Below are 72,089 nucleotides of genomic sequence, written 5' to 3' on the forward strand. Positions count from 1 at the left end.
TGTGTTATTGAAGAAATATTCCACTGAAAATATATCTTATGACAATCAAAGAAAACCTGAAATGTTGCTCTGAAACCAACGGATTGCTCTGATTCCAACGGAGTCCCAGACAAAAATAATAGTATGTAACAGTAACAGAACATTTAGTCCGTGTCTATGTGTTCGTATGTGTTCCCTCTTTGATGAACTTCTCCCCAGGGTATTTTCCTGCCTTTCTCTTGATGCATGTTTACTTGTGATCTAAAAGAAATCAACAGAGTTTTATGTCAAATTTGATTCCATTTGATGTGTTTCGGGAAAAACATGTTAGAAAGCATTCATTTGCTGTTATAAGCTTTCAACACTTCCCTCACTCCCAAAGACTTCATGATTTACTGAGAAAAATAATTTTCTCTCTCTGCTCCATCGTTCCCAAAGAGTAATGAACCACTCACTCCCTCAACAGCTGATAAGCTGCCTTGTGCTTTCACAGAAGCAACATCTTGGTGTGTAAAGGCCTACTGAGATATGATTATTGCTGGCTGAAATATAAAACTTATCCAGCATTCCCCCACCCGAGAAAGCCCACATTTGCTTGTGACAGTTGAGCAGGCATGCTGTAAGCACACAGATGAACATCAGGCAAAATACCTGGTTGCAGTATCTTCTTATGGGTAGCAATAAGCATTCATGCAAGCTTGCACATCCAACTAAGGAAACCTTAAGACAAGTCTATGGACAGTCTGACAGGAAAATACATTTTCTTAATTCAAAGCTACATTAAACTTCACTTTATGAGGTTGTTGTTGCAACAGTTGCCTATTGACACAGAGCAATATTAGCATCTATACTAGCATATATTTGGAGTTGTGTTGCTTGTCCAATATTCACTTTGTTTTTAGCTCTGTTTTGATCTGCACCAACTCCTGATGGATATATCAGTGTCTTTAGCTGCTAAATGCTCCACATGTTCACCAGCTAGTCTCTATTTTTACTTTGCAGAGCCTTTTCACTGAAAACAACTGCTTGGTGTGGCTGAAAATGACGGTGGTGAAGGTTTCTGGAGGATGGTGTCTGCAGCCGTGTGCCTGCGGAGTTCCTCAAGCCGCTGTGGAGATATCAGTTGAACTGCCATTACCTCAAACTCCTGCTTGGGGAAAGACATCGCGCGAGGGTTGAGGCTGCATCCAGCTCCAAACCACATTCTTGTGCAGCAGCTGGCTCAGTGGTGTTGACAGTATCACTGATTGCTATGGTTTTTGTTGGATCTGCTTTAAGACCTTCGTCTTAATGTGTCTGACATAGCTCACCTCCATGAGCCGGAACTTGCACTTTTTGGGGTTGAGCCTGAGCTTTACTTGCCTGATTCAATCCAACACTTTTTTCAGGTATTTGTCGTGCTCCTCAACCCCCTTGCTGCCAACAATGGGCATCCAGCAAAGAATTGTTCCATAGCATTTTGGAAAACTTCAGAGTCAGCGTTAATGCCAGAGGGCATCCTCAGGAACTTAAATCTGCCGAAAGGAGTCATGAATGTGGTGTGCAGAGATGAGACGTTGTCTTATTTGATTTGTCAGAATGAGCTTTTTGCATCAAGAACAGAGAAGACAGTAGCGCCTGACATCTGTGCTGCTACCTCCTCCACTGTGTGCATGGGATGGTGGGGGCGCATTAATGCCTTATTTAGGTAATTTGGATCTATGCAGATACAGACGTCATCAGTCTCTTTTTTATGTGTGGCAACCATGTTGGAGACGCAAACTTAACTGAACTCACTGTTGATTTTTTTTTTCTCTGAAAAAAATACACATGACTTAATGCATTTTCCATCAAAGCCGTCAGTCTGCACCTCTGTCAGCTGTCACCACATCAAACACTCAAACTCTATATGCACATCAAATTGATCACCAAAGCATTAATCAAAGAGCCTGAAAAACAGTCACTATATATATATATATACAGTATATATATAGTATAAATAATTCTGCACTCTGAGCTAACTGGGGGGATCTCCGTCTTGAGATAATGAACATTTTCCAGTTCCACATTTTAGTTTTGTGAGTTTGAAGGCAGAAAAACAACTTCACATATTGATCTACCTACAGTGTATGTCAGGGTTAATGTACAGCGAGCCCGTTATTGTTGTGAAAGAATACCCAACAGGGCACTGCTGCACTTCGCGTCGAGGTCTCTCATCAGGGATTCTTTCAGAACAATGACCCGCTAGCTGTACATAGCAACAGTCTGCTATAACGAAATAACAGACCGTAGAACGCCGTGATTGACCAATCAGAATCGGGTATTCAACACAGCTGTGTAATAAACTCAGTTATTTTTGTTTGTTTTTGCACGTGCATCTCACTGATGACGTCTACTGTAAATGGTTGGAGAAAAAAAGGCCAGGAGACAGTTGAAGAGACTGTCAGTCCAAAATGCACCGACTGATACATATATTGCATGTTTATGAATTCCTGGATAAGTCAATAAGAAAGGATCTCAGCAGGTGTTAACTTTATAAGCTAGCGTAAGTGTAATAAAAAGCAAACTGTCTGTCCTTAATGTGCACAAGCAGGATAAACTTTAATCCTGCTTAATGTGCATAAAATATGTCTTTATATGGCTCCTAGTACATGCAAACACATGCACAATCCTGATGTGTCATTTAGTATTGGTTGTTCGTTTACTTATGTTTGTGGTATTGTATATGTGTGTGTGTGTGTGTGTGTGTGTATGTGTGTACACCTCTCGCACACACATCACAAGGTTGACAAAATGTGACTGAAATTGATCCTGAACCCTTGAAGTGCAGGGAATGATTCCAGCCAGAAAATCCCATCCTCATCAACTTTTTAAATTGGATTTTCCCCTCTGCCTCGCTTTATTGTTTTTTAGCAACATTTCAATTAGACATACATGGACAGAAATAGACGGTGCTCAGAGCTCAAAGGAATTACATTCCTTCGCGTATGCTCGGACACAAAGGCTTCAAAGAGCTACGGTTGCCAGCTTCCACGCAAACTAATGGGTTTTTGTTTTAAGCTGACAAAGGAGCTGGCATACATAAACTGGCACACAGAGGCACTCAGATATGCTTTCACATTGAACACACACAGAGGATGCAAGTATGCACATACTAAAGGAAACAGCAGGGTTTAACAAATAAGGCACTTTTATCAGATAGACATACTATCTGATAAAAGTGTTATGTAACACAGCAAATGGTTCTACATGGATCATGGTGCTGTAATGAACAATCTAAAACCGGTACCATGAGTGCCTCTGATATGGTAAAGGCTTAAAGAACCATTCTGTGGAATGATATAAAACCTTTTAATGGAAGTGTTTTATCACTGATATTAAGACACAGTAACAGATGTGAGTCAAGGCATACGACTCAAACCCAGGCTGACTGTAGCTGTAGGTCGGGAAAAGACTCATTGTATAGAAAGCAATACCGCTTTATAAAGTTTTGACAGTTATGTTACAGTTACTCTAATTTATATGAGAAGTCTGCAGGTTGTCTAATGTATTTTACTGCACTTTGTAAACTGTTTTTGTTTTATGACACAAACTGAAGACTTATTTTTCACAATAAAATAATGTGTATTCATCTAATTTTTCAGAATATCAATGTGTCTTTGCTCATAGAATAAGGTTGCTCTCATGTTGCACATATACAGCTCCTTTCTATAATCAAAGCTTCGCCCCAATTGACCCTTCGCTAAGCCCTCCCCCTGAGGTACCATAGAGCCACACTGTCACTAACTGCACTCCCTGCATAAATATCTAGCTAATTTTTTGAAAAATGAAAAAAGAGATTTGAGGGAGAAACAGATGGAAGGGGCTACAATAGACTATGTGTTTGGAGGATATATTATGTCAAACTGATTCAGCAGGGAAAACAGGTTAAAATGATAAAGAGAGAAGCTAAAGCCTACAGATCACAATGTAAAAGTGAACCACCAACACCTGTTCCTGTAAAGCCCTGTTACACTATTACACAACCTTTAACCACGACGGGTAATTAGTATCACTATTACATACCGTTTAACCATGACTAACTCTAAATCCACTAAACCAGCCTGAAAATGAAGTGTCCATTGAGCACAGCTGAATAGTTGTCGGACTCTGGTCAGAGCTGGCCGATGCTACGCTGTGATTGGCCAGTCTGAGTTTGAGGAGCGGGACTTTGTGAACTGTCAGTTACAGTCAAATAGTACTCAATCAAATGCCATATAGTCGCCAGCTAGTTGGTGTTTACAGCTTGTTGTGTTGCTCCCAAGTGGCCAAAAACAATCAGTGGATGCAGGTTCAGAGCTGCTGTTTCACCACCGGGAACAGAAGAACTCCAGAACAGCCTGACAGACTGGACCATACAGTTAATGAGTTGTGACACTAAAAAGCTACGTAAGTCACTGTTATCATACTTCAAAATGACTTGTTTCACTTTACTCGTGGTCATTTGATTCAGTGTTTCATATAAATGTTTTTGTAAAATCCACAGGACAAGTGCATGTGGGCTGAGAGAAATACATTCTCAATCTGGATTTATTCATCATGGAAATGATCTTCACCTGTGATTTAATGCGAGCTCAGCATTCTCTTTAAAAATCAGGCAGAGAGAGTTGCTGTTAATGGTAGCAGTTCTAGCTGTTCACAAGTCCATCAGCAAGAGAAAAGCAACAGCATTATAATTCAGAAAGTATCCATCACAGAGATGTAAATACTGTACCTTGGCATGTATTCTAATTCACTCAATGAAATTTTTGTCAGGAAAAGTGCCCGTCGCCTCTCACAGGAAGGTGCTTGTTGATCAGTTAGTAAAAACCTTGATGTGCAGGTACAGCTATGACCCATTTTCTTTCTTCCCCTGCAGACTTGTGTTGACTACATTTAAAGGAACTACTCTATCTCTGCTCTCAGTCAGAGAGGAAAGAAATCACAGATAGTTCCTAGCTGAGCCACCAGGCATAACTGTGAGAGAACACATCTGAATGTTCTGCTCCCAGGTTCAAGAAGAACTTGCAGAAGTGTGTCTGATTGAGTGCTTTTAGACAAAGTTACCATCTTGATGACATATGCTGTAACATGGGCTCAGGGCCTGCTGGTGAATAATGTGGTGGGCTTTAATCAAATTACTCCTGAGCTTGCTCACCTTCCTGCAGACTAGCATCTCTCTTCTCAGTTTCTCCGATGGCAACTTCATGTTCTCAATTACGCAACTGACAAACAAATAAACCCAAAACTCATTTTTTCTTTCAAACTCTTTCAGAGCAATCATCTTATGACAATCTATCAGTTTTATGGCCTTTTTTTTCTCCATTTTCTTTTTGAAATGTGTGGTCATATTCTTTCTATTCTACATGCAACAGTTTTCGTTGAGGATAGTCGTCTTAAAGCGCGGAGAACAACTGTCTCCTCTGCCACCTTGGAGTTGACTTGGCACTCTTAATTCACTTGACTAAATATACCTGTATCAAATTTTGCAGAGCAAAAAAGAAAAAAAAGAGGATCTTTTTGTCAAACAAGGCCAGTAATGAGGTTTCAAGCTCAACCGATTAGGACTTGTTTCATAGGTCTCCTGTTGTTTCATCTTCTCTTATAATAAAGTGAAAATAAAGCAAAATGATTCATTATCATCTGCAGATATTAATCTGAAGGCTGCTGAAAATTTATGAAATCAATTAATGGTTTACTTTATCCACTGTGATAACTGTGTTTATACATGTCTGTGTATTATTTTCTACAGTAAATTACCAAAAAAACAAAAATCCCTGTCGGACACTTTATGACTAACATTCTGTTAATATAAATGATCATGTACTAATTTCAGTTAATTTAATGAAGTAAAAGTAAAGTTGAACTTCTTACCTTTTAAACCGAATATCGTTTTAATTATTTACTTTAGCTTTGTCTTTACCAGAGTCAGCAAAAGCACGCTAATGCTGGTGAAATAGCTGTGAGCTAACCTTAGCCCGGTCCAGTCCGGGTCATCTCCTCGCTGTAAACTCTGCTGACTTTTCGGGGGTATTTGTTGCTCCAGTGCCGCTCGCTGAAGAGGGTGTAGGATACAGACGCTATGATATCGACTCTATCTTCTATTGTCTCTAGATGTGGATGAGTGAGTTCTGTCAGTGTGTGTCATGGTAGTGTGTATAGATGTTTGTTACCTCTCAGTCCAGTTCATGATGATCATTGGTATTTGTCCAGAGCCACGATATTTCTGACCACCAGTATTTTGGCTTCCTCAGGAGCTGTTTAGTTTGATGAATATTTTACTGTTTGTAGTCCAGGTGTTTTGTATCTTTCTCTGTTTCCTGAGGTAGCGTGCCTTTCTGGCTATGTCAGCGTTGTGTTTAGTTAAGTGCTCGTTTATAAAGACGTTTGCTCCTTTTAGTTTCCTCCCTTGTTTCAGCACTGCGGTCTTATGTTTTCTGTTCACAATATCACATATCATGAGGTCAGAGGTCAAGCGACCCCTGTAAAAATAGCTATGACAGTTTTTCCCCGCCAAAATTTACCGTAACATTGGAGCCTTATTCAGAATTCTTCCTGAAAAGCTACAATATGACATGGTTGGTACCAGTCGATTCCCCAGATTTTCTAGTTACATACTATGTCAATATCTTCATTCTACCTTTAAGACTGAGCACACTACAACCTCTGAAAGACAGAATAGCGGCTGCTGATTGTTAACGAGTTAATAGTTTACATAATAAAAGATTTATACTTGACGTCTGTGTATCGATACTATATTTCCACGCAAAATATCACAGTACTATGTTGTATCGTTTTTTTGCCCCCATCATTAGTTTTCATCAGTGTATAATCACCTGAAACTAAGAATTGTTGTGTTTTCGTTTCTTAGAATGAGCCCTTCAGATCTACATGGGGAGCGGGTCCTCCTCACGCAGTCCACCATGTTAGACCTCCATGTTTCTATAGTAGCCCAGAACAAACAAACCAAACTCTGGGTTCTAGAGAGAGACTTTTGCGTTTTAACGTTACCTGAAGGCCACCGTAGTTCTCCAGCACGCTTGGAAAGGGAAGCGGAGAGTTACTCAGTTGGTTGCAATTTGCAACCTCACCTGTAAGGGCCACTAAATCCTACACACTGGTCCTATAACGTTAAGTAGAACTCCCACTTTACTAGAGACCCAATGATTTGTTCGTACGATATGACTGGAATCACTCAGCATTACCCAGCTGGCATGTGACCGACCTTACAATATTTCTTGTGTGTTTGAAGACATCTTGCCACTTTTTACCACAATAGTAGAGGGAGTACCTGTAAATGACAGTAGATATGTTCTCTACTCTCCATTTCAGGTCATTTTTTAAGTCAACTTTGACAACTGCCAACATTAGAATGTCCCCTGTTGTTGGAGAATATCTGATTGGTGTGTTAAACCTGCAATAACAGATTTTCTGGCCACTTGAAGGCTGCAGAAATAAGTTGTGAACACAACATTGACATATCACCACCGTCTACATTGATATGGTGAACTTGTTCAGTTGCTTACTTCCACATCCAGCAGTTAGAGAGCAACACTAAGTTCAATATTCACTCTCTTTTACATCTGTTTTTGGTCTCCACCAACTGCTGAAGGAAATATCTACTCTTTAGCTGCTAAATGCTCCACTGTGTTCACCAGCTAGTCTCTGACTGTGTCTGTCTGCTGTTTGCTGCTGAGCAGGTTGTGAAAAGTGGATTTTGAGAGCTTTTTTGCTGAAGACAGCTGCCTGCTGTGGCCGAAAACAATGTTATGAGATATATGAGAGCGGTGAATCAGAACAGTAAAGTTGCAGCAGTCAGATAAACAAGGAGCTGAAACTCACTATAAAGCTCAGTAAAGCTGAGGGGAGCTGCAGAATCAGGTGATAATTCTCAGTAGGATCATCACTAATAGGCTAGTGGGAAGACACCCAAAATTTTGAGATACCCCTACCGGAGGTAGAACAAAGCACAGCAATGTTTTTCATATTTTCTTAGGTCTCCCGTATATGAAATGGATTATTGTATACAAATATTTTACTGCAAAGGTGGTTAAATTGTGGTTAAATTGTGACATAACCCATAAATAAAAAAAGCGCAAGATGAAACCAGGCCGAATGGGAGATGGTACAGCTCATTTAATTTCATAATGCTAGCTCTGTTTGATCCCAAGTTTGATGTGATATTGCCAGGGGGTTCCTCTACATGTGTAAAGAAACAGAATGTGAATATATTAATGCATTGAGGAAATACAGTACTACAAACACATAAGTACAATAAGCGGAAATATCAAATTTGATGGTCTATGATGAATGTATTCATTTACTTTTAGGTAGCTTTGGCTGGGATTGTCCCAGAAACACCAATCAGGGTTTGCTGGAATGGTATGGCTGTGTTGAATCCAGAAATATATGATGTGTGACTGTAGCAGGTATGGTCAGTAATCTATATTAATAAATGTATGATGTGTTCCAAGCATGAAGTGGGGGTAAATGGCATGTCTGCAGTCAATCTAGAATCTTCAGTCTTCAGTGTAAATTATTACAGACCACTTATTTGGCAGCTCTTGGTGGAATCTCTTGTTGGGTCTCTAAACTATAGAGTACGGTCTAGACCTGCTCTATATAAAAAGCACCTCGAGATAACTTCTGTTATGATTTGACGCTATATAAAAATAAATTGAATTGAATTGAATTGAATTATTGTGAGTTTTGTATCAACTTTAATTTAAGGGATAAATAAATGTACTGGATGTAAAAGTAGCAATTTGCACTGGCAAAATTAACAATGCAGCAGTTTGTAGAATTGCAGCAAATATGATTAAAAAAAGTTATTTTTATATAACGGTCACTATATCCTCAGAAGTGCATGAAACAGGTAATCTGTGTCCTCTGGTGTTCTCTGGTGTCCATTGGTGTCCTTCCGGTGCTCCTAGCATCTATATGTAGCCCTGGCTAAGATTCATTTAGATTTCAGAATCCAAATAGTTTTAAAAAATATACAAGGCTAACTATTTTAAAAACCTGGTTAAAATGTATAAATATGTTTTTAAAACAAAAAGAGTTCAAAGTTCATATTTTATATAAATGAGCATAGTTTGTTTGTTTTGTACATGATCCAACACGTGTAATCAGCTTTACAGTCTAACTTGATTAGCAGCATAGAGGTCAATCTTTGTTTTTCTTTGTTTTCATTGGTATGTCCTAAAGCAAACAGCCAATCAAAATCCAGGGTTGACCACCAGTTATCCTATGGTTTGGACTTGTGTGACCTTCAGGAGGTAAATATGAGCTTGTGTATTGTTTCTGTACTGTGACTAAGTGTTATGGTGTATAACAACGAGCTGTATTGCTTATGGCAATTAGCCGTTAGCATTTAGCAAAGCCTTCTAGCCTTGCTTTCATACTGTTAGCTTAGCATCTGAAGCAGTTGGTTAAAACAAGCTAGAGCTACATCGACATGAAGTAGTGAAAGGACTTGTTGCTTAGCCTATTTATTTGATTCAGGAGACGGACATTTGGACTGTGAAAGAGAGGAAAACTCTTTTGGACCACTGTTAGAGAGCTGCTTTTCCCTGCTGCTGCTGCTGCTGCTGCTGGTGTACCACATGGACTGCTGCTGCTGCTGGTTTACCACATGGACTGCTGCTGCTGCTGGTGTACCACATGGACTGCTGCTGCTGGTGTACCACATGGACTGCTGCTGCTGCTGGTTTACCACATGGACTGCTGCTGCTGGTGTACCACATGGACTGCTGCTGCTGCTGCTGGTGTACCACATGGACTGCTGCTGCTGCTGTTGGTGTACCACATTGACTGCTGCTGCTGCTGGTGTACCACATGGACTGCTGCTGCTGCTGCTGGTGTACCACATGGACTGCTGCTGCTGGTTTACCGCATGGACTGCTGCTGCTGGTGTACCACATGGACTGCTGCTGCTGCTGGTTTACCACATGGACTGCTGCTGCTGCTGCTGGTGTACCACATGGACTGCTGCTGCTGCTGCTGGTGTACCACATGGACTGCTGCTGCTGGTGTACCACATGGACTGCTGCTGCTGGTGTACCACATTGACTGCTGCTGCTGGTGTACCACATTGACTGCTGCTGCTGCTGGTGTACCACATGGACTGCTGCTGCTGGTGTACCACATGGACTGCTGCTGCTGTTGTTGGCTTTGGACCGCCAAGCTGGTGCTCGTCTGCTCTGCGGGCTGCCTATTCCCCTCGTCCACTCACCTACCCCTCTTCATGTACCATGGAGTCGTGAGTACTGAAATTGCACGTGCTTTTTCTCTTGTGTTTACAAAGTTATTGGAGGCACCGACATTAATTTTTGAGTTCCAGAATAAGAGAACAGAAGTTGTGAAATTCAGTATAGCTTACTGGCAAGCAATAGCGCCACTTAATTTGAAACACAACCCAGGCCCCGCCCATAGTACTACTACCTTTAACAGACCTAATATTATATTGATACATGGGACGGGTGCTACATGCAGGATTTCACAGACCGGGGGAAAACAAGCAGCTGTCAATCACTCACCAACTCTGATCAAACGGTCAAACTAGGCAGCGCTGATCAAATATGAATCAATATTCTGTTACTGTAATGCCTATTTCTCTCCCCAAATGTTTTCAGAATCATCTTGTAGTGTACTGTTTAGCTGTAAAATGAGAAAGTTTGTGACCTGGCAGCCATGCTGAGATCTGCTGAGGAAATACCAAGCACCGCCCACCAGCCGGAGCACACTTTCTCATTTTACAGCTAAACCGTGCACTACAAGATGATTCTGAAAACATTTGAGGGGAGAGTGATTGTTAGCTGTTTTCTGGATCATTGTGGCCTCAATGGATCAGTCCTCTCTGATAGTCCAGCCTTTTCCAATGGGATTCCAGAGAAGTGTCTTTGGAAGATGGCTGTGACGCCACCCTGCTGTCTGATACATTGCTCTTAGAACATGTTGCTTGAAAGCATCTGCAGTCAGGGGGAGTTGTGCCACTGATGTATCGGTTGTGGATGCCAAAATGTATCTTAGCTCATCAAGGCTAGTGCATGGACACCCGTTATCTTTTCTCTTTTGTCCATACAGATGGAGGGCATATTTTCTTGCCACAGGCAAAGCTTCTTCCAAGCTGTCAGATAATCCAAACTTTGTCATTTCTTGTAAATCAGCGAGGTGGGTCTTCAGCTTAGTAAAAGCTGTTGTCTTCTCTTTCCTATACAAGCTACTTGTGGTGTCACAGCCTGTGAGGGCATGGCATACAGGTAGACATTCACAGAATTGTGCTCCAAGTTTCTGTGAAATAGCACAGATTGGGACAAATCTTTCCCTTGGGCCATGTCCAGAGTGCATTTAGACAGTAGCTGAAGCAAACATCCCTTTGCTTGCATAGTAGAGAAGCAAAACAAATACATCTGTGTCATTACATTTGATGATAAGACGAGAATGTGACTGTGCAAGGTATATTGCATGTAACACCAATCTTGTATCAGCCTCCTCCTGGTTACTGTATAGGTCTACCAAGTTTTCTACCCCTGACTGACTGACCATCTTGACCTCCGCACCATTTTCAAAGCCTCCTGCCAAAATAATAGTCTTCTCTGATGAGATTCTCTGTTGTCCTGTATCCACTCTGTAGTTGCTGACAAGGCTGCATAGTGCAGCTTTGTTTGCACAGCACTTCAGGTATTTTCTATAGTTAGGAACTTTTGCTTTTCCTATGATGGCGTATGTAGGTCTCTTGACTTGAACTGTGCCTCTTCGATTCCTTTCAAGGTCTTTTATTGATGGGGAATGGTCGTATCCGTCAAAGATGATAGCTACACAGTTGAAGCCCTCCTTTCTTGTTAATGATGCAATCCTCCTCCAGATGCTTCACCTAGGTCATTGAATGTCTCAAAGTCTGAGTTGTGGAGACCCTGCAGGAGAGCCATGCCATCAATGATGTACGCAGATGGTTCCTCTGAATTCTGTAGCTGCTGTATCCCCTCAACTACAGACTCAATTGTCTAAGCAAAGTCAGCCTTTGTTGTTTTCCTCAAGCTTCCATCATCATTAAACAAAGATGGGGGGACAGCAGCATGAGACATCACAGTTTCCATCAACACCTCCCTCTGCTTGGAAACATCCAGAGGCCTTTGGAAGAGCACACCTGAGTCCAAGTGAACCTTTCGTTTGCTGGCCTCAAATTACTTTTTCATGTCTATAAAAGTTGCACAGTTTTCTTTTTTCAGGGTCCCAAAAGCTCCTTGATCTCATGGATTTTGCCAGGCATTCTTCAATAAAAGCTGTGTTTTGCTTTGCCCCATCTTGAAGGAAACATGAAAGCTCTTTTGCAACGTTCTCAGAAGCAACCTGACCTGTGACAATGTTAATCAATTCTTCTGGAATGCTATCAAGGTCGAAAGGGTTCTGCATCTCCCCCACAATTGCCATTATCTTCTATACGTCTCTCTCATCTCTGTCCATTCTGTATGCTCCATGTTCCTGATGGGCTTTTGAACTCTTCTCATCAGTGTCACAAAAGTCTTTCATGGCATCCACATATGCTGTGGTTACATGTCTTGTCATCAGCCATTTTGTGAGAGCTGCCTTTCGTAATGTAAAGTCAACTCCACCCTGACTTTTTCCCTCCTGATTGATGGTTTGCTCCAGTGCCTGATCAGTAGCCACACAGTTGAAGTTTCACTCCTCAGACCGGCGGACAATAAATCCTCCTTGGTGCATGAATGCATATGCTTCTGGTTGTTGACGTTCAAGGGCTTTCATTTCTGCTATATACACTGGCATGTACTTGGCATAGTTTGCCCTTCCAGCAGCTCGAAACCAAGGGACGACTTCACACATGCAATTCAGGTGGAGTTGAAAGTCAGCTTCACGCTCAGAACGGAGAATCCGCAGCAACAGATCAGCTCCTTTCATGAAGTTTAACCAATATGCAAAGTTTGCTGATTGTTTAACTCCCTCATCTGAGACGATTTGGATACTCTTCTGGATCGTAGTAAGATCAGTTTCCAACTCACTGATAAGCTGTTTCGCAGTGGTCTTGTCATTAGCATGGAATGCATGCTGCACATCTCTCAGGAGCTTTTCTTGTGTTCCAGTCATTGGGCGTTGGGCTTTTTTTTTAAGCCACAATTGCATCGACCCCTCACATTGTCACATTATTTGCACATTGTTATTAAGAAAATATTGATTATAGCTGCTTTAATTAAATAATAAATCAATTATATTCACTTGTTTAGAAAACAGTTTCACAGTAGGTAAATCTAGTCTAGATGAGTATGAAAATATCAAATAAAGACATTTTTTCTTTAATGAAATTTTCTTAAAATGTAATCACTAAATTAATTTACACTGCTCTACTTTTATTATCCCCTTGCGTAACTCCTCCTACTTCTCTTTGGCCATCTCTGAAGTTGACCACCTGTATTTGTCCTTCCTCTCATCCTAAAACTTTCCCATCTCCCTCTGCTCCCGGCTCTCTGTCACTTCCCACACAGGAATAACAGCTTTATCTGTGCTGCTAAAATACATTAGTGAAAATGGAACCTCTTACCAAATTCTCAGTGGAGCTTCATGATTCTTGTCCTTTTCTGCCTGCATCACATCTCTCTCTCTCACACACACACACAAACATAAAAAAGTCTCTTCCGCTTGCCTTTTTTCTTCCCCAAAGTCAAATTTGTTGTTTCACACTTCAAGGTCGCTTGTTACTCCAAAATATTTCTGCTTCAGCACAGTTTGTTTCCCATTAATAGCACACCCTCTGCCTTGCTTACTCTCCCTGAAGCCTTCTGCAAATTCTTTCCCTCCATCTCTGTCTTTTCAAACCACAGTCAAACATTATCACTGAAGGGTGTAACACTCACAGAAAAATATCAGATTCACAAGAAAAACAGCCAAGTTTATTTCTATCTTAATGATGATGTTGATGATGATGATGATGATGCATTTAAGTTTCTGAATCCTTCATCAATATGTTACCAGTGTGGGTCATTGTGGGTCAAAATTGATCATTCAAACTGCAAGATCATAATTTGTTCCACATCTCCATCACTAGAGTGGCCTGAAAAAACAAAACAAAAAAAAACTCTGGGTGTGCATCAGAAAAACTGGGTGTGTCACATCTAATTATCTCAGACTGAGGTGCACCTCCACAAAAATATAACCATCCATTAAGCCTCGGCCACACAAGGAACGTCAGCAGCGCGTGGCGGCTGCGTTACCTGTTGTTTTTTATTTCGGCGTCCGTGTTAACAGGTTAGAGAAGCCACACAGCGTGGCTCGGCTCCGTCTCAGCTGCTTCTCCTCTAGAGAATAGAAGTCTCGCCTATTTTTGACACGAGCCGCGTGCAGTTCACAGCAACAACAGACAGTGGAGGTGATCTATTGACTGTATATTGACATCATACCAGCAGCATTACTACAGTTTCAATGTCTATCTGTAGAATATGTCACGGACATGAAAAAAAGTAAAGACTTATTTTTAAATCAACGCTTCCTGCATTCATTTAAAAATAAAAGCCCTCAAGCGTTTTTTTCTCTGGACAGAATTCCTTCATTTGATAACACAAGGCTTTTATTCTGAAATATGTGCAGGACAGTGTTGTAGAACATGCAGTGACTTGCAGAGCTCCATGAATGAATAAAGTACGGGGTTTTAATTGTGGATTATTACTGTTATTTACAAATTGCCACACGTTTTTTAACCTTTCTCTGTCTAAAATAAATATAAATGACATTTATATTAAAGTGAAATGTATGACTGTGTGAGAGGATGACGCTGTGAGACCGAAAACAACGCGAGGCAACTGGAGATCAAACATGGCGGCGACCGGCTGCTAGAGGAAAACAACTAAACTAAATAAAACAAACCCCCGGCTATCTTCTCTGGATCATAATTAAAAACTCTGGAAAACCTTGAAAACATTGTGGACGAGTACTTCTACCGGCTGCGCGTCGTGAGCCCACCACAAAAACCACCACGTCGAGACTGGTCCACCCAAACTGACGATTACGGGACCACAACTTTCGAGGTCAGTGTGCTACAATCCATTAACAACAAACTCTCAATCCTGGAAATACTGCATGCAGACATTAAAGATCTTAAAGCCAGCCTCGAATACACCCAGTCACAAATCGAAACCTTACAAGTTGAAAATAAGGAACTCAACCTCACCGTCAACACACTTGCTACCCAACGAAAACGAAACAATGAAAGAAACCATACTGGACCTCCAGTGCCGCAGCATGCGAGACAACCTCATTTTCACGGGAATAACAGAACAACCTCAAGACAACCCAGAACAAACAATAAAAGAATTCATACAATCAGCCCTGAAACTGACACAAGACACCGTTAATAACATTACCTTTCACCCCGTCCATCGCATCGGAGACAAAAACAACAGCAGACCAAGACCCATTATCGCAAAATTCGAACACTTTAAAACAAAAATAACTTGTTAAAAGCCGAGGAAGGGAACTTAAGGGAACAAACTATGGAATAAAAGACCAATACCCGCGGGAAATCCAGGACAGACGGAAGAAACTAGTCCCTACTCTCAGACTACTCAGCTCAGTAGCCATTGGCTGAGGACTCAGCTCAGTAGCCATTGGCTACTGTAGCATTCACACATAGGTGTGAAATTCACCCAGGACATAACCAGAGGAATCTCTTTGTTCCTCCTCTTTCTGCTCTTTTTCTTCGCCTTCTCCTAACCCCAGCTGACCTGCTGGGGGTGAACTGCTGCTCTCCAGACCAGAAGCTGCAAAGCAGCTCTGCTCTGATCTATGGCCTGTTAAGAAACAGCCATATAAACACAAGGATCTTCTAAATCAGAAGACGCGAGAGCCTGCCTTTTGACCAACTAACTTCAAGCAACAACTGCAAGGAAGTTAGCACCAAGCTATCAAGCTGCTGGGAAGAAAGTATTGGAGCGATCAGCTTCCTCCAATCTGCACAACTTGATTTGAGCAAAGCAAAGACAACATCTTTGACTTGGAACCACAACTTCAACACATGGAATTACAAACCCTTTTCTTCCATGGATTGGTAACGTACTGGGCTTACTTTAGCAGTAGCAATTGCACATTGCTGAGCAAGACTGTTCAACTTTAATTTCTAGAATGTACTTGTATTGATTTGGTTTAATGTTATTCATTGAGCTTGACTGTTGTGATATTATTTGTAGTTAATATATTTGGGTAGCTGGCTTCGCCACATCTGATGTGTTTAGTTTATGCTTCACATAGACAAGGTCTTGCATGCAAACTAACCATCTTTTCTAACCCACTGCATTATCTGACACATATTAAGATCACATACATAAACTGTGAATTAGTTTTAAACATAAACATACATCTTCAGATAACCCCCACATCACCCCCTCTCTGTCCTTCCTGAGCACATGTGCTCCGAAGAACAAAGAGGCATGTGGTAACATGTTGGCGGCCATCTTTGATCCCGCCATCTTTGTAGTTTTACAGTGCTCGCCATTTTGTCTGTAGGCCATGCAGACATCCTGAGACAAGTAGCCAGCACCAGGTAATCAGTGCATTTGGCTGCAGTCTCACAATGCTGTTCTAGTCCATCATGATTTCTTTTGATGCACTTGTTAGTCGTGCCCCCATGTGTCATGCTTTTATTCTGGTGAACTGATAGTGTAAAGGTTAGAGTGGGGGTCTACTTAAGATGGATAAATTATTAGAGGGTTGCTGGGTCATATCTTTAACAAGACAAGAGAGGATGTAAAGGAAGAAGAAAGTTGCATTTTCCTGTCAAATCCTGTCAAGGTCAGACCGGTCATTGGAACTACAAAGATGATGTTACTGGAAAAGAGCTTGATACTCAGTTGTCTTTCCACTAATTATTTTATAGAGCCTGTGTTAGTTACTATATTGTTCTCCATACTGAACCTTTCCAGTTTCTCCCCTCTAGGTGATCAGAGAGCAGAGTGTTGGTTTTCCCTCGGACGTTTCCTCTGGGCACCCTGACCTGGAAAATCTGCTTGTTATAGCCACTTTGATGCCTCAGCAAACCTGGCAATGGAAGTAATGCCTCAGGGCACATCATCACAAAATTGTGCATCTTTCCATGCTAAATTAGCTCACCTACAGTATTCACTAAAATTGATAGAGCGTCTTTGCCCCTGGCCATGGAAATATAAATGTCTCCTCTGGCTAGGAGTGCGTGAACTCAAAACCAAGCAGTTCGGAAATCATACCAGCCTAAAGATTTATACCAGAGTCATAGATGACTGAGGGACTTTTGCTTTAGTTCTACAACTCTACAATTTCATTTAGCAGACGCTTTTGTCCAAAGTGACCTGAGAGTTCGTACAATAACAGCTTCAAGTTTGATTGGACGCAGGTGCTGACAGGCAGTGCACAGGGGCAACGCACAGGGTGGATAGAAGCAGATATTTTTTGTCATCATCATCATTAACAGTATCAACAACATCATCAATGTCATCATCATCATGAATATCCTAATCAACAAAAATGTTTGTGTAATTATCTGTCCTCCAACATCTGTATCCCTAACCCACCTGTAACCACTTGTTTTAAAATAGCATCTGTTGTCTCTTAAAACTTAAAACAACACATTATTGATATTATTGATAATTTAATTGTTAATTACTGCTATAAATCAGTTAAATTTTTTTACCTGCTTGCCTGAACCAACTTTACTGTCTTTCAGAGGCTGTAGCGGGTTCAGTTTTAGAGTGAAGGATCCTATCCATCGGTATCAACCATGTCATACTAACTTGTCGGGAAGGAAGTTATATAACGCTACAAAATTGGGCTAAATTTTGGCGAGTAAAAACTGACATGACCATTTTCACATGGGTCCCTTGACCTCTGACCTCAAGATATATGAATGTAAATGGTTTCTATGGGTACCCACGAGTCTCCCCTTTACAGACATGATGACTTTATGGTAATCACATGCAGTTTGGGGCAAAAACAATGGAGTGTTATGCATGCAGTACAAATGTGTGATTTTCACCAAAAGATGTGTTTGAATATTTCTGCATACTGGGGTCCCTAAACAGTGTTGAATTCCTTAAATTGGGTGTCACTGTAGAGCTGAGACTCTTGTGGATCCAATAAGCCCAACTGCATTCATATGTGATATTCCTAACCTTCACTTCCTGCCCCTGTGTGATTACCTGCCCACCTCAATTAGTTTCACCTGGTCCTGATTACCCTCTTCCCTTCAGTCCTCGTGCTGCCTCTTTATCTGTTGCCAGTTTGTCTGCGTTCCCAGTCAGCCTTCCAGCCTTTTGTTCCTTGTGTGCTTTAAACCTTGTTTGTCTGTACTATGATTTTTCCCAGCGTTTCTGGATACCTTTGCCTGTGTACCGAACCTTTTTGCAAGTAGAACGTTCTATTATACTTGTCTTGTGCTGGAGTCCTGCTTTTGAGTCCTTGTCTGTTGGCCCAGTGTGATAACTTCACATTCTTCTGTGTTCATCACGCAGGTTTAACAAGCAGCTAGCTTAGCCCTGGTGACTGCACACATCACTTGGGAAGTTCTCACAGTGAAGTTCACACTCACATATCAAACTAAACCAAAGTGATTCCTGAATGTAGGCATACCAGTGGCTGACAGGCCAGTTAAAATACAGCTCTTTTGTTGGCTCAGATGAAAGAATTGTTAGATCAAATTTGCACCAATGTAATATCTTCTCTGTCCAGAGGAAACTATTCATTTAAAGTATGTAATGTTACAGAATTTCTGGATAATGAAGTCCTTCAAACCTCCCAAAATAGATATCGTAATAGCCTGCTGCCACTTGGGGGGAGACAAAAGTACAAAGTTAATCTGAGTAAATGTTGCGTGACGTTTGTCTCTGTATTTGATGTATAAACACAAGAAAGAAAAGACAGGAGAAGGAAACAGACAACAAAGATGTTAGACATAATTTTAAAGTTTGGAACAGCAGAGCACAAATGAACAGGACAGAGACGATGATGGTTTGGAGGAAGAAATGGTAGAAAGAGAGCGGTGTCTTGGCTCATGTCCAACAGGTAACGCGGGGCAGAAACGAATCTCCTCCATGAACATCTCTTTTTCCTCACACAGCCTTTAAAATCTGAGTTGAGGAGCTGATGATACCAGCTGCTGAACATCCAAGTGAGAACAGAAGTAATAAAAGTGATAGAGAGAGGGAACAATGAGAGTAAGAAAGATGGAAGAAACAGGAAGCGATAAAGTAGCAGCAGAATGAGAGGGAGATGGGGCGAAAGAGCAGGAGAGAGTGGTCAGGGAAGAGAAAGGAGGCAGAGGGAAACAATAAAGCGCAGAAGAGATGGTGATGGTATGTCAATGAGAGGCTGAATTAGGGCTTTCCATCATGCTTTGTGACATTTAGACCACCTTGGGCGTCCGCCGAGCACACAATCTCTACATCCAACAGGAGAGGAATTAAAGGCAGAGAATGGTCAGGAAATATTAACACTATAGAAGCCGAGAATCTCTGATGTAATCCAAACTCATGACATTCCCATCAGCCATCATGCTACAGTAAACATTTTACCTGCTAAACATTCACATGTTAACATTTTGATTGTGATCATGTTGACATTACAGTCCAATATTGAGACTTTACACATTTTCCTGGCTGACTGAACTATCGAATTATACACCACAGGCCTACAGCTATTTGCTATTCTCTTGTGCTTTCATTGTGCCAACAACACAGGCAGCTCAAGAGATTAGTAGCACTGGTTAGTGTTCAGACACTGATCACATAGGCTGGGGCTCTTTTTACATACATACATATGAGACTATATAGTGACTGGCCCAGCCCAAATGTGCACATTATCTTCAACTCATACATCACTGGATTTCCCAACCCGCTCGTCAGAATTCTTTTTCGAAGTTTCTGTACTAAAAAATACATTTCATAAATACGTTTCATATCAGTCTTGTATCGTATGCTTGAAACATAATGCCATCTGGTTAATGTTGTGAAATGATTGGTTGGGCTCAGGCAACCAATCTACTTGGTCAAGGTTAGAAAAAAAGTTAATTGTTTGTGTTCAAATAATAATGTAACAACATGATGCAACAAAACCACTATAGTTAGGTTTAGGAAATAACTACATGGTTGTTGATTAAAACTACTACGTTTATACAGTGAAAATTATGCTGAACGCTGGGAACATTGGACACAAACAAACAGCTGATTGTAATGTGACACACGGGACACGAACAACGGCCTCCTGGATGAAAGCCTTGTGTTTGTTGTTTTGGAAGTGGCACCCTGACCGGTCTGCAGCTACGCAGCCCCATACGCAACAAACTGCTCCTCACTGTGTGTTCTGACACCTCTCTATCAGAACCAGCATTAACTTTTTCAGCATTTTGAGCTCCAGCAGCTCTTCTATTGGATAATAGGACAACAAAGGCCAGCCTTCGCTCCCCACGTGCATCAATGAGCCTCTGGTCTGATCCGGTCGCCGGTTCACTGGTTTTCCTTCCTTGGACCACTTTTGGTAGGTCCTGACCACTGCAGACTGGGAACATCCCACAAGAGCTGCAGTTCTGGAGATGCTCTGACCCAGTCGTCTAGCCAGCACTATTTGGCCCTCGTCAAAGTCGCTCACATCCTTACGCTAGCACATGTTTTCTGCTTCCAACACAAAGTTCAAAGTTCAAAATGTTCACTTGTTGTCTAATATATCCCCCCCACTGCCAGGTGCCATGGTAACCAGATAATCAATGTTATACACTTCACCTGTCAGTGGTCCGAATGTTATGGCTGATCAGTGTCTAAAAAAAGGGGATGTGTCATTTCCTGCTTGTATTATAATATTATAGTATCCAAATTATAGATAATAATGTGATTCATCTCAACATATTATTGTATGGAGTTTGAATAAAGCTGCTTTTCCCCAACAACTAAACTGAGGACGTAGTGGAGATGCAGCGGTATAGAACACATCCTGATGACTAAAGATAGACAGACAGGGATAATGAGCTTTAGAACAAAGTTGAAACTCAGCCTTAGAAATAGGCAACAGTTTTAGTAACTTTATTCATCATGACTCATAATCATCTGTGGGTGTGTGTGTGTGTACACTTGCACTAATAATTATTTCACTGTATTAGTCTGGAAGCATGTATGTCTACAGGTGTGTGTGTGAGTTTATGAATGCAGACACAATAGTTCATGATAGCAAGCTGTAGGTGTGTGTCTGTACTCGGTGCTGAGGGCTCTGTGATGTACTTGAATATAGAAGTTAATGGAATATATAGAACTATATGAATGTTGTTACGTATTACCTCTTACATTGCATCATCCCATTCCCCATCATGAACGATCAGAGATACTCTGTGATTGGTCGCGGCAAGGACACTTTTTCACTTCGCTCTCTAACAATACTCAAAGTCAGATATGTTTTATTACCTTTTTAAATCTAAGGTCATGAAATATCTGGAGCAATTTGAAATACGTGCCATGGAAAGCTGGGGACAGCTAGGCAAGGGATTTTATAAATTGATCACTTTACAAAAGTATGAATATTTTATGACAGAATGAAGGCTGCAATCTGACTTCAGCGTGTGTTCTGCTTCAGCCTTGGGACTGCTTACAGAACATGACAAGTCATCGTAGATTGCAGTTGGTTTGTGGGTAGTTGAGCCCAAGAGACAGCTGGAGCAAACATATTTCATCACTTTTAGTGGGTGCAAGGACAAAACTTTCAACATAATATGCATCTTCACAGTTTAATGGTACAAACAGAGAGTATGAAAAAAAAAAAAAATATTCGCAATAAAACAATAAATACAAGACGAGATAAAAGAATAAAGGAATAAATAGAATAAAGTGCCAAGAGTATTTGCACATTGCAAATTACATCCCAGGAATGTACCTAATTCAAACACAGACAACCATTATATGGTTAGTGCAAAATAACTTTACATTTAAAGTAAATAAAACATTTTTGTTATCGTTCATTCAAGATAGTTATTCTGCGTTCAGCAGTTTAATGGCGGAAGGAATGAACGACTTGGAGTAGCGGTTTGTCTTTCTGTGAGGCGGCAGATAGCGCCGTCCTGAAGGCAGTAGTGTGAACTCACTGGACAGGATTTGGTCGTGATTAATAATGTTTCTGGCCTTCTGGAGAACATGTTTCTCCCAGAGAGAGTTTAAGTTGCTCTGCTGGGCTCCGATGATTTTGGAGCAGACTTTCACAATATTATTTAGGCAATTCCTGTCCTTCATAGACAAACCGTTAAACCAGCAAATGAATGAAAACGTTAAAAGGCTCTCAATATATGACAAGTAGACAGTACACAGGATAGATCTACACACGCCAAAGGTGTTGATTTTCCGCAGCAAATGAATTCTCTGTTGGCTTCGTTTAACAATTGACTCAGTGTTTACATCGAACTTCAGATGAGAGTCAAACACTGTGCCCAGGTACTTATAAGAGTCCACGATTTCAACATCCTCGCCATGAATTATGCTCTGAGTGGGATTAACCTTGTTTTTCCTAAAGTCAATCACAAGTTCCTTAGTTTTTGAGAAATTGAGATCAAGGACATTTTTGTCACACCACTCGACAAAGGCAGGCAGAGCAAAACCATGATCTGACTCTGCCCCCTGGAGGAGCGACAGGAGTGCAGTGTCGTCTGAAAATTTCCCTTATAAGCTGCCCTCCTTAGAAGACCTGCAGCTATCGGTGTACAAAATAAAAAGCAGTGGCGAAAGGACGCAACCTTGCGGAGAGCCTGTGTTAGAGACCGAGGTATTAGACATAATACCATTAACTAAAACCTGTTGTTTTCTGTCTGTTAAGAAGTTTAAAACCAATGTTAAAAGCTGGTGAGGTAGGTTAAAATAAGATGCAAGCCTCTCAATCAGAATGTGAGGTTGCATCTTATTAAAAGCTGAAGAAAAATCAGCGAATAAAAGTCTGACATGAACTTTTGGTGTTTCCAGGTGTCTATAAACTTTGTCCAGGATAAAGAGTTTAGCGTCTTCCACTCCTTTACCTGTTTGATATGCAAACTGGAGTGAATCCAGTTTGCCCTTCACCAGGGAAAGAACCTCTTCCTTTAAGATTTACTCCAGGTTCTTCACTACTAGGGAAGTGAGTGCTACAGGTCTGAATTGGTTTAGTTCCCTGGGGTTTTTAACTTTAGGAATGGGAATTATGGTGGAGGACTTCCAAATTTTGGGTAACTGGCAGCTGTCAACACACATCTGAAAGAGCTTAGTGAAAGCCTCACTAAGTTGGTCAGCACAGTGCTGCAAAGTGCGACCACAGATGGCGTCAGTGTCAGAAGCTTTCCTTGTCCGGGTTTTCCTAAATAAACCATTGACCTTCTCTTGAGATATCAATATGTCGCTATGGGGTACCAGGGAGTCCCTCAACCTGGATACATCCTGAGTGAAGTCAGACATTTCAAACCACGAGAAGAACAAATTAAAAGTGTTCGCCAAGTCTACATCCTCAACTCCATTAATACTAATAAACTGCTTGGATGTATTTGCTTGCTGATTAATGGAGGCCATAGATTTAATCCCCTGCCAGGCTGATGTTAGGTCGCCATTTACGTACTGACTTTCTATCTTTTCTTTGTACTTGGCTTTAGCCTTGGCTATTTCAACCTTAACCTTCTTCTCCTGAGGGTTGCCAGTGAAAAAGATCTTTTTCTTTTTATTAATAGCAGATTTAAGATCTTTGGTTACCCATGGTTTGTTATTGGGAAAAATAACATTACAGAATCAACACAAAAAGTAATGTAGGATGAGACAGTTTCTATAAGTTCATCAATGTTATCACCACAAGCATCAAAGAAGCCTTGCCAGTCTGTGCAGTCAAAACAGTCAAAACAGGCTTGGAGGGAGGAGATGCTGTCCTCTGTCCAGATCTTAACAGCCTTCTCCTCTTTCTCCTGGCGTCTGAAGCATGGTTTATATGTAGGCAGTAAAAACATCGAACAGTCTAACGTTAACTAACTGTAACGTTACCGTTAACATCCAACAGTCTAACGTTAGCTAACTGTAACGTTACCGTTAACATCGGACAGTGTAACGTTAGCTAACTGTAACGTTACCGTTAACATCGGACAGTGTAACGTTAGCTAACTGTAACGTTACCGTTAACATCGGACAGTGTAACGTTAGCTAACTGTAACGTTACCGTTAACATCCAACAGTCTAACGTTAACTAACTGTAATGTTACCGTTAACATTCAACAGTCTAACGTTAGCTAACTGTAACGTCACCGTTAACATCGGACAGTCTAACGTTAGCTAACTGTAACGTTACCGTTAACATCGGACAGTCTAACGTTAGCTAACTGTAACATTACCGTTAACATCCGACAATCTAACGTTAAAGGGACTATTTGTAACTTTCAGAAATTGGTCTTAACAGCGACACCTGTGGCCGCCATGTCAACGAAAGTCAGCGTCCTGTTGCTCGCGCTCGCCCGTGTGCACGCGCGACTTGAACGTGAACGAGCATCTGTCAAAACGGCGAAGCGACCTAATACATCCATGGAGGCAACGCTCACTGAGAGTGATTGACATCATGTTGATGGATGATGTAAGTACAACACTGTTATTACAGTTTGACTAATGTTTTTTGTAATTTGAGTTGTAAAGCGTGATATTGTTAGCAGCTTGCTAGCTTGCATAATATAGGCTATTGACGTATAACTAATACAATCTCGTTGCATGATAACGTGATTGATGTTATAAATTGCCGTTAGCTTGCTAGTCAGCTAGTTTGTTTACCTTTCACCTAGAGGCTCAGAAACGTTAGCACAGCTAAATTAGTAGTAGTTAGTACTCTAGGTGGAATATAATACATACAGTAAGATATGTTGGGGAGTATTACACTACTACTACTATTACTATGTAATTAAACTAGTATTTTATCATAAAACTAACGTTTCTGAACGGCAAGTGTCTGACTGAGGGACACTGTATAGCAAACTAAAGTTGACATTCTTGGCATTTTCCCCTAGTGGGTTATTTTTTATTTTTTCGTTTATATATGACCACATCTACATTGTCAAATTTATCTGAATAATTCGAAGTAACTAGCTGTAGTTACCCAAAATAAATTTCTCCCTGGAGTAGCTTTGCTGTAATTGAACTTCTCCCAGTTAGCAGTAGGTCTAGAGCTAATAGTTAGCTTCCCAAGCTATGTTTTACGTGAATAGGATGTGTTGCCACACTTCATAATTGACGTGAGTTTCCATAACACATATCATTTAGCTTATTAGATGCACTAATGTTTCAACATAGTACAATAAACCCTTTTTTCTTGTCAGGTGACGTTACTGAATGGGTCTGGCAGTGTTGAGATAAAACTAATCCTAATCTTATCTCAATCATAATCAGATGATAGGACTGAGTGATGTTAAACTGTAGATAATGTAAATACAATGTATATAATAACAGGTTCTAAAGAACAGACTTTATTGGTATTATCCTTTCAGTCTGTTTTCATCATTTCATGGATGATTTTAGTTTACCTTGCTGTGTCATTACAGTTTACCATTGCTTATATCACTGTAACTGTCAATAAGCATACCTCAAATGTGGAATGTATCAGAATGAAAATAGTCATTGTATATATTTTTATTCTTTCCTTTCAGGAACCAAGTTCTGAAGATTTTGTACCTGCAGCAGATGAGAGCGGCAGTGGCAGTGATGTAAAGCCTGGAGCACACAGCGCGCATCATGCTCGCGTGACGGCAACGTCGCGTGTTGTTTTTTATTTCGACGTCCATGTTAACAGGTTAGAGTGGACACACTGCCCGCATGAGACGCGCGTTAGATGCGCGTCAGACGCGCGTCAGACGCACGTCAGACGCGCGTCTATTTTATAGAATAGAACGCTCGCCTATTTTTCACGCTTGCCGCTTACCTCTCGGCTGCGTCTCCCAGCAGCAACAGACAGTGAAAGTGATCTATTGACAGTATATGAGCAAGATTACTACAGTTTCCATGTCTAGACATCTGTAGAATATGTCACTGACCATCAATATTTTACACTTCCTATCTAGATTTCAAAATAAAAGTCCTCTAGCGTTTTTAGTGCACAGAATCATTCATTCATTAACACAATGCTTTTATTCTGAAATACTCTAAATAAAGCAGTTGTCTGCTTGCAGGTTTCCATCAAGTTAATATAGTACAGGCTTTTAATTATGTAAACACTGTAGTAGTCATAGCAGAAACCCTACATATGCTATACATATAATAGACTGGGTTAATAGGTTATAAGAACATCAGGTGATAGTTGGCAGTATTTTTCCAATGCGCTCTCTCTCTCTCTCTCTCTCTCTCTCTCTCTCTCAACAAACACCACATAATTTTATTGTTCTTTCTTTTAGAGGTGTTATTTAATTTTTTTAAAGATATTTAATAATGATTTTCGTTTTCTAAAGGTTAACAAATAACGAAACTGTTTATTTTGCTTTGTTTTATAATAATAATAAAAAAACATTTTACTTATATTTATCATTCTGAAATACTTCAGGTGTTTTTCTCCATCAAGGCACAGTTCAGCAACAAGGTGGTGAAAAGCTCCAAGTTGCCTGAGATGTCGGAACATCAGCATTTATAATGTAAATTGCTGTCCCGCCCCAGATGTAAATTAAGTCGTTTTCGATAAAAGCCGCAACCTGGAATGCTGTAGAACAGGAACCCGAAACCCCCTGGAAATGTTGTTTAAAACTGTGCCAGTCAAAGTGAAGAGGGATTGCTGTAGGCTCTCTCTTACTACTAATGTATTTATTTATTTTTTTGTATTAATATATAGCCCACAGAAATCCCTCTTCACTGTCAATGAAGAGGGATTTATATATATATATATATATATAGCCCATAGAAATCCCTCTTCACTGTCAATGAAGAGGGATTTATATATATACATATATATACATATATATATATGTATATATATGTATATATATAGCCCATAGAAATCCCTCCTCACTGTCAGTGAAGAGGGATTTATATATATATAAATTCCTCTTCACTGACAGAAAAGAGGGATTTATATGGGCTATATATTAATATTTATGTATGAATTTATTTGCTTGTTTTTAATAATATTTACAAATTACCACACAGTTCTTACCCTTTTTTGTCTTAAATAAATATAAATCACATTTATTATGAAGTTAAATGGCCATTAAAAGGCAAACTCTATGTAGAAAGAAAGGGCTGTCAGCAACAGCAAAAACACAGCTGACAGGTAGCTCCGAGACGCTCCCGAGACGTGGGTAACTCGCGTCTAGTGTGAACACCCTAGGTGGGCATGACGCGGCCACGACGTGCCGCTGCCGTCAGGCGAGCCTGAAGCGCGCTGTGTGGCCCCGGCGTTAGAGAGGGGAGGGGGAGAGGACGGTGTAGAGGACGGGGTAGAGGCAGAGGTGCAGATGGAGCACAAGCACGAGGCAGGGGAAGTGGCAGAGGTCAGGGAAGGGGGAGGGGAAGAGCAGGAGGTGGTTCAGTTACTGAAGAGGACAGAGCAAGAGTTGCTCAGCTGACTGCTGCCAGGACAGCTGAGATGCAGGTTGGTCAGTCATACACATTTTTTCAAAAAATATTTAAATAAAAGGTATACTGTCACTAGAAATATGAATGCAGCCATTCTAAACATGTTCTTGCTCAATTTCCAGATGGAATTACAACAGCTCTCACAGTCAGAGAGGGACGAAGTTCTTCAGATGGTGGTCACACGTGTTCCCGGCGTTTTCCTTGATGTTTTGGAGTGCCGGCAAGTGACACCAGGAGCCCATTTACCAGACAGAGGACAACCAGCTTGGTGTTCATGCCTGAACTGCAAGAGAATGCCCACAGACCTTGAAAATAAATGCTGTGGGCAAAATCCAGAGCGATGTCTGAGCAGGACGGCACATATGGAGCTCTTCTGTCTGGATGAGGGCATCCTACGGTTGTCTCGCCAGATATGGAATGACATTCTTGCACTCCGTGACAGCCATGACCCAGGCGCAGATAACCGGGAGTATCGGTATTCTGCCTATCGCCAATTTACAATCTGGCAACACGGACGCCTGGGAACCGGGAACCAGATTGTCATTCCGAGCTGCTGTGTGTGGCGAATTAGAGACAAATATCCTGACTCCTTTAGCCAGTATGTGGGCTACAAGGAAGCACCGTTTCGGTGAAATTGATAACGTTTGTTTGTGTTCTACCTCATAAAAAAAAACGTTTTGTGTGTTGCCGTTTTCAAAGAAAACTAGATTTCCTTTTATTTATAATTTATTATTATTACAGTAAGAAAATAAGTATACATTTTGTATTTACAACTTGTAAAGTAAATTTTTTAGAGTTTTTTCTACATATTTATAATAAACATTGCACTTTAAACCACTCTTGGGACTTCTCGATGCTCCATACTTTATCCCATCGGTCAAGTTTCTGATGTCATGTCCTTCATGGAGAGAGAAAAAATAGCAACAATTAGAACCCACACCAGTGTTTCCCCATCCTCAACAAAAGCTCACTTACACAACTGATAAGTCAAACAGTAGGGTAGTTAATTACATGGCTATACATCAGCAGAAATCTCTAAAGTGAAACCATGGGTGTGTTTTTTGTGTGAAAAATAAATCAGCTGGATAATATAAAATTAAATGTATTGAATTTACAGTGACATATAATCCACAGAAAAGGAGCTTGAGCATGAGAGGTAACAAAAATGATAACAGCACTAGAGATTAGTTTATCTTGCCACTACAGGGCATGATTTCTAGGGCTGACTTCTCGATTGTTGCAATAATAATCAAACACAGTGGCTCCTTGTGATAGATCAGATAGGACTGTGTGCAGGTGTTTGACATACCTGTCCTCTGCGGATTTGGGCCTGGACCAGTTCAGCTGTTGTTGGGGATACAACTCCAGCGAGAACACCAAGAGTCCGTGGGTCATCTGGCCTCATACTTCTCCGTCTTGGGAGTCCCCCCACTGCCTTCAAACGTTTGCCCAAGATGTTCTGCTGCAGCTGAGGGATGTAGCTGTAGTCCTTAGCTACTTTCACAGTGGTGACGCGGTAGCGTTTGGACTTTTTGTTGTATACTCTTTTTTGTCTGAAAGAAAACAATGTACTGTTTTTCCATTCTTTTAGTGAGAAATTACCACAAGCCACCATCACTTCAGTGGTGGCATTATTCTCTAGTGACGTTATTGAATCTCCCCAGATTTCATCAGGTAAACAAACAATTATGTTTTCAAAATAACTTGTAAAGTATGACTTACGCAACTTCGCCTGTCTGGTTTACATGCACTGGCCGGTGGTTGTGGTGGTTGTAATCCAGTGCAGCGAGGAAGGTCCGTGCCTCGTACACCGGAGGGGAGAAAGCAAACCGCTTGCCAGCATACATGAGTACGTGGTTTTGGAAAGACTCCAGATCTGAGGTTGATCTGTAGAGCAAAGTAAAAATTTCAACAATCAATAAACAAAACAACTTCAATAGCACAATCCTGTCATATAGGGCATCATATTCATAACACCGCTATCATATCACTATTGCCACATTCACCTCTTGTAAAAAGTAACAAGTGAGACTTTCACATGAGAATGGTGTTTAGTCTTACCGAAAGGTCAGAAACTTCTCAACATCTTTCAGCCAGCGTCTGTTGAGGACAATCTTCGAGAGCGCCTCATGTGCTGCAGAACCAGACAGCATGCAGTCTTTGCCATGGCTCGCCGCAGGCAGTGGTTCATGTTGACATCTGCCAAGGCCCCATTCATGCACGCCCGTGACATGATGCAACACCCCGCGCCACATACCCTAAAATCAAATTGAATGTAGAATAGAAATCAAATAGCTGTTTGATGGAAATCTTCATCCACCACCAACAGAACATACCGGCTTATCAAGCAATCGCTGTAGTAGGATTCAAATTTCAGTGTACATAGAGTATTTTTATCAGTGTTAATTTCACATAAGCACTGCAAAGAAGGAATATTGAGACACTTTGCATGCAGATTGGCAAACGCTCCCTCCCCTATGTGCAGTAAATGAAAAAAAGTAAGTGGTAAAAACTGAGACTAGTACTGCCCTGTGAAAAGCCATTTTACTCACCATGAACTCCTCTCTATTGTCTGCCTTCTGGCAACAAAACCAAAAGTGGTTGACAATATCCTTCAACCAGACATGTATGTCGGACTGTCCAGATATTATCCCAGCCTTTGTACATAGGATATAAAAAAAGAGATATTTTGATTAGTAATCCCATTTGGATAGAAATTAAATTTACACAAGACTTTACACAAGATAAAAGCAATAGGGCTAACATGTTAGGGGAAAAAAACAAAACAACGGAACACGGTTACCCACTGAAATTAACTCAATTATGGCACGTTGTTCCCGCTCTTACCGCATGAAGTTTCTTGGTCAAATTTTTTGCTGCATGCCAGATGTCCAGTGAATGGATTACACCAAAATCTTTGTACCTCCCTTTCTCTGGGTCTGTAATACAGTAACACACACATACAGACATTCACACACAGATCTGGACTTCTTTTCTGCTACCACAGTACACTAAACTTCCATTTCTTCACTGTGCGCATTTATACATTTTTACTTTTGACAACCTGGACTTTTGAAATGCATTGTAATTATACTTTGGAATAGCATGTTGTAACCTTGTTATGTTGGACTTTTCATTAGAGATGGCAAGTGACATTTGTGGTAAGCATTCCAATGTACTAGTATCCATGATAATTGTTAGAAATGGCAAACAAACCACTGGAATCTATACTCACTCACTAGTGCTGAAATCTGCATGTGTGCATCAGTGACAATCTCCTTGATTTGGAGTTCCCCCATAAGTCTGTCGAATGTCTTTATGAAGGCGTGCTTCTCCATGATAACACTGTTGCGGTCGGTCTGCCTCTTGTCCACCGTAACTACACTTATTATGTCCATGGAGTCATGCTTCATGGTAGTGTATGTGCAATATTGAGCAGAGTGACCTATAGAGAAAAGATGGCACTACAATCTGAAGTGTTGATGTGTATGCAAAAACATGTTTTATTGAACTCAGTAAAGACATCTTTAAAAAGGCCATCAAATACCTGGGGAGTCCATCCTTCCGTCAGCTGAAACCGATAAAAACAAGCATGTTGATAAGCTGTGACTGTGTGCATTATCGAACCTGGTAGATAATTATCAAGACATTTAAAAAATTTGGTCATGTCACATATATGGCTCAGCTTACACTGAATAACAGCTGACGTTAGCAGGCTAGCCAGCGTGGCATCAAAGTCGTTGACAACAACTCTCAAAATCTATTTTCAACTTGTATGGCTTTACAAATGAGAGTGCAAAATACAGAAAAAATTGATAATGACAAAACTATCATTATCAATTTACTGTATTTTGCACTCATTTGTAAAGCCATACAAGTTGAAAATAGATTTACACAATGCAGTTCCTCACTTACCAGGGGCACCAACACCGTCCTTTGTGTGCAGGCGTTCAATGACGGTAGCCCTCTTCTCCTCCCAAAAGTCCTTCACAGCTTCCACGCAGTACATGTCCTGTACTGCGTAAAATGTTGCCGGCACCACCATACCCACATTCATGAATCTGAAGAGGAGGGCAACCTTCGTGAAATTATTGCCCGAAAGCAATATGTTGGTGGACAGCATGAAGTCCCCTCCTTGCATTCCGTACTTCAGGACTGGCTGGCTGTTCCACTTCCAAAGTTTATGGCCATGGTTGCAAAACTATGACAATACATTGTCCAGTCAATTACATGCACAGGATCTTTAGAACATTAATGCTCAACATGGCAAGCTGAAGTACTGCCACAAATGTACACAATTCAATATAAAAAAATCAAATACCATCAAATCACTGTTTACTGTACACTACATCAACAAGCTTTAAATGCGAGTATGCACTGATTTAGGTGTTGGGCAGGCCCTCATTGCGGCATCAAGTGAAACAGGCATAAAGTGCTGTGCAGTGTGGAATGATAGGGTGATTCCTTGCATTACATTTATTTATGAATGTTATCTTTCAGCCGTTCGGTTGGCTCTGAGAGCAGCTGCTCATTGCGTCATGAGTCGTGCAATCCTTTGAATGGGAAAAAGTAGATGATATTAGGAAAGTAAACTCACCCACTCCACAATGGTTGCATTACCCCTCGAACGCAGCTTCACCTGAAAAGGTGGAACACCATCGCATACAGCACCCGTCTGGTGGTCACCATAAAATCATTTATTGATGGGCAACTGGAGGAAGGTGGCCAGTTGCGTCAAGCTGCTTTCATAGGTGATGCATGCAGGCTGGTCAATGATGTCCTCTTCACAACTGACCCGCTCAGGGCCAGGGAGGGGGTGCATGTCACAGGCCAAGAGTTGCTCTGTGTCATCAGTTTGTTCTGGTTCATGTTCTCCGCATCCTCACGGTCGTGTATGTCCAGCACACTTTCCTCGAGACCAACAATGGGGAGTCTATCAATGGCCATCTGTAAGGCACCACCGGCTCTGTGTGGGGAAAACAAATATTGTAAAATGCATATATGCAGAATGAAATACACATGGAAGTTATCAAAAATAGAAGATTGAGGGACTGTTTATAGGTATTTATCTGGCCATTTTAGACAATATATTACTATAATACATACCGCACAAAGATAGGGGGGGCAGAGTCGACATCAGATCTGTCTGAAGCCACTTGGTCCTCCAACTCAATTCTACAATAGAAAAAATGACAACAAAAAAATCACTACCATGCTGTAAAATACACATGAAAGAAGACAGGATGTGGTGAAGACATTTGTTCCACTTACACAGTGTTCAGATGGCTGTTTGCCTGTTCTTCATCCACAAGTACATAGTCCCCCAAAAGGTCCATGGACTTGATGCTACACACAAAGAAAGTATGTGTATGTGTATTATTATGACATAAGGACAATGTAACACATGTAGAATTACAAAAGGGGATTCATTGTGGATATAATGGAGTAATGTCTAATCATTAGACACATTTACCTTTCTTCCAAAGCCTCCAAAGCTTGGTCCTCTGCCAGTGGTCCAACTCCAGCCATTAGAAAATCATCCCTATTGAGATAACATTTCAGTATTACCAAATAACCCTTTGTTCGCAGCATGGCTACACACATAATCTAGCTATGTTAGTAATGGAATGTCATGAAAAGATAAATCATGGGCATGCCATGTAATACGATTTTATAATGTCTTACATAGTTTTATATACATATTAGTAATGTTGACATTGACACCGTCTTCTTCAAATCTAAATATAAAAAAACAACTAACCTTTCAGATTCCTCTCCAATTGTTGATGCTGGGTTGCTCCAAAGACCTGGTTGCTTGCCTGGTGTGGATGTGACTGGGCCCTGACTTGCCACAGCTGTAGTTGTCTTTTTAAAACTGAAATAAAAAAATAAGTGAAATTACAATCAGACATAGAATGACGCTACTATCTGTAATGTCCCTTTATTTTATTTGGACCTTTGGTATAATAGTAAACTAGTGGCTAACATCACGTAGTTCAACCCCTATCCGCTTGCTGATCTGGCTGGTAAATCAGCTGGCTTTCCGTTAGAAATGTAATTTATCAGCTGATGTTACAAAGCAACTAACACCAGATACGTGCCGTGTAACCAGGCTACTCATAACTTAGCTGACCTTACAGATAGTTGGCCACTTCTGCCCTGCTAGTAGAAAGCAATAGCTCGTGGTTTGTAGAAAACACATTTCCACATTTGCCTTATACCGTTACATCATTTGTTGTTGACTAGTCGGCAGTTTGCTACGTTAGCTTGCTAGCAATTCGTCTGTGTTAGCGACTAGGCTAACGTTATCAACATCAGCCAGCTATAACCACAATATCACTATATATTTCTCATGCTTAGCAGTAATGTTAGCTTACCTGTCCAGTAGGAGTTTTGCCAGCTCTGGGTCCGTTTTGAGACCCAAAACCAAACGTAGTTCCCTCCATGAATCGAAGGACCCGCATATGTTGATCCTAGTTTTCGCCCAAGGCCGGTCACGTTCCTGTTTTGCCAGAAGGGATTCAGTAGATACGACTCTGTTTTTTTTGTGCTTCCGTGGAGTTTGTGTTGGAGTCTGAGTTGTGGTGGACGCTGGTCGTTTGTTTGCGTTAGCATACTCCATCTCCAACCAACAGTGAGCTAACAGTGAGCTATCGTTAGCTATCTATTTATATGAGCCGAAGAGAGCGGAAGAGAGGAGCGACACGCGAACGCGCACAGCGTCACATCCGCTGTGTAGCGGGTCGTCACACAGTCTCCTATTCAGTCAGTGGAAAAGTTACAAATATTCCCTTTAACTAACTGTAACGTTACCGTTAACATCGGACAGTCTAACGTTTACTAACTGTAATGTTACCGTTAACATCCAACAGTCTAACGTTAACTAACTGTAACGTTACCGTTAACATCGAACAGTATAACGTTAGCTAACTGTAACGTTACCGTTAACATTGAGCAGTCTAACGTTAACTAACTGTATCGCTACCGTTAACATCGAACAGTCTAACGTTAACTAACTGTATCGCTACCGTTAACATCGAACAGTCTAATGTTAGCTAACTGTAACGTTACCGTTAATATCGGACAGTCTAACGTTAACTAACTGTAACATTACTGTTAACATCCAACAGTCTAACGTTAACTAACTGTAACGTTACCGTTAACATCCAACAGTCGGAGGTTTAATAATAACGGTAAAAACGTGCAGTCATTTTCATCGCCGTTCATTCTAATGTAACGGGTATTTTTCTTTCAACTCTCGTCCCAAAATTAACTTTTATCCTCCCCAATCATATTTTTTCCGGCCCCGGGACGACGGGATGTCCTTAACGTTTTCCCTGCCTGCCAAAGTGGCGGGTGGCCTGATGATTTTATCTGCAACTGCCAACAATTTTCGCGCATTTGGCGGGTGCTAATTTCAGACCCTGCTTGGGATGCCCAAAACATGAACCTATGTAATACGTCTACAGACTGTTCAAGGGTGTCACATCATCATATAACCAATATTCAGTTGATCAGTTGATCATTTAAACTCCTCACCTAATAAGAATGGAGAGCCAAACTACTTTCATCAAAGTAAAATCAACACCAAAGCAAATGATCAACACATAACATCCAGATTGAGTGGCCCACACTCACACACCCACTTCATGCACACAAGCCTGAAAGCTTGATCTGTACATTAGAGGCTATTTAAACAAGCAAGGTTCACAAAGTGATGCAAAATACTGTTCATCACCGCATGAAACTGAGTGGTCAAAACTACAACTACAACTGCTTTGAGCATTGAGCACAGTGGGGTCTAAATAATATTGACTAGTTCCTCATTACTTCATCATTATCTTATGATCACTTACTCACTTTTCATTTTTTGGGTGAGAAACAGGATATGAAGTTTCCTATTTTATTGTTATATTTTATCTTGACTTGCTAATTCAAAAGCTGGTTTTGACTTTTTGGGAGGCTACTCCCCACCGTATGGGTGTATAGATGTATACCATTATACAGTATATGCTGATAGATTAGATGTGTAGTTTGCTCTAATTAATAACACACAGTTAGAAAAAAAACAGTAAAAATGCAATGTAAAAACACAACTCAAAACACAACCTTGTTTTGCTAGCCTTTCTGTAGATTGTAGATTGTAGATTGTGGTTGACTCCGACTCCAACTCAACCCTGCAGCCAACAGCTTTAAGAGGGGAAAGAAACACAAAAGGAAACATGATTTCTACAGTGCAATATATGTATCAAAGGTAAAAAAAAAAAAATTATAGATATTTTACAGTAGTATTATACTTAAAAAAAGTAGATCAGGCCATCACTAATGGGCTATATTCTTTTAGGATATTTTAAAATAATATTTGATTTGATTATTATTCTGCTGAGAGTCAATTAACATTTTATTTCCACTTTCCCAAAATGATTAATTATTTTGGTCCAGTATAATAAGAAAAATACAATAAACTATAACAATACAAAATTAATTCAGTACAAGAACCTCATAACTGTATTTAAACCCAAGGTATGGGCAGAAGTATGTGTTACTAAAAACTGAATATGAATAATTTATACTTGATTTTGAATTGCTCAACTTAAATAAAAAAACAAACAAACACTGAATTTGAATCACATAATTTGAATTTGTATTGTTTAACTTGAATAATTGTATTGAAAAACTGAATATAAATTGCATAATTTGAAATTGAATGTATTAGTGTGGAACTGAATTCCAATGACACTGAATGTAATATTATGAGATCAAATTGAAATCCTCACTGAAGCTGCCAGAAAGAGTGCACCATGAATATGTGTGTTACAGGTGAGACTATATGAGAGGAGTCCCCCTCAGGTGTTTCTGCTGTCAGGAATATGGTCATGTCGCAGCTGTAGCCCAACGTGTTCCGTTCACCAGCGGGAAGTCCCGGTGAATCAAAGTTGGCGGCGGGCTTCCGCAAGCTGTTGATGCGCCGGACACCAACGACATATGGTCATCATCTGCAGACGAAGCCGGCGACTCAGCAGGGATGACCAGAGGCAGTGGCGGAGCATTGGTGGCTGGAGTGGGTATCACGACAGCTCCAAGCTCGGACTCCGGTTCACTATCATCGCCGGAGCATCAGAAGTGATCCCAGCACTGCTGCTGTCAAATCAACCGGCAGCCCAGGCAGACTGGAGGTTGCAGAACACCCTCTTCTGCGTGGTGGAGGTTCTTGAGGCGACGACTCCATCCGTGGAGATGAGCAGTCAACGGGCAAATCAGCGGATGTCTGACAGCGATAGACGCTACTTTATATACTATGGGCCCATCACATTTTCGGGTAGGCACGTCCTGATTGGCCGGCTACGTTTATGCAAAAATGCAGTAGGCGAATGCATGCTGGTGATTGAAAGAGAGTATTACCCATAGAGTCCAGTATAGTGCGGAGCCTGTATGAGTTGGAACATGGAAGATGGAGATGGAAGATGAGACAAACAACACGCCTCTCATTCTAACAGTGATTAGAATCTTTCTGGATCCTCTGATGCTGACTGACTGTTCAGTCGTGTCTTCCTTGTTCTGCAGCTCTTCCAGAGCTTAATATTTATTTCTTTTTCGCTGTGGAGTGTCTGTCCAAGGCCAAACTGAGTGTGGTGTGTGCTACCTGTTATTTCCTACCAAATACATTAATTTCTTGTGTATGAATTGCAAAAACAGTGTACTCTCAAACATCAGTGCAGAGGTTACCTTCGATTGTTTGTATATTTAATGGATCTGGAACACAAATATCACATAGCAGATGTATTCAGTGAATTTAATGTCTATAGTTTAACACAGAGGTTATGTTGTCTGTTGCATCAAACCACTGACTGTAGCTTCCACAAGAGGCAAGAGCTAAACAAAATAGTTTTGTAATCATAATTTGTTTAGATGTGATGAACAAACATCGAACACTCCGGCGCCGTTCATCTGCATGCACGCTCGCACTGCAGAGCAGGCCAAGCTGGCAAGCTGACGCATGTTGATGACGTAATACACAGGGAGAGTGAACCGGAGTAACATTTAACATTTCTTTACTAATTAAAGTGCTAAAACATACGTCCATATAATGTTTGTGGTGTCTAAATACAAGGTGCAAACTCTTAGCGTTTTAAATCAATTTTAGATCGATATACGTCCCCCGTGAAGGACAACTTGCCGAGTACTGTCACGGTCTAACTGTCTCTCATAACTTTAGTCATAAGGATGGGCTATTATGATTGGCTGCTGAGGTTTAGGGGCGGGCCTAGTTGGTGAGCAGGAAGTGATTTAAGCCACTCGCGGGAGAGCGAGAGGGCCGCCGCCACACAGGAACGCCGGAGAGACCGACCTGAACGCCACAAGGGAGGACTTTGGCGTGGTGTGTTCAGTCGTGAAAGTTGAATGCCAACCCTGAGAAGACCGACGACGTGACACCGTGACTGAACAATGCCCCGTGAATGTTTGTGACGTCAAGTTTGTCAACAGTTCGTCGTGTATTGTCTACGTCTCGTCTTAACGAGACCTTATTGAACTACGAGGCCGACCGTCAGCCCACCGCTGCTCGGGCTCTCCCCAGAGCCGCCCAGACGCACCGGCCACGGGACTGAGGCGGAGTCGGGAGCTGGCCGAGCAACTCGGAACAGCAAGTGGTAGCAAGCGGGGACCAGGTAGGCCAGCCCACACAAGGTATGTCGCAGCAGGTCTGCTAATAGGCCACTCCTTCTTCATATGCTCACGGCTGACTAGCTTTGTGGTTACCCCTAGAGAGCCATGTGAGTATTGACAGACCATTATTGAGGCAAAGCTGGTTTGACCGTGATAATACCTGTCGATATAGTTGGATCGTAGGAATATAAATTGATACATCGATGTAGTATATGAATCATTACACCCTTAGTAGAAAGGTTATATGGTGAAATGTTGGTAGTTGTACGGGGGCTACAAGGTTTGTGAATATTTAGATAGTAAACAATATTATCACAAAGTTTTTATGGTCACAATGGACAAAACGTTATTAGTTTCACACTTGAACAGTGGACTGAGGATGTGAGTGCGGTGGCCTGGGACTGTCTGGACCTTCTTCACTGAGCTCAACACTCTGATTTATGTACTGTTGGTTCAGTGGGGTTCAATGGCCATTAAGTCTGTTAGTGTCATCAGCTGCCGGAAGGGCTGGGAAGGTCAAATGTAATGGCCTTGACAGTGGAGTGAGCCCATAATGTTTAGACAGAGTGACGATACACACACACACACACACACACACTGGATATACTACCCACCACTAGTACACGGTGATTTATTATTTTCCTTCATCAAATATCCATAGTGAAGTTATACGGTCAGATCTGAGGTGAAGGACCATGCAGGATCTTTTTACCTGCTGTATAATGAACCACTTGACATGGTTCAACCAGGACAAATATACCAGAGGAGAACAACAATATCACCACTACTTCATCAATAGACAACAAGAGACACAATAGCATTCAGTCATTTAGGCTCAACACAGGTTCTAATGTCTACATTAGCACCTTCTACAGGTTGATCTTTACTTTACTATAAAATGTTGCTAACTCAATGTGGTCATATCCATGTTAAATATTGCACATAAATTATACATTCAAGGAGAGTTATATTCTTTCCTTTTTTATTTTTGAAGGATGTTTGTTTTCTATGCTGTCTTTAATATCTTACTCAACCATGAGAGAATTAATGAGAGAGGCAGATTGAATATTCAACACACTCCCAGATCATCACTAACAGGCTTAACAGCCAAGTGGTAAACCATGACATGGTGTCTCACAGTCATACAGGGGAAGTGTTCATGGAGCACAGTTCAAACACGTCTTTATCCAATTAGACTGCTCGAAAGGAGCTACAGATATATAAATAGAATAAGTGAACAACAGCTATAAGAATAAAGAATGGTTTAAAATGTGACTCTATGCACATTTTCCGCTACTGCAGGTTACAGTAGATACGTGCACTACAATTGTGAGACTTTTAGTCCCCAGTTTAAAGAATGTACAAAGCTAAAACGCAGTTACTACACAACGTCAAAATTAAGTTTAGACCGCATCTGTTTCTAAAAGAGGTTATGCAATAGAATTGTATATTTTTTGTGAAAAATGTGTCGGAAATTTGCAGGAACAAGTGAACAGTCAACTAGAAAGAATCACATGAAAGCTACAGTAGCTTGTGAGCTTAAAACTGAATTTATTTAACGAAGTTTACTGAAACATTTCAATTTTCATGAACTGACATCCTGGTAATTACGTTTATTTTTTTACCATAACTGAATAAGACAGTAGCTTAATTCAATCATGATTAAGAAAAACAAAATATACAAATAAATAAAAACAGACGAGCAGTAGCAGGAGATATAGAAACCCACGGTGCAGATTGAACCGTTACAAATATTCATTCCTGCCGATGTCTATTAAACTCCTCAACAACTCGTAACATCAGGCTATCATAATGACAGTGCAATATGTTAAATAGGGACAGTGCAATATGTTAAATTGGGACAGTGCAATATGTTGCATATGTGTAATATTGGACTATTGTCTGTGCAATACAGGCAAGACGGTAGACGGTGCAGTGCACTACCGGTGCAATACCTGCCATGGTGTGTGTGATAGTGTGTGTGATAGTATGTGCCATTATGTACGTGAACTGTGTATGTGTTGAAACATCTGTTTCTGTTAAACTGTTTCCCTGTCTGATGTGGAATTGTTTATTAATGTTGTTGATGCTGTTTTAATTTAGTGTTTGTAACTGCAGTTGGACGGAGTCCAGGAAAAATGTCCCCACGGGGACAATAAAAGTATATCTTATCTTATCTTATCTTAACAGTCGTCTCAGCTGTTGGTTGAGCTACTTTTATACCACATATGTAAATGTAGTTAATCAAAAATTGTCTTTGACAAACTAAACTAATAGATACTTCACAGACCTTTTATTATTATTATTATTATTATTATTATTAATAATTGATTATACGAAGGCTGAGTGCACTTTACCAGCCTGTAAACCCTTCTTCTTCCCTGCTGTTGTTGCTTTTGACTTGAGCACAGCTGCCTCATGGGTTAAACATTCCTCACATATTCTAATATTGTCTTCAGGTTATGGTGAAACATTTAAAATGCAATATTTTTCATAACTCTTGAAACAAATAAATTATGTTCCAAAAATGTTCACTAAATAAAATGCAAATCTATCTATGTTTCTATGAACTAGTAAAATCATTTGAGACAACATCACATAAATTAAGTTTTTTTCAGCTGTATTTATAGAAGGTTTTCATATATATATGTGAGTGTTTATAGTATGTCACAAAGGATGTTTAATAACACTCTAAACGTATGCTAAATTTTGGCGAGGAAAAACTGTCATGTCCATTTTCAAAGGGGTCCCTTGACCTCTGACCTCCAGATATGTAAATGGGTTCTATGGGTACCCACGAGTCTCCCTTTACGGATATGCCCACTTTATGATAATCACAGGCAGTTTGGGGCAAGTCATAGTCATAGTCTCTATTTGCATGAAGCAATCATAATTGAGTATTAAATACTTGACAAATCTCCCTTTAAGGTGCATGTTGCATGTATAGGCCTATATATCTCAGCAAGCCTTCAATGAACCCTCTGTGACTAAAGGCTATCAGTTAGCTGACTGTGTCATCTTCTCAAGGATACCTGGTGCCATAGCAGGTTGAGCAGTGTGCTGTGTAGCACCCTCAGGGGCAGCAGTTCAACATTAGCTTATCAACATTTGTCACCAGTCGTCCTTGTCTGCCTCTTCTCCCTCGTCTTCCTGTCACTCTGTGAGCTGATGTTAAATAACGCAGAAATTCCATCAAAGAAACAAAGACTGTAGTTATGGGCTGTTTTTCAACCTGTATCCATCCACCATCAGCGATCTGCCTTGAGTACTCAGTGAACCACGAGTGACTCTAATTTGGTGCTGTCAATCAACTAGTGTTTATTTTGGATCTATACGGGGCTGTTTCAAAACCAAGACGTTGCCATGAAAAACATCAACTTCTCAACATAGAACTATGTGTATGAAGCAGTCAATCCAGCCATCCTGTTTGACTCTTAATCACTGCCTGAGATTCTGTCTGAACTCTGCCCTGCTGTAGCGGCCCAGATACCTGCACAGTGTATACTATACTATAAAACAAGATGACATGTGTTTTGTGCTCTGAGTTTCATACAGCTCATTTCTTATGCCAAGGTGGATGTGTTTGTTTGGCCATAATTCCTATCATTTGATGAAATGACTCACCTACTCACTGCAAAAAAATGCTTTAGAACAATATGGTTAAACTCTCTCATATCAAATTTCCTTCAAAATGTTGAGAGCATTCTGTATTCTGCAACATTAAACCAGCACGCCGTCTCAGGTTGAATGTGCATTTTAATTGGCAGCATTTTACCGAAGAACACCCAACCCAGCTGGAGGAAAAGAACTGTAATAGATAGAGTTAGTTGTTGGCTGCAGACAGAGCTGCTCTGGCATACAGCCATCTATGCCTTAATAATCACACAATGCAACCTCTGAACCCAGAGCAGTCAAGACCTGTCAATCAATAATGTTTTCCTATAGGGTGTGCATTATAAATATTCCATTCAAGACTAGACTTCGGCCCAATTCCAAACCCCCTTTAAACCCTCTCCCTACTTACTTCCACTCCGTTCGCGTGGAGCCTCCGCCATATTAAGTGCCATTCCAAACCAATTAGCAGGGAGATGAAGTGGGTTATAAAACCCTCCAACAGCGAGCTGCATCAGTGCCGACTTAATCAGCTGCCCTTAATTCAATTCAATTCAATTTATTTTATATAGCGTCAAATCACAACAGAAGTTATCTCAAGACGCTTTATCTATAGAGCAGGTCTTAGACTGTACACCATAGTTTAGAGACCCAACAAGATCCACCAAGCGCGCTGTGGCCAGGAAAAACTCCCCGTTTAGTGGGAAGAAACCTGGAGCAGAACCGGACTCAGGGTGGGAGGCCATCTGCCAAGACCGGCTGGGGGGATAGAGAGAGAGAGAGAGAGAGAGAGAGAGAGAGAGTGAAGCAACCACAATAATAGCCCAGCAGCTGTAATAACTAATACAAGTTGGACTAATAACACAAAACCAATAGTAGTGGATGTAAAAGAGTGATAATACAACTATCAGAATTGATATCATTGGGTCGTCCTCAGACGGGCTTTCAAGCGGAGCTTCCAGCTATCTCAGTCCTCCATACATCTGGCTAGCTCACCAGCACTGTCCAGCATCTCTCCTCAGTATGTCCATGTGTGTTGGTGTGGGACGTCCCTGCGATCGGTGCCCGTGCGTTGGTTCCCGCAGCATCAGCATGCTTGCTGGGAGTTCTTGATGTCTTTGGCAATGACCGAGAAGTCTCATTCTCCAGGTTGCCACTTTGTCACTAAGCCTTGGTAGTCCCTCGTTAGCCTTGGCAGTCCCTCGTACAGACGTAGTTAATTAATGATGGTAGCAGTTGGTGTCAAGCAGGCACCGGACGCGGCAGCAGATGCAACCACAGTCCAGGTGACATCCAGATCCAGGTGAAAACCCGCTCCAAGTGTACCCCTGCTCCAGGTATAACCTCGCTCCAGGTGTGACCCCGCTCCATGGTTACCTGCGAGACAAGGACTCCCGGGAAGAAATTAAGTTAGTAACAATGAATGGGACATGAATATATACAGAAGGAGAGAGGTGCTCAGTGTGTCATAGGAAGTCCCCCGGCAGTCTAGGCCTATAGCAGCTTAACTAGGGACTAGTCAAAGACAGCCCTAACTATAAGCGTTATCAAAGAGGAAAGTCTTTAGCCTACTCTTAAATGTAGAGACGGTGTCTGCCTCCCGGACTGAAACTGGGAGCTGGTTCCACAGAAGAGGAGCTTGATAGCTGAAGGCTCTGGCTCCCATTCTACTTTTGGAGACTCTAGGAACCTCAAGTAACCCTGCTGCATTCTGGGAGCGCAGTGCTGTAGTGGGGTAATAGGTACTATGAGCTCTTTAAGATATGATGGGGCCTGACCGTTTAGCGCTTTGTAGGTGAGGAGGACGATTTTAAATTCTATTCTTGATTTTACAGGGAGCCAGTGTAGAGAAGCTAATACAGGAGTTATATGATCTCTTTTTCTAGTTCTTGTCAGTACATGTGCTGCAGCATTCTGGATCAACTGGAGAGTCTTAAGAGACTTATTGGAGCAGCCTGATAATAAGGAGTTGCAGCAATCTAGTCTAGAGGTAACAAATGCATGGACTAATTTTTCTGCATCATTTTGACACAGGATGTGCCTGATCTTCACAATGTTACGTAGATGAAAGAAGGCAGTCCTTGAGGTTTGTTTTATGTGAGAGTTAAAGGACATATCCTGATCGAAGATAACTCCCAGATTCCTTACGGGGGTGCTGGAGGCCAGGGCAATGCCATCTAGAGTAACTATATCAATAGATAATTTGTTTCGGAGGCGCTCAGGGCCAAGTACAATAACTTCAGTTTGTCTGAGTTTAACATCAGGAAATTGCAGGTTATCCAGGTTTTTATGTCCTTAAGGCATGCTTGAAGTTTAGTTAACTGGTTTGTTTCGTCTGGCTTGATCGATAGATATAATTGGGTATCATCTGCATAACAATGAAAGTTTATGGAGTGTTTTCTAATAACATTGCCTAAGGGAAGCATATGTAAGGTAAATAGAATTGGTCCAAGTACAGAACCCTGTGGAACTCCGTGACTAACTTTGGCGTGCATGGAGGACTCATCGTTAACATGTACAAACCAAGATCGATCTGATAAATAGGACTTAAATCAATTTAGTGCAGTTCCTTTAATGCCATTTAAATGTTCCAGTCTATGCAATAGGATGTGATGGTCTATGGTGATGACCACTGACCACTTACTGATGACATGCAACGCTGTTTTGTGTTCGTCATGGAACACGATCCAATGTCAGTACAAACATTTACTGTAAACTGCTCAAACTGACATTTCATTTATTCTACTTTATCGTCATACAAACGTCAACAACATAACTTAAATAGATTGTATTTAGGATCAAATATAGCCTTGTTTAGTCTAGAATATATATACTGTACATAAAAAATATATTTATTCTCATTTTACCTCTATGTTAACTGTTCCTGCTTCAGCCTCCCGACTGTAGTCAGAAGACACAGGGGAGACTGTAGCTTTGGTCTCCAGGGCCGGAGTCGGTACTGTACTCGCTCCGGAGTTAACCCCCGTCACTTAACTCAACAGCAGGGAAACAAGACACGGGAAACCTCCGTTGATCTTGAAGAGCTGCAGCATTTATTTCACATTTATTCACTAAGCTAAAACCAACTCTCTTCTGCTCCACTGCCCGCTTGCTTTTCTCACTCTTATGCCGCGCTCGTTCCCACTCGCTCCACCTCCCACATGCACACGCACACACACTACACACTGACTCTGCTATTCTCCAAATGACCTACGTCACTCTCACAACATCTATCAGGAGTTATTACCCCATCATTTATTATATCTTCAACTGTGCAATACTGACTTAACAATCATTTAGTGCATTCATTCAGCTGTGCAATAATCTGGTTTACTCCAGCATTAACACTGCATTTATTTATACAGAACATTTAAACTAATATTCTTATTTTACACTATTTTTGAATTCTTATAAATGCGTGCAGTTATATTATTTGCATAGAACTTATTTTTCAGCATTATTATTTACACTGCTGTTATATATGTTTCTTATTTCTTTTTTCTCTATTATCTATATTTCTCTATTTTTATAAATTTATATTCTAAAACGGGAGCAAAACGGACCCGTAATTCCCCCCCGGGGATCAATAAAGTATTTCTGATTCTGATATTTATTTGCTTGCTGAAGAGAGGGAAGTTCGTCCCAAAGTGGCCGCTGTATTTCTACCCTCCACCTTAAAGAAGGAGCTTCATGGAGCCGTGAGTGTGACTACCGACAGAGTTCACTCCACCACGAAGTGGGAGGGTGGAGGGGCTGGATTGGAATTTGGCCTTCATGTTCCTCTGTGTCCTCCTAATGCTCTTAATGGCATCCCCAAAGGAAAACAACCGATCAGAGCCGAGCAGTCTCCGGGCCGCTGCAATCACTGCTGTCAAACTAGGCAGCTCTGATCAGATATAAATCCAGATTACTGTAATGTGTATTTCTCTCCTCACTTGAAAATAGTCAAGCCAAAACCAAGCACCGCCCAAACAAACCGAGCAAACTTTCTCATTTTACAGCTAAACAGTGCACTACAAGATGTTTCTGAGAACATCTGAGGAGAGAAATAGTCATTACAGTAACAGAATATTGATTCATATTTGATCAGCGCTGCCTAGTTTGACAGTTTGATCGGAGTTCAAGAGCTTCACGAGCAGTGATTGACAGCTGCGTTAGAGACTCCTCGGCTCTGATTCCTTGTTTTTCTTCGGGCGCAACATAAAAAAAATAGCTTCTACAAGTAGGTCTACTTTTTCTCCGTAAAAGTGAGATGTTTCTACTTCTGACAACTGAGAGTGCAAACAGAATATTATATTATATTCCTAACACAGCCACACTTCATTCTCTCTGGATAAGAATACACCCATTCTGACCCATACCTCCCAACATAAGCGAGTCCTGCAGATTTTGTCTCGACAAGTAGCCTGAAAGGGTTTCAGTCAGGGATATCATGCTGCGCTCATCTTCCCCACCTCCTTCATAATTGCCTGAAGCACTCAGAGATCCAAGCGTTAGCATTATCCCTCATAAGCCTAATAATCTCTGTAGAGAATCTGGAGGATTTCAACATACTATATTGTAACATGTATCCCATCAGGCATTTGGAAATCCCCGCTGTAGCTTATAAAGCCTGATTAAGTGTTACCTTCAGTTGCTGTCAGAAATATTGTAATTGGGAATTAAGGATACACGAACGACTGAACAAAATACTAATGACAAGAAAATAAGGACTTTCTAGCAATTCACCTAACATAGGGATTTATGTGGTGGAAAGCACCAGTGCTGTGTGAAGCATCTGTGATATTTTTTGAATTTATTTTGAAATAATATCACTATTCATCGTTTAAGCTGTAAATAGTGTTGGAGTCACCCATACAGTCTTAAGATCTGTAGATCCAAACCAAATCCCTCTTTCTAAAAAGAAAAACAGATCTATGTCAGTGAGATCACTGAAGATCTCCTCCAGTTAAAGTTTGTCTAGCAGGATTAAGCAGTTCAGTAGAGTTGATGGCAAGAGGGAAGTCTGGGGTGATGTCCTTTATGGTCATATAGGGTATAAACATAAGAATGTATAAGTATCTTTAAAGGCCCCATGTGTATCATTTTCTTGTAGTGTTACAGTTCAGTACAGTACAATTTTTTCTAGATACATATTTTCTTTGTCAAAAAATGAGACAAAAATTGGTGCAGTCTGCTGTAAGTATCACCAGTTTATTGACATAATTGAGAAGAGATTTAATAAATACAGTGCCTTCAGAAAGTATTCAGACCCCTTCACTTTTTTCACATTTTGTTATGTTACGGCCTTATGCTAAACTCGATAAAATTACTTTTTTCCCTCATCAATCTACACTCAATACACCACAATGACAAAGTGGAAACAGAATTTTAGAATTTTTTGCAAATTTATTAAAAAGGAAAAACTGAAATATCACATTGACATAAGTATTTAGACCCTTTACTATGACACTTGAAATTTAGCTCAGGTCCCTCCCATTTCCCTCCATCATCTTTGAGATGTTTTTCCAGCTTGACTGGAGTCCACCTTTGGTAAATTCAATTGATTGGACATGATTTGGAAAGGCACACACCTGTCTGTATAAGGTCTCACAGCTGATAATGCATATCAGAGCAAAAACCAAACCATGAGGTCGATGGAACTGCCTGAAGAGCTCAGAGACAGGATTGTGTCGAGGCACAGATCTGCTGAAGGCTACAAAAAAATTTGCTGCATTGAAGGTCCACAAGAGCACTGTGGCCTCCATAACTCTTAAATGGAAGAAGTTTGGAACAACCAGGACTCTCACTAGAGCTGGCCGCCCGGCCAAACTGAGCAATCGGTGGAGAAGGGCCTTGGTAAGAGAGGTGACCAAGAACCCGATGGTCACTCTGGCTGAGCTCCAGAGATCCTGTGTGGAGATGGGAGAAACTTCCAGTAGGACAACCATCACTGCAACACTTCACCCATCTGGGCTTTATGGCAGAGTGGCTAGACGGACATGAAAGCCTGCTTGGAGTTTGCAAAAAAGACCCTAAAGGACACTCAGACTGTGAGAAACAAGATTCTCTCGTCTGATGAAACCAAGATTGAACTGTTTGGCCTCAATTCTAAGCGTTATGTCTGGAGGAGACCAGAAACCGCTCATCACCTGCCCAATACCATCCCAACGGTGAAGCATGGTGGTGGCAGCATCATGCTTTGGGGGTGTTTTTCAGTGGCAGGGACTGGGTGACTGGTCAGGGTTGAGGGAAAACTGAACGGAGCAAAGTACAGAGATATTCTTAATGAAAACCTGTTCCAGAGCGCTCTGGACCTCAGACTGGGCCGAAGGTTCACCTTCCAACAGGACAATGACTCTTAAGCAGACAGCCAAGACAACTCAGGAGTGGCTTAGGGACAACTCTGTGAATGTCCTTGAGTGGCACAGCCAGAGCCCCGACTTGAACCCGATTGAACATCTCTGGACAGATCTGAAAATGTCTGTCCACTGACGGTCCCCATCCAACCCGACAGAGCTTGAGAGGATCTGCAGAGAAGAATGTCAGAAACTCCCCAAATCCAGATGTGCAAAGCTTGTCGCTTCATACCCAAGAAGACTCGATGCTGTAATCGCTGCCAAAGTTGCTTCAACTAAGTACTGAGTAAAGGGTCTGAATACTTATGTCAATGGGATATTTCAGTTTTTCCTTTTTAATAAATTTGCAAAAATTTCTAAAATTCTGTTTCCACTTTGTCATTGTGGTGTATTGAGTGTAGATTGATGAGGGAAAAAAGTAATTTTATTGATTTTAGCATAAGGCTGCAAAATAACAAAATGTGAAAAAAGTGAAGGGGTCTGAATACTTTCTGAAGGCACTGTATGTAGCCATCACACAATCACAGGAATGGTAAGTTCACTCCATCTGTAGTCCATCTGTGTGCTGAGTGAAGTTACACACAGTTAAACAGTGAGCACCTTCATCAGTTCAAACTTCAGTATCATGATCATAACATATTATGATCTTCTCTGCTTTTCTCTACACCAGACTGGGAAGATGTTCCACTCAGATTCACCAACTCTGGTTTGGTCGAAATAAACTCTTATTTCACTGAGTGATGTGGAAATAGGCCGAATGAACACTCTGTTTCTCCCCCGCTGTCTCTCTCTCTGCCAGCTGAGAGTCCCTCGTTCTTCAGAGGTAGACCATTAAACCAGCTGAATAAAATAACAAACATCGCCCGACCACATCGCCTACTATTGTTAATATTTTAAGGAACCTCTCGCCTACCTTCCTGCTTTATCACCGTGTAGGTCAGAGGATGAGATCGGTGCATGCTGCGCAGCAGATACAGTGGAACCATTCGGAGCTTTGGAGGCCTGAACTCCTGAGTTCCATTGGGACATTCTGGTGGCATGACTGTGTAAATGTCTGGCAGTCAGTCCAGTATTGGTCCAGACTGAAATATCTCAACTATTGGATGGATTGCTATGAAATGCTGTACAGTCATTCATGGTCCCCAAGAGATGAATACTACTGACTTTGGGGATCTCCTGACTTTTCATCTAGCGCCACCAGCATGTTGACGCTTTTACTGTCTTGTCTATTGGATTGCTATTCAGTTTGGTTCATGTTCCCCTCTGGATGAACTGTAATACTTTGGTGATCCCTTATTTGGCTCAACCTGTAGCGAACGCGCTCTCAGCGCTCCACCAGAGAGATCACCACCACCGTCACCACCACCGTCACCGCCACCGCCACCACCACCGCCACCACCACCGCTCTGTCTGCGCTCAGCGTCTCCTCTCCTCATAAGTCTGAGTGCGAGTGTAGACGTACTTGTGTGTGCAATCCCTCCATTTTAATCCAGAGGATGGAGAGACTATTCATGCAAATGTCAATACCAAGTTTTATTCAGTGTTCATTCCATGAATTCATCTTTTACCTTAATGGATGATAAAGTGGTGAATCTGACTGCATATTAGGCTGCAGGCTACATTTGAGATCTATTTGTTCATCTTTAATCTAAAAACACAGGAGCAGCAACTGAAGATGAAAAATAAAGAATATAACTTTCAGAGACAGAGAGACATGACTGTGAGCTTACAGTCTGATCCAGGAATAATGTGTTTGGTGATTTAAAGGTTCAGCAGAGTATATGTTAAATAGTAGACTAAATCTATTTGGATCTTGGCTTTTCAGCATTCAGTGACTTTATTTCAGCTACTTGAACAGATGGAGTCAATTTAAACCCAGTCAGTGAAATGCTGTTAAAACCCGTTCAGACTATACGCAGCATATTTAAAAAACTCTCTTTCTAACTCCATCCTGCAGCTGCACCCCCATCCTGCTCACTCACAGATATTAACAGATCATCTACAATATTATTTTGTTCCATCAGTGGAACCAGTCACATCATGAGTGATAGAGATCATTATTCATTGATCCTACGTGATCTTCATTTTTAGTATTTAAACTGAGATTATAGATTATGTGCAATAAACATGAGTGGAACTGCTCTAAGAGACTGACAGCTGTCTGTGTTCACAGACTGAATGAATGAGGAAACAAAGCAGCGTGTCTGGCTCTGTAAGACGGAGGAGACAGAGAGAAACTCAGTTACCATGGTAACTGACCCAGAGTTTAAGTTAGCTCTCTTCCTAGAACTGAAAATCCAGAGTTTCCCTCATCTCAGGCTCAACTAACTCAGAGTTTTCATTCATCCTGCTTTCTGAAACAGGTCTCTGGTTGTTGTGGAATGTCTGATACTCAGGTTAACTCAGTCAACAGGAAGGAAGAGGCCCCGGAGCTGTTGATGTCTTACACAGAAAGTTTATTGAAGCTTGATCAAGGAGCAATTGTCAGGTCTCCACATTGGTGTGTCTCTCTGTGTGAATGCCTCACAACTCTGCCCTTCCTCCCTGGTGCCCAGTGTTTTATCTTCATCATGTTTTGACTTACGAGACTCCTCTGGCATCTCTGACCCTGGTTGCTCCAGCGACTGGCTCTATGGCCCCTACTACAGACACAGCTGTACAGATAACAGTGGCGCCCCTAGACACGGATCCAACCCAGTGATGTCAACCCGAGAGACACTGTGACCTCCCGACCAAGGAGAGAGGAAAAGGTCTTCTCTAGGAGGCCCATAGAAGCCAGCCTGGACTGAGTGGTATTGATGTGATTGGTCACCCAGACTCCACCTGTTGATATTCTATTCCTCCAGCTCCGGTCTGTGCTGCTCCAGGATTAGTTTGCTCCTGTGGTCAACAAAATGAGTTGGCCATACCCACTTGGTTCATGAGTGTTCTCTTGCAATTGTGCCCAGTTTGAGGGGATTAGAGTCCTGTATGTCTCTAACCTTCTTTCTTGGTCTTTTGTCTTTTAACAGAGTGAGGAACATTTGAAGCCTTTCAGTGAGAATTGACTGCAGAGAGCTGTATCAAGTTGTGCTTGTTCACTAGCCATGCATGTGTCATGTGAGGCAGAGGAGGGCAGGGTTTCAACAGGGCACGGCTGTCATGGCGTCATACTTTGAATAAAGATGTGAAAAATGACAGTGAATGTGGGGGATTGTGTCAGCCTCTTTGCACAAGGTTGGAATTCAGTTTTGAGGATAGGATGATTTTATCGTGTAACAATTAGTTTCACTCCAAAAGAGCACCACATGATTATTGATGGTGAAGCAACAAGAGTGTATTGCTTTTTGGTAACTTCAGTAAAACCTTAACAAGGGAAACCAAAGCAGAAATGTGTCAGGGAGTTACCAACAGGGTTACAGATGTTGAGTAGGGATGTCCCAATCATTCTTATTTATAGGTTTATTGGTGTCATTTAATAGTGTTATAATACTCATACAAACTCTAATCCAATACTTTCACTAAATGTTGATTAAACATCCATCTGGCACACTGAAATAACAGCTGTTAACTACTAAATTTGACATCTTATTTTTCACGAGCTACTTGATCCAAATACCTTCAGGGCATTAATGCATCGCCCTGTCGGGAATTCTTTCACAATGACCCGCTAGCTGTACATTATTCCACTTGTTTAACGGCTACTTACTGAAGAAATCAACAATTTGACAAAAAAACGGTCCTCCAGAGTCCGACATCAGAGCTGCATCCATAGCAACGGTCTGTTATACATAGCAACGATCTGTTATACATAGCAACGGTCCGTTATACATAGCAACGGTCCGTTATACATAGCAACAGTCCGTTATACATAGCAACGGTCTGTTATACAAAGCAACGGTCTGGTATACATAGCAACGGTCCGTTATACATAGCAACGGTCCGTTATACATAGCAACGGTCTGTTATACATAGCAACTGTCTGGTATGCATAGCAGCGGTCCGTTATACATAGCAACGGTCTGTTATACATAGCAAAGGTCTGTTATACATAGCAGCAGTCTGTTATACATAGAAGGAGGGCGGCTGTGGCTCAGAGGGTAGAGCAGGTTGTCCACCAATCGGAAGGTCGGTGGCTCGATCCCCGGCTGCTCCGGGTCACATGTCGATGTGTCCTTGAGCAAGACACTTAACCCCAAATTGCTCCCGGAGGCATAGCCATCGGTGTGTGAATGAGTATTTAGATTAAATCCTGATGGGCAAAGTTGGCACCTTAGTAGCCTCTGCCATCAGTGTATGAATGTGTGTGTGAATGGGTGAATACTGACATGTAGTGTAAAGTGCTTTGAGTGGTCGGAAGACTAGAAAAGCGCTATATAAGTCCAAGTCCATTACCATTTACATAGCAAACGTCTGTTATACATAGCAACGGTCTGTTATAGAGAAATTACAGACCACAGAACGCCGTGATTGACCAATCAGAATCGAGTATTCAACACATATATGTAATAACACTCGTTTGCCAAGATGGAATTTGCATGCCTGTGTCTTCTGAGCCTGTCTCTCCAGTCTCCCCTGTATCCTTCCCTGCTAGCAAAGAGCCTGCTAGCCTTCAGCCTGATTCCCTCTCAGGCAGCCTGCTAACCTCCAGCCTATCAGCTCCCGGCCTATACCTCAGTCTGCTAGCTTCCAACCTGTTTCCCAGTCAGCTAGACTGCTAACTTTCGGCTTGATTCCCAGCCTGTTATCTCCCAGTCTGTTAATCTAGCTCGTTCTCATTCTCAGGGCGTCAAATACTGACGATTTGTCATGGCCGTCGGCATTCAATACTGCCGCACAAGGCACCCGTTTGTGGCAGTAACAGACGTACCGGGCTTTCCATAACTACAATGTAAACCCATCCCTGGCAACAGTAAATGCACAGGAAAAGTGCTGTGGTGGCATATTATACAGAGTGAGAGAGAAACACAGGGTAGGCGGGAGGGGAGGTGGATGGGTCCAACAAATACAGGGCTTTCATCCAGGAGACCACTGTTTGTGTCCCGTGCGCTAAGTTTCACTTTATAATGAGCTGTTCGTTTGTGTCCCACTTCACAACGTCAAGTCACATTTGCACTGTAAAAACTGCAAGTGGTTTTGTTGCCTAATCCTAAGCAAGTGTTTTTGTTTAATGCAGGTGTTTACTGAGACCGAAAATTGACGCCAAGGGGTTGTTAAGTACGTGTTTAGTGCGACGGAAAAAGGGACGCCAAGAGGTCAAATCAAATCAAATCAAATCAAATCAAATCAAATCAAATCAATTTATTTTTGTATAGCGTCAAATCACAACAGAAGTTATCTCAAGACGCTTTATATATAGAGCAGGTCTATGACCGTACACCATAGTTTAGAGACCCAACAGGATCCACCAAGCGCACTGTGGCCAGGAAAAACTCCCCGATTACTGGGAAGAAACCTGGAGCAGAACCGGGCGCAGGGCGGGCGGCCATCTGCCGAGACCGGCTGGGGGGATAGATAGATAGATAGAGAGAGAGAGAGATAGAGAGAGAGAGAGAGATAGAGAGAGATAGAGAGAGAGAGAGAGAGAGAGAGAGAGATAGATAGAGAGAGAGAGAGAGAGAGAAGCAGCCACAATAGCAGTCTAGCAGCTGTAATAGCTAATACAAGTAGGACTGATAACACAAAACCAATAGTGGTGGATGGAAAGAGTGATAATACAACTATCGGAAAGCCAGCACTGTCCAGCATCTCTCCTCAGTACGTCCATGTGTATTGGTGTGGGACGTCCCTGCGATCAATGCCCGTGCGTTGGTTCCTGCAGCATCAGCATGCTTGCTGGGAGCTCTTGATGTCTTTGGCAGTGATTGAGAAGTGTTATTCTCCAGGCTGCCACATTGTCACTAGGTGTTGGAAATCCCTCGTTAGCATTGGTAGTCCCTCGTACAGACGTAGTTAATTAGGGATGGTAGCAGTTGGTGTCAAGCAGGCACCGACGCGGCAGCAGATGCAGCCACAATACCGGCGACCACCAAGATCCAGGTGAAACCCTGCTCCAAGTGTACCCATGCTCCAGGTATAACCTCGCTCCAGGTGTGACCCCGCTCCACGGTTAGCTGCGAGACAAGGAGGCACAAGGACTCCCGGGAAGGAATGAAGTTAGTAACAACATGGACATGGGACATGAGTATATACATAAGGAGAGGGGAGCTCAGTGTGTCATAGGAAGTTCCTTATGACAGTGTGTCATAGGAAGTCCCCCGGCAGTCTATGCCTATAGCAGCTTAAGTATAAGCGTTATCAAAGAGGAAAGTCTTTAGCCTACTCTTAAATGTAGAGACGGTGTCTGCCTCCCGGACTGAAACTGGGAGCTGGTTCCAGAGAAGAGGAGCTTGATAGCTGAAGGCTCTTGCTCCCATTCTACTTTTGGAGACTCTAGGAACCTCAAGTAACCCTGCATTCTGTGAGCGCAGTGCTCTAGTGGGGTAGTAGGGTACTATGAGCTCTTTAAGATATGATGGGGCCTGACCGTTTAGCGCTTTGTAGGTGAGGAGGACGATTTTAAAATCTATTCTGGATTTTACAGGCAGCCAGTGCAGAGAAGCTAATACAGGCGTAATATGATCTCTTTTTCTAGTTCTAGTCAGTACATGTGCTGCAGAATTCTGGATCAACTGGAGAGTCTTAAGAGACTTATTGGAGCAGCCTGATAATAAGGAATTGCAGTAATCGAGTCTAGAGGTAACAAATGCATGGACTAATTTTTCTGCATCATTTTGACACAGGATGTGCCGGATCTTCGCAATGTTACGTAGATGAAAGAAGGCAGTCCGTGAGGTTTGTTTTATGTGAGAGTTAAAGGACATATCCTGGTCGAAGACAACTCCCAGGTTCCTTACGGTGGTGCTGGAGGCCAGGGCAATGCCATCTAAAGTAACTATATCATTAGATAATTTGTTTCGGAGGTGCTCAGGGCCTAGTACAATAACTTCAGTTTTGTCTGAGTTTAACATCAGGAAATTGCAGGTCATCCAGGTTTTTATGTCCTTAAGGCATGCTTGAAGTTTAGTTAACTGGTTTGTTTCGTCTGGCTTGATTGATAGATATAATTGGGTATCATCTGCATAACAATGAAAGTTTATGGAGTGTTTTCTAATAACATTGCCTAAGGGAAGCATATATAAGGTAAATAGAATTGGTCCAAGTACAGAACCCTGTGGAACTCCGTGACAAACTTTGGCGTGCATGGAGGACTCATCGTTGACATGTACAAACTGAGATCGATCGGATAAATAGGACTTAAACCAACTTAGTGCAGTTCCTTTAATGCCAATTAAATGTTCCAGTCTTTGTAATAGGATGTCATGGTCAATGGTGTCGAAAGCAGCACTGAGATCTAGCAAGACAAGTACAGAGACAAGTCCTTTGTCCGATGCCATTAGAAGGTCATTTGTAATTTTCACTAGTGCTGTCTCTGTGCTATGGTGCACTCTAAATCCTGACTGATAATCTTCGAATAAATGATTGTTCTGTAGAAAGTCACACAGCTGACTGGCAACTACTTTTTCGAATATTTTGGAGGTAAAGGGAAGGTTAGATATAGGTCTATAGTTGGCTAGGACCTCTGGATCAAGAGTGGGCTTTTTAAGAAGAGGTTTAATTACAGCTACTTTAAAGGACTGTGGTACATAGCCTGTTAGTAAAGACACATTGATCATATCCAGTAAAGAGGTGCTAACTAGAGGTAACACTTCTTTAAGCAGTTTAGTTGGGATGGGGTCTAGGAGACAGGTAGATGATTTAGATGAGGAGATCAGTGAGGTTAATTTGTGGAGATCGATAGGAGAAAAGCAGTCTAAATATATATCAGGTTGTACAGCTGTTTCTAAGGTTCCTAAGTTTGAGGATAAATTGGTACCAGTTGACGGTAGGAGGTGATTAATTTTGTCTCTAATAGTTATGATTTTATCATTAAAGAAACTCATGAAGTCACTACTACTGAGGGTTGTAGGAATACATGGCTCAATAGAGCTGTGACTTTCTGTCAGCCTGGCTACAGTGCTGAATAGAAACCTGGGGTTGTTCTTATTTTTCTCTATTAATGATGAGTAATGGGCTGCTCTGGCATCACAGAGAGCCTTCCTATATGTTTTAAGACTATCTTGCCAGACTAAATGAGATTCTTCCTGTTTGGTGGAACGCCATATCCTTTCCAGTTTCCTCGATGCTTGCTTTAATTTGCGTGTTTGAGGGTTATACCATGGAGCTGACTTCCTTTGTTTTACTAACTTCTTTTTTAGAGGGGCAACAGAATCAAGTGTGACTCGCAGTGAGTCTGTAGCACTATCTACAAGATGATCAATTTGGGTAGGGCTAAAATTAACATACGAGTCCTCTGTTATATTGAGACATGGTATTGAATTTAATGCTGATGGAATCGCTTCCTTAAATTTAGCTACAACACTATCGGATAGACATCTAGTGTACACACTTTTATCTGATGGTGTATAGTCTAGTAATAAGAATTCAAAAGTGATTAAATAATGGTCTGATAAAAGAGAGTTCTGTGGAAAAACAATTAAATGTTCAATTTCAACGCCATATGACATAACAAGGTCGAGGGTGTGGTTAAAGCGGTGAGTGGGTTTATGCACATTTTGCGAGAAACCAATTGAATCTAATAAAGAGATAAACGCAGTACTGAGGCTATCATTACCAACGTCCACATGAATATTAAAATCACCTACTATAATGACTTTATCTGTTTTCAGGACTAAGCTTGATAGAAACTCTGAGAATTCAGATAGAAATTCAGAATATGGGCCTGGAGCGCGGTACACTATAACAAATAAAATTGGCTGTAGTGCTTTCCAGGTTGGGTGTGAAAGACTAAGAACAAGGCTTTCAAATGAGTTATAATTTAGTTTAGTTTTAGGGTTTATTAATAGGCTTGAGTCGAAGATGGCTGCAACTCCACCTCCTCGGCCGGTGTCTCGAGGAATGTGAGTATTAATATGACTCGGGGGAGTGGATTCGTTTAGGCTGACATATTCTTCCTGACACAGCCAGGTTTCGGTAAGACAAAATAAATCAATGTGATTATCTGATATTAAATCATTTACTAGTAGAGCTTTAGATGACAGAGATCTGATATTTAAGAGTCCACATTTAATTCTCCTGTTTTGTTGCTTTATTGCAGTGCTAGTGTTAGATTTTATTAGATTGTTATGTTTAACTCCTCTTCTGTTTACTTTTGATTTAATTAATTTAGGTGGGGCAGACACAGTCTCAGTGAGGTTTGGGTTTAAGCTATGGGTGGGTAACTGCTCTAGTGGAAGTGCAGAGAAGTGTGTAAGACTACAGCTCTGCGTCCTGGAATGACCCCTGGTTTGTCATGGATTTGTTCCACCAACAATCTTGGTCAGATTTCTGGATAAGAGAGCCGCACCATCCAAAGTAGGATGAATGCCGTCTCTCCTAATCAGACCAGGAATTCCCCAGAAAGGGTTCCAATTGTCAATGAAGCCCACATCGTTTGCTGGACACCACCACGACAGCCAGCTGTGGAATGACTTCATGCGGCTATACATGTCGTCACTGGTCAAATTGGGGAGGGGACCAGAGAAAACTACGGAGTCCGACATTGTTTTTGCATATGCACACACCGATTGGACATTAACTTTAGTGACCTCCGATCGACGTAACCGGGTGTCATTACCGCCGACGTGAATAACAATCTTACTGTATTTACGTTTATCCTTAGCCAGCAGTTTCAAAACGGATTCAATGTCGCCCGCTCTGGCCCCCGGGATGCAATTAACTATGGCAGCTGACTTCGCTAACTTCACGTTCCGCAAAATGGAGCTGCCGATAACCAGAGTTGGTTTCTCAGCGGGTGTGTCGCTGAGAGGGGAATATCTGTTAGAAACGTGAAGTGGTTGGTGGTTAACCGTGGGCTTCAGGGTACGACTATGCGTCCTTCGGACAGTCACCCAGCTTCCCGGCTGCTCGGGGGTTGCCGGGGGACGGCTAGCAGAAGCTAAGCTTGGCCGGTCTGCACCGGCTAGGGGCTGGCTAACTACAGAAGAAGCTAAAGCTAAAGTGCAGAACCGGGCTTCTAACTCGCTAACCCTCGCCTCCAATGCAGCGAATGCACTACACCTAATACATGTACCATTAGCTCTAAAGGAGGCAGAGGAGTAACTAAACATAAGACACACAGAGCAGGGGAGAGCAGGAGAGGGAGAGAGAACAGGAGAGCAGGAGAGAGCAGGAGAAGGAGAGAGAACAGGAGAGCAGGAGAGAGGAGAAGCCATCGCTAACGGCTAAGCTACTGCTAAGCTACTGTTATGCTACGATACGAGCGTTAGCCGAGCTGAATATGTGTGGTTAAGTCTCTAAAGAGGAGCGAGTTGTGAGTGCTTAAGCAGAACTAGTGTAGATATAAATGTAGCGGGTAATTATCCGCTGTAATGAAGAGTATATAACTATATTGCCCTGGATGTGCTAGAGCAGCTACAGAACACAGCAGCACACAGAAAGACAGGCAACCGGAAATGAGGCAATACGCTTACCGTAAGCACGTCAGCACATCAAATAATTCAGGTCTAACAAGTGTCATAATGTGACGAGTTGGGATAAGAAAGTGTTGGTTAATCTCCAGCCCTCACTCCGGCCTGCCCCCACTTCGACCTGATGGCAACCAACCTGCATACTGGTCTATTACCCTTGGGTTCCTGAGCCTACAGCCTGTTAGCCACCTCCTTCTGAGCCGCAGCAACCTCCTGTTCCTGCTGGGCTGCAGCAATGTCCTGTTCCTAATGGGCTGCAGCAACGTCCTGTTCTTACTGGGCTGCAGCAACCTCCTGTTCCTTCTGGGCTGCAGCAACGTCCTGTTCCTACTGGGCTGCAGCAACCTCCTGTTCCTTAATAATAATAATAATAAATTAAACTTATATAGCGCTTTTAAAAATCTCAAAGATGCTTTACACTATCGGGGGGAATACGGTGTGAGACAAACAGGAGACAAATGACATACACAGGCGACATACACAGGCGCACTCTCATACATACACACGGACATCCTCCTGTTCCTTCTTGGCTGCAGCAACATCCTGTTCCTTCTGGGCTGCAGCAATGTCCTGTTTCTACTGGGCTCTAGCAACCTCCTGTTCCTTCTGTGCTGCAGCAACCTCCTGTTCCCTCTGGGCTACAGCAACCTCCTGTTCCTACTGGGCTGCAGCAACCTCCTGTTCATACTGGGCTGCAGCAACGTCCTGTTCCTACTAGGCTGCAGCAACGTCCTGTTCCCTCTGGGCTACAGCAACCTCCTGTTCCTTCTGGGCTACAGCAACCTCCTGTTCCTTCTGGGCTGCAGCAACGTCCTGTTCCTACTGGGCTGCAGCAACGTCCTGTTCTTACTGGGCTGCAGCAACGTCCCGTTCCTTCTGGGCTACAGCAACCTCCTGTTCCCTCTGGGCTACAGCAACCTCCTGTTCCTTCTGGGCTACAGCAACCTCCTGTTCCTTCTGGGCTGCAGCAACCTCCTGTTCCTTCTGGGCTGCAGCAACCTCCTGTTCCTTCTGGGCTGCAGCAACCTCCTGTTCCTACTGGGCTGCAGCAACCTCCTGTTCCTTCTGGGCTGCAGCAAGATCCTGTTCCTTCTGGGCTGCAGCAACCTCCTGTTCCTACTGGGCTGCAGCAACCTCTTGTTCCTTCTGGGCTGCAGCAACCTCCTGTTCCTACTGGGCTGCAGCAACGTCCTGTTCCTACTGGGCTGCAGCAACGTCCTATTCTTACTGGGCTGCAGCAACGTCCCTTTCATTCTGGGCTACAGCAACCTCCTGTTCCCTCTGGGCTACAGCAACCTCCTGTTCCTTCTGGGCTGCAGCAACCTCCTGTTCCTTCTGGGCTGCAGCAACCTCCTGTTCCTACTGGGCTGCAGCAACCTCCTGTTCCTTCTGGGCTGCAGCAAGATCCTGTTCCTTCTGGGCTGCAGCAACCTCCTGTTCCTACTCGGCTGCTGTGACCTCTTGTTCTTTCTGGGCTGCAGCAACCTCCTCTTCCTTCTTGGCTGCAGCAACATCCTGTTCCTGCTGGGCTGCAGCAATGTCCTGTTCCTTTGGGGCTGCAGCAACCTCCTGTTCCTTCTTGGCTGCAGCAACATCCTGTTCCTTCTGGGTTGCAGCAATGTCCTGTTTCTACTGGGCTCTAGCAACCTCCTGTTCCCTCTGGGCTACAGCAACCTCCTGTTCCTACTGGGCTGCAGCAACCTCCTGTTCCTACTGGGCTGCAGCAACCTCCTGTTCCTTCTGGGCTGCAGCAAGATCCTGTTCCTTCTGGGCTGCAGCAACCTCCTGTTCCTACTCGGCTGCTGTGACCTCTTGTTCCTTCTGGGCTGCAGCAACCTCCTCTTCTTTCTTGGCTGCAGCAACATCCTGTTCCTGCTGGGCTGCAGCAATGTCCTGTTCCTTCGGGGCTGCAGCAACCTCCTGTTCCTTCTTGGCTGCAGCAACATCCTGTTCCTTCTGGGCTGCAGCAATGTCCTGTTTCTACTGGGCTCTAGCAACCTCCTGTTCCTTCTGTGCTGCAGCAACCTCCTGTTCCCTCTGGGCTACAGCAACCTCCTGTTCCTACTGGGCTGCAGCAACCTCCTGTTCCTACTGGGCTGCAGCAACTGCCTCTTCCCTCTGGGCTACAGCAACCTCCTGTTCCTTCTGGGCTGCAGCAACCTCCTGTTCCTGCTGGGCCGCAGCAACCTCCTGTTCCTACTGGGCTGCAGCCCTCACAGGTGTGAGTCCGCAGCTGTCCACAGCTGTGTCCAACTGAGTACAGGGGTGGAAGAGACGCTCTGCCTGGATGATAATCCATGCCAGCCAGTTGCATCACAAATCTCAGGGTGCTGGCTTCTGCCTGTTCCTGGTCCTCTCAACTCCCAGGGAAATGATTTGCTCTTAACTCTTACTTTCGCTTTGCACCAAGAGAGTTCCAGGGAGGACTGCTACTTGTAGATTTATAACCTGGTACACAGCCCCCCTGTTTCTTCTTAATCTTTTTTTTACTAATTAGCTGGGTTGTTATTGTTAATTAGCCACTGTTTTGAGTCAATGGTGTGGTGTCATTCCCACGTAGTACATTCACTTCTAATAATCTTCGGTAGAAGTTTGTGGTAGTCGTCCTTGGAGAAGGGGGGCATCTTGTTGTGAATTCGCTTTAGCTAAGTATCACGTTTCCAGTCACTGCAGTAAAGGCTTTTGTTGTTGGTAGGCCACGCTACTGAGGAGGTCATACAAAAGTGGAAAAATGGCCAATAGCCAATTATATCTAAAAAAATTTACATTCCCAGTGATTTATACGTAAGTATCGAGGAGCTGCTGCTCATAATTCCACACAGAAGAAAAACAAGAAAATCAGCAGAAAAATGCAAAAAAAGCTAGAAGTAGTTATTCTTGGGGTCCCAGTTGGTAGTGCTTGATTGTTAATTATGTTGGTAGGATGAGAGGATAAGAGAGCAGAAAGAGGTACAGCTAGATGCCCTTTCAACTTGCTAGTCAGATTCTTTTCTTGAGAATGTGGTCATGCTTATGGATTGTATTTACTCCTGGCTGAGAGTCGAGTCCTTTTGTTCAGATTCTGATAATTATTACACATTTCCTACCATGGCGAAGGCATGTAACCCTAACCAGTTTCACTCCTCATGCCTAAACCTAACCAACCCAACCAACAAAGGCAACAATAATCAGCCAGACTGTCTGTTATTGGACATTGTTAGTGTGATATGAAAAAAATATATATATAAACAGATTTTAGCATGAGCTAAGGATGATGCTGAGGGAACATGGGGCTGACCTCGCAGTGGGAAAGCACTGATACTAATAGTAAATCAACCTTTCCCATAGCAGACATTCATCGTAGTACGGAGGGCACAGGTGCAGTTTATAACTTTGATAATGCATATTGTTAATAATCCATTCTCTTCAGATGTCCCAGTAGGCTAGGCCAGTGAGCGTGCATTCATATTGTTAAGACAAGAGACAAGGACAATATGCACACAAGGGAGAAAAAGAGACAAGGACAGCATGCACACAGTTGTTACTGATTAAGTGTGATAAATACGCTGCTTTGGCAACAAACAGAGCATGTGTATCATGCCATGAGAGGTAAAAAAATCTTCCTGGTTTGATTCACGCCATCATGTTTATTGGCAAATGTTAGCATGCAACACTCTAACCTAAGTTGATTTAGATGGTAAACATGACCAGTTAAACATCTGCATTTCATCATCGTCATTGTGAGCATGTTAGCACGCAGATGTTAGCATTTAGTTCAAAGCACCACCGCAAAGTACATCACACAGAGCCATAAGCATGCTTGTAGATGTAACTGATGTGCATCTATCTGGACTATCACTGATTATTGACTTTGTGTGCCAATGTTCAGTCAATCAATTATTCACCACATAATGATTCACCACCTACAGAATGGAGACAACCAAGCATTACTTACTTTAAGAATTTACCCATATCTTTGCTGTTGCATGTCACGCTTTGGCACATGATTAACAAAGTCAATCCCACTGAATCACAGTGACTGACCAAGTTCAAAGCTTTATGTCAGAATAAAACTGAGTAGCTCTATGAGGCTTCTAGATCTCAGAATCAGAATCAGAATCTTGTTTATTGCCAGGTGTATCAGTTATACACTAGGAATTTGCTTAGGTTTGTTGGTGCAAATAAGCAGTACAAATAACAATAGAATAGTTAAAAGCGTTACAATAAAATAAGAACACAAAAAATTACATTTTACCGATATACAATATACGATATAAGATATAAACAAGAAATTAAAGCTGCGAGCAGCGATGATCGGGCCCTCGCCCACGCGCGCACGTCGGGGGAACGCGCACATCGGGGGTACCCGCTGCCGTGCATTCCCATGAAAGTCGGACATTGTAGGCAACAGTTAGAGTTTATTTTCTGCTTGGAGCGTGTGGCGCTGGATATGACCTGTTGAGAACATGTGGGGCGTCCTTTAAAGGCACTTCTATGAGGGTTGGTTGCAGTATACAACCATTTCCTGTTTCCTGTAGGGGGCGCTATGACTTTCACTCATAATGGCACATATATGTCTTCAGGCCTGGACTATTATCCAGCTTGTGAAATTTGGAGCAGATTGGAATATGTAGAGTCAAGTTACAACAGCCTCCTGTGTCATGTCGTATGCCTCGAATGGTTGAGGTTAGGTTAGGTCGTCTGGCAGCAAGTCTCACGAGAGTTTTTGCAGATCTCAGATCAAATTTCGCAATTTACAGGCTCCCTTCTAGTTGCTAGTCTGGAAGCGGAAAATCAGGGCTAAAGTCGAGTAGAGTGAACTCGCTATAACCAAACTGCCAATCACTGGGCATTTTCATAATGTAATAATCACATTTAGTTCCAACTTGAAGGGACTGGAAGATCTTTACTCATTTGTTGTTTTTTGTTGTACATCTGAACACTTTGTTCAAACTCTGTATAAGCTGAACCTGTTTGTCCTCTGAACACCCACACAGGTGTTTTCAGTTATTCTGGCTGACTAGACCTCTGCTCAGGTTGAAGGTGGAATTCATGAGATCACAAATCTCCATCTACCAGGTGCAATGAAAGCTGACAGGAGACTCAGGAAGATGTCAATACATTACAGTGAGCAGAGATCTAATCAGCCAAATAAACTGAAAACACCTGTGTGGGTGTTCATAGCTTTTAACGCAGGGTGCAGAACCCTAGGATCCTCCTCCACTGTCACCTCTCTGTTGTCAGTGTCATACCTACACCCAGACTGAGGTGTAGGCATTTGTGGTGTAGAGACTACAGGTAAAAGAAATGCACTGCACTTTTTTTATTAGCTTCTGGTGCCTGTAATTTCAGATTTTGTACTGTCATCACCTATAATCATGACTAAAAGGATATCAGTATGTCATTTGGTACCCCGTTACATTCATGAAGTCAAAACTGCAGCTACTGGTGACAAAGTTAAGAGCGAAAAACAACAACGTTACTGGGTGAGCGATCTAATCGACGTGAACGTCAGAGTTTGGGTGTGTCCCATTTTCACGCATGGGAAAAGATGCTGTAAAGACAAACTTATTGTCTGTGTTATTTATTGGTTTTGATGTGAATTATTCACACTCTACGGTGTTGACTCCATTAAGTCAGAAAGATTAGTGACATGGTTTGATTTGATTAAAACCTGATTCTATTGAGCAGGTTCCTCAGGCACGGCTCAACAATAAGGATTGCTCACATGCAAGTATAATGCCATATTGGGCTTGTAAATCTAACAACTTCCTGTTTCCTTTAGGTGGCGCTATGACTTTCACTCATAATACCACATATATGTCTTCAGGCCTGGACTATTATCCAGCTTGTGAAGTTTGGAGCAGATTGGACTGTGTAAAGTCAAGTTACAACAGCTTCCTGTGTCATGGCGAATCATGTAAATTCTCCACCACGCCACGTCAACACCGTTTCATGAAAACTCACGATTTGGGTAACTTTTCATCACAAAGGTCTCAAGACTGTACTGACCAAGTTTGAAGTTGATCGGGTTAAATCTTTAGGACTAGTTCGTAAAAGTATGCATAAAATACATAAATCACATGAAAAACACAAAATTCAATATGGCCGACTTCCGAGTGGGCGGAGCTAATGAAACCCATTGAGGAATATGTTTGAAATAATGAGTGGAATATGCATACCAAGTTTCATGAATATAAGAACAACTTTGACCAAACTACGGCCTAAAGTCAAGTTACAACAGCCTCCTGTGTCTTGGCGAAACATCAAAATTCAACGCGCCGCCACAAGAACGCCGTTTCACGAAAACACAAAAGCTTCGCAATTTAGCATCCTGAAGGTGTTGAGATTCGGTTGCTCGACTTTGAGATGGATCTCTTGAATGCTCTAGGAGGAGTATCGCAAAGTTCCATACCTAAAACGTGACAAAATGGCGTCTTCTCACATGACGTATGACATCACCGTTCGAGCGATCATAAATTCCTTTGCAATTTAGCATCGCAGTCGTGGGAGGGTTATCCCACCCAAATTTGACGCGAATCCGATAAACCCTCTAGGAGGAGTTCGTAAAAGTATGCATAAAATACATGAAAAACGCACATATTCCAATATGGCCGACTTCCCGGTGGGCGGAGCTAATGAAACCCGATGAGGAATATGTCTGAAATAATGAGCAGGATGTACCTACCAAATTTCATGAATATCGGATCACCTTTGACCAAACTACGGCCTTCCACGCATTAGGGGGCGCTATAGAGCCCACTAAACACGCTGAACCCAAAAACTGTACGTTCATGTAAAGTTCACAGGTGTCCATCTTTTTGACAACTTTCATGAGTTTTCGAGTATCCCAATGGTGTCAAAGACATGTTCAAAGGATAAAAGACATAAGGGGGCCCTAGAGAGCCAACATGCCACGCCCAAGCAAAATGTCACCACTAAATCAAAGGAATTACGAGTTTGGATGTGCGTGTAAAGTTTCATGAGTTTTTGTGCATCCTAAAGTCCTCAAACATGTGTTCGTAAATTTTAAAATCACGCAGGAAGTCCAACATGGCTGACTTCCTGTTGGCCGAAAAAATCTCGAAAATATTTAATCCGGGTATGAGGGCGTGAGTTATGACATACTTGAATTTCGTGAAGATCAAAGAAACTTCCTCTGAAAAACTGCCTACATTAGGGGGCGCTATCTCGCCCCCTGGAGACACCCGAGCCGGGTCACTACAGAACATTGAATTTCGCGCCACTTCTGACGCATATTCCACTTATGGTGAGTTTTTGGGGATGGGAAAGGTCCCAAAAACGCGATCTCCGGGCAGAAAAATAATAATAATCCTTAGAAAAACAATAGGTTTCCTTGCACTTTCGTGCCAGGACACCGTTGGGGTCCTGGCACTTTCGTGCTCGGGCCCTAATAATCTTTAGAAAAACAATAGGTTTCCTCGCACGAAAATTCGTGCCAGGACGCCGTTGGGTCCTGGCACTTTCGTGCTCGGGCCCTAATAATCCTTAGAAAAACAATAGGTTTCCTTGCACTTTCGTGCCAGGACACCGTTGGGGTCCTGGCACTTTCGTGCTCGGGCCCTAATAAACATAATATATAAACAAAATCAGGTACCAGAGAGAGGGAGAGGGAGACGGGGGGGTATTGTGTGTGTATGAGAGAGGGGGAGAGTCAGTGTCGGGGGGGCAGTGGTGAGTGTGTGTGTGTGTGTGAGAGAGAGAGAGGTAGTGGGGGGACAGTAGTATGAAGTGTATGCGTGTGTGTGTGTGTGTGTGTGTGTGTGTGTGTGTGTGTGTGTGAGTGAGTGTGTGCGTGTGCGTGTGCGTGTGCGTGTGTGTGTGTGTGTATGAGAGAAAGACAGTCACAGGGGGACGGAGAGGCTGTTGGAGAGCCCCACTGCCATGGGGAAAAAACTGTTTTTATGGCGTGAAGTTTTGGTCCTGATGGACCTTAGCCTCCTGCCAGATCGCAGAGTCTGGAAGAGATGGTGTCCGGGATGGAGTCTGTGATCCACCTGCAGGTGGAGTCAGGCACGCTCAGCAGGGAAAGCTTGTCCTGTAGCAGAGCTGGGCTGATGGTGTTGAATGCGGGGCTGATGGTGTTGAATGCGGAGCTGAAGTCCACAAACAGGATCCTGGCATAGGAGCCAGGGGAGTCCAGGTGCTGGAGAATGTAATGAAGGGCTATGTTTACTGCGTCGTCTACAGACCTGTTGGCTCTGTAGGCGAACTGCACTGGGTCCAGCAGGGGGTTGGTTATTGTCTTTAGGTGGTGGAGCACAAAGCGTTCAAAAGTCTTCATTATAACAGAGGTCAGAGAGACGGGTCTGTAATCCTGAAGACCTGTGATCCTTGGCTTCTTGGGGACCGGGATGATGGTGGAGGCTTTGAAGCAGGCAGGCACCCTGCAGGTTTCCAGTGATGTGTTGAAGATCCTTGTAAACACTGGAGACAACTGGTCTGCACAGTGTTTGAGGGTTGCAAGTGAGACAGCGTCTGGGCCGGCTGCCTTGTGGGGGTTTTGTCCTTTGAAGAGCCTGTTGACCTCCCCCTCCTGGATGGAAAGAGGTGTGAAGGGGGGGAGGGATGTGTACAGGCTGGGTGCTTGTGGAGAAAGCTGGGGGGTGCTGGTGTTAACGGTGTTAACTGCTGATGGCTGATGGCTGGGGGGAGAGGAGATGCAGTCAGGACTGGTACTTTGTCCATCGAATCTACAGTAAAAGTCATTCAGCTCATTTGCCAGTCAGAGGTCATTCGTGGAGTGGGATGGTTTGGGCTTGTAATTTGGGATCTGTCTCAGCCCTTTCCAGACTGAGGCAGAGTTGTTGGCTGAAAATTGCTTTTCTAATTTCTCTGAATACAGCCGTTTAGCCTCCCTCGCTGCCTTGCCAAACGCGTATTTAGCCTCTTTAAAGCCCTCCCTGTCACCACTCCTAAATGCCTCCTCCTTAACCAAATGAAGCTGTTTGAGTTTGGCTGTGAACCAGGGCTTCTCGTTGTTGTAGTGAACCCTGGTGCGCGTCGGTATACAGCTGTCCTCACAGAAGCTGATATACGACGTCACAGCCTCTGTATATTCATCCAGACTGTCAGTGGCGGTCTTAAACATCTCCCAGTCCGTGCAGTCCAGGCACTCACGCAGATCCTCCACCGCTTCGCTGCTCCACTTCTTGGTGCTCCTCACAACCAGTCTAGCCAGTTTGACCCTCTGCCTGTAAGAGGGGATGAGATGGACCAAGACATGGTCGGAGTTTCCCAGGGCAGCGCGGGGAACGGCGTGATATGCGTTACTGATGTTACAGTAGCATTTGTCAAGCGTGTTCTCCTCTCTGGTCGGACATTTAATAAACTGTCTATATTTTGGGAGTTCTTGTGTTAAGTTCCCCTTGTTAAAGTCCCCAAGGACGATAACTAGAGAATCTGTTTTTTCCTCTCAACCTCCCGTATCTGATCGGCAAGCAGCCACTGTGCGAGCTCCACGTTAGCTCGCGGCGGGATGTAAACACCGACCAGAATGAAGGAGGAGAATTTGCGGCATGAATAAAAGGGTTTGCAGTTAATGATAAAAGATTCCAGATCCGGAGAACATGTCTGCAGAATCACTGTCACGTCCTTGCACCAGCCGTCGTTAATATGGAAACATATTCCCCCTCCTTTTGATTTGTGTGATAACTCCTGGTCGCGGTTGGCTCGGAACAGCTGGAAGCTGGGAAGCTGCAGCGCAGAGTCTGGTATAGATCCACACAGCCACGACTCAGTAAAACACAAAAGAGAAGACAGAGAAAAGTCTCTGTTGATTCTAACCATCAGAAGCAACTCGTCCACTTTGTTGCACAGTGAGTGCACGTTGGAGAGGAATATCGCGGGCAGCAGAGTTCTTAATCCTCTCTGTCCCTCTCCTGCGCCTCACCGCTCGGCCGACGCCCACAGAAAAGTGGGGAAAAGATCCAATGGGGTGGATTCCCTAAGGTTAAGGATCTCTTCCCTTGAGAAAAAAATCCGTGAACGTTCACCAAAAAACTAAAGAAACACAAAAAAAGAGCGCGTACCAACTCGCCCAGGCAGCCGTAGTTAGGGTCATCTTGGATGATGGATCTGTCCCCAGAATTATATCAAAGTATTCATTAATAATTTCCACTTTATAACATATATATATATATATATATATATATTACCAGTGGTCAATCTGAGAATAGTATTAATGACAGAGGTAATCTGAGCGTGTACATGCGTGGTGTCCTTGCAGTGTAGCAGCAGACTGCATTATCATGTATGGCCTGTCTCTGGCTGACCACCAGAATCCCTGATGCCATCCTGACACTCTGCAGACAAATCAGTCAGCCATGTTAAGTCATCCAGTCTTTCAGTTGGGAAACAAAAAAAAAACATACTGCCACTGAGCAGCCATAAAAATACTAAATTTTTTAATAAAAAAACATCTGGTCAGTCAGCTGGGAAAAACATCACACACACCCCAAATAAACAAGTAGTGTTGGGTAACATATGACTTACTTTTATCATCCCAGTGAATTGTATAAAAACTGTAACACGCCCCTATCTGCCATTTCTCTCAAAAAGTATCCACCCCACAAGGAGTTCTCTGAGAGAAGGTAACTGAAAACATATTTAAGAAATGGTAGAAAAGTTTATTTGATTTGATTAACCCTTCAAGGCATCCCTCGGGTTCTTAGCGCTTTGCGAACCGGGACTTTATTATAATTATTTTTGTGCCATTTATGAATCGTCACGAGGCGTAACTGGACTCACTGCGTCCAGAGGAGTAACTTCATCACTCACTGCGTCCAGAGGAGTAACTTCATCACTCACTGTGTCCAGTGGCATAACCTCATCACTCACTGCGTCCAGTGGCATAACCTCATCACTCACTGCAACCAGTGGCATAACCTCATCACTCACTGCAACCAGTGGCATAACCTCATCACTCACTGCGTCCAGTGGCGTAACTGCATCACTCACTGCAACCGGTGGCATAACCTCATCACTCACTGCAACCAGTGGCATAACCTCATCACTCACTGCGTCCAGTGGCGTAACTGCATCACTCACTGCGTCCAGAGGAGTAACTTCATCACTCACTGCGTCCAGTGGCATAACCTCATCACTCACTGCGTCCAGTGGCATAACCTCATCACTCACTGCAACCAGTGGCATAACCTCATCACTCACTGCAACCAGTGGCATAACCTCATCACTCACTGCGTCCAGTGGCGTAACTGCATCACTCACTGTGTCCAGAGGAGTAACTTCATCACTCACTGCGTCCAGAGGAGTAACTTCATCACTCACTGCGTCCAGTGGCATAACCTCATCACTCACTGCAACCAGTGGCATAACCTCATCACTCACTGCGTCCAGTGGCGTAACTTCATCACTCACTGCATCCAGAGGAGTAACTTCATCACTCACTGCATCCAGTGGCATAACCTCATCACTCACTGCGTCCAGTGGCATAACCTCATCACTCACTGCGTCCAGTGGCATAACCTCATCACTCACTGCGTCCAGTGGCATAACCTCATCACTCACTGCGTTCAGTGGCATAACCTCATCACTCACTGCGTTCAGTGGCATAACCTCATCACTCACTGCGTCCAGTGGCATAACCTCATCACTCACTGCGTCCAGTGGCATAACCTCATCACTCACTGCGTCCAGTGGCATAACCTCATCACTCACTGCGTTCAGTGGCATAACCTCATCACTCACTGCATCCAGAGGAGTAACTTCATCACTCACTGCATCCAGTGGCATAACCTCATCAGTCACTGCGTTCAGTGGCATAACCTCATCACTCACTGCGTCCAGTGGCGTAACTTCATCACTCACTGCGTCCAGTGGCATAACTTCATCACTCACTGCGACCAGTGGCATAACCTCATCACTCACTGCATCCAGTGGCGTAACTTCATCACTCACTGCGACCAGTGGCGTAACTTCATCACTCACTGCGTCCAGTGGCATAACCTCATCACTCACTGCGTCCAGTGGCGTAACTTTATGACTCACTGCGTCCAGTGGCGTAACTTCATCACTCACTGCAACCAGTGGAATAACCTCATCACTCACTGCGACCAGTGGCGTAACCTCATCACTCACTGCGACCAGTGGCGTAACTTCATCACTCACTGCAACCAGTGGAATAACCTCATCACTCACTGCGACCAGTGGCGTAACCTCATCACTCACTGCGACCAGTGGCGTAACTTTATGACTCACTGCGTCCAGTGGCGTAACTTCATCACTCACTGCAACCAGTGGAATAACCTCATCACTCACTGCGACCAGTGGCGTAACCTCATCACTCACTGCGACCAGTGGCGTAACTTCATCACTCACTGCAACCAGTGGAATAACCTCATCACTCACTGCGACCAGTGGCGTAACCTCATCACTCACTGCGACCAGTGGCGTAACTTCATCACTCACTGCAACCAGTGGCATAAACTCATCACTCACTGTGACCAGTGGCGTAACTTCATCACTCACTGCGTCCAGTGGCGTAACTTCATCACTCACTCAGTCACTCAGTGACAGACTTGTTTAGGCGTGTATAGGGCTGGCCCCTGCTTTGCTGCCGTCCGGCCAAAAAGATGGTCACTGCGGTGCAGGAGTGAAGTTCCTGCAAATGCGTTTGATTCCCGGTAGAAGTATCACAGACTTGATCAAACATTCCAACACAATTTTGTTTTTATTTTATTTTTTGCAACCCCTACATGTCTGTGATCATCTGTCAGTTGTTTTTCATGGATGTTTGGCTCAAGCTGAATACAGTCAGATCATCTAAGGCACGTCAGGAGGACAGCGGAATGACAGGGAGGACAAGAAAATCTAGTCTGATGGAAGATAAATGTCTACTTAGTCAGTGTGTGGAGATGAGATGATTATTGACACAGATGGAGAGAGGTCAGTGAGGAAGGAGGGCTGATAGGAGGATTAAATGTCACAACAAGGACAGCGGGAGGAAGTAAAGGTCGGAGAGAAAAAGAAATAGGACAGATAAGGATGGCTGGAGGAATAAAGAGAGACAGGGTCTGGAGGATATGAGAGAACTAGAGGCAAGGACAAACCAAATGATTGTTAAGGAGAAGCTTGGCAGTGAAATTTCTTTCATAACCAGTCTTGGCAATCTTACATCCAGATGTTTTGGACAATGTATCTTACTAAAACAAAAGATATTCTGCTGGTTACAAGAAAGCATATCTTTCTGAGAAGTAAATTAACTGAAATGAAATTAACTTGAAGCAAGCGGGACTTTCTATAAACATCAGCACAAAGGAGGTGCACCTAGCCAAGTTTGGGACTGTTTCATCCACTATGTAGGAGACAGTCCCAGACTGTTCCTATGGAAAAGCTCAGGGAAGTGGCTGTGGTTAACGTCCCCACCTCAACAAGGATAGCACAGA

The 72,089-nt window shown here is 42.6% G+C and overlaps 2 protein-coding genes and 1 long non-coding RNA gene across 3 annotated transcripts; all 3 read right to left on the reverse strand.

The window, feature by feature from the left end:
* Nucleotides 1–29,588: 29,588 nt before the first annotated feature.
* LOC141774784 (uncharacterized) lies at nucleotides 29,589–30,868 on the reverse strand. Its single transcript, XR_012595455.1, has 3 exons — nucleotides 30,369–30,868; nucleotides 30,074–30,178; nucleotides 29,589–29,779 (listed from the first exon to the last, which is right to left on the reverse strand). It is a non-coding gene; the product is annotated as an uncharacterized LOC141774784 (long non-coding RNA).
* Nucleotides 30,869–32,124: 1,256 nt separating this feature from the next.
* LOC141774785 (uncharacterized) lies at nucleotides 32,125–34,174 on the reverse strand. The gene is made up of 6 exons (XM_074647610.1): nucleotides 33,899–34,174; nucleotides 33,283–33,396; nucleotides 32,995–33,063; nucleotides 32,793–32,867; nucleotides 32,628–32,696; nucleotides 32,125–32,487 (listed from the first exon to the last, which is right to left on the reverse strand). The coding sequence occupies exons 1-6, from the start codon at nucleotides 34,141–34,143 to the stop codon at nucleotides 32,256–32,258; spliced, it is 804 nt and encodes a 267-aa protein (XP_074503711.1). The 5' UTR covers nucleotides 34,144–34,174; the 3' UTR covers nucleotides 32,125–32,255.
* A 23,073-nt stretch (nucleotides 34,175–57,247) lies between these two features.
* LOC141774899 (uncharacterized) lies at nucleotides 57,248–58,702 on the reverse strand. The gene has a single exon (XM_074647708.1). The coding sequence runs from the start codon at nucleotides 58,426–58,428 to the stop codon at nucleotides 57,505–57,507; it is 924 nt and encodes a 307-aa protein (XP_074503809.1). The 5' UTR covers nucleotides 58,429–58,702; the 3' UTR covers nucleotides 57,248–57,504.
* Nucleotides 58,703–72,089: the final 13,387 nt, after the last annotated feature.

Source organism: Sebastes fasciatus, chromosome 10 (genome assembly GCF_043250625.1).
Source record: "Sebastes fasciatus isolate fSebFas1 chromosome 10, fSebFas1.pri, whole genome shotgun sequence".
In the NCBI taxonomy this organism is placed as follows: Eukaryota; Metazoa; Chordata; class Actinopteri; order Perciformes; family Sebastidae; genus Sebastes; species Sebastes fasciatus.

What these genes read in the sequence shown, in the direction of transcription:
- LOC141774785 (XM_074647610.1), bottom strand. Translation starts at nt 34,143, where the DNA reads ATGGAGTATGCTAACGCAAACAAACGACCAGCGTCCACCACAACTCAG. An exon ending in ATTGGAGAGGAATCTGAAAG is followed by an intron (nt 33,064 to 33,282) that starts GTTAGTTGTTTT and finishes TTATCTCAATAG; the next exon opens with GGATGATTTTCTAATGGCTG. An exon ending in GCCCCCCCTATCTTTGTGCG is followed by an intron (nt 32,488 to 32,627) that starts GTATGTATTATA and finishes TTCCCCACACAG; the next exon opens with AGCCGGTGGTGCCTTACAGA.
- LOC141774899 (XM_074647708.1), bottom strand. Translation starts at nt 58,428, where the DNA reads ATGGCTTCTCCTCTCTCCTGCTCTCCTGTTCTCTCTCCTTCTCCTGCT.